Here is a 72,089-nt window from a genome sequence, read left to right as displayed (position 1 = left end):
AGACCGCTTTCGTCGGCTGAGGAACGTAGAGATACGATTGACTCGCGATACGAGCGAACTCTCGTAATCTCGTGGCAACTTCGCCAGCAGGGGTACATGCTGACGGATAAGTGGGAGTGTAGCTTTGATTGAGAAATGCGGGATAATCGTGAGATGCGCGAATTTCTCGAGAGTCATTTGATGGTGAAAACAGCACCGCTCGATCCTCGCGACGCATTTTTTGGTGGACGCACGGAAAATATCGCGACTCTTTGCAAAATCACAGGTACGGAGAAAATACGCTACGTAGACGTATGTTCGTTATACCCGTATGTATTGAAGACGGGTGCTTTCTTTATCGGTCATCCCGACATTTATATCGGCGATGAATGTTCAACTTTAATCGGTACGGCTCCGAATTATAATTTTGACACCGTCGAAGGTCTCGTACGCTGTACGATACTTCTTCCGCGCGATTTATTTCATCCGGTACTCCCGTATCGCGCGCACGGAAAATTATTATTCGCACTGTGTTGAGAGATACGCGTGATCCGGCACTGGCGACGTCGAAATCTTGAGATTATTAGGAAAGTAATTAGAGGAGAACTTGTCGTGGATATCGATTTATTCTTTACGAACGCTGAGAGACGACTGGACTGTCCGCAGACGGCAAGCCGTGAATTTTTTGACAAACAGGTATGAAGAGGGGGTTGACAAACAGTTTGAGAGATTTATAATATCTCATGTACAGATAAAGAGAGAGTGTACACAGAAATGATGAGGACACATGATTCCTTTGTAATACGAACGCGAAGTCGGCGCGAAAACAACAAAAAGGTGCGCAAATAAGAACGCGGAGAACAGTATCCATAGAATTTAACTTGATAACATTTACAGACAATATTTGCTTGACGTTCGAATTTACCGTTCGTGACTTTACTAAATTTTCGAAGCAAATATTACTAAACATGACGATACACCGTGATCTTAAAATGGATATAATTTTATTACATTATTGTGTCGAAACATTCCGCCCGCCTTGTCTACTCGGAGTAGACAAAGTATCGAATTAAGATATACGAGCGGTTAGCGCAGAGTATTGGTTTAGTCTATTGAGTTTCGATCGGCAGCAAACACAATTTCACTATAGGTCTCTTAACACTTGAGGTAGCTGTTTTCACTGTGGCGACTCGAATAAGTCCGTCGACTCCAGGGTGCACGTCAGTAATGCGTGCGAGAGGCCACTTAGTTGGAGGAAATCATTCGTCCTTGATTAGAACGAGAGCGCCTTTTCGAAAGGCATCTTGAGGTCGATATTGTTTCGAGGTAGTCTGTAGCTGCTGTAAATATTCTGACGACCATCGTTGCCAGAATGATTCCTTCATACACTGCAATAGTTGCCAACGTGACAACCGGTTTTGAGGTACCTCTTGAAGCGAAGGTTCCGGCACGGTAGCGAGAGTGGACCCGACGAGAAAGTGCCCAGGCGTGAGAGCGGTAGAGTCCGACGGATCATCTGAGAGTGCAGTGAGCGGGCGAGAGTTCAGAATCGCCTCGATTTGCACCAAGAGCGTTGTCAGTTCTTCATAGGTGAGGCGAGCGTCGCCGAGAACTCGCCGCAAGTGAAATTTGACGGATTTCACCCCAGCTTCCCATTTTCCTCCAAAATGGGGGGCGGAGGGTGGATTAAAACTCCACTTCACTCCGTCATTTGCGAGAATGTTAGCGATGTGAGCCCACTCGCGAGAAGATGCCGTGAACATCCGTTTGAGTTCTGCGTCGGCACCGATCAAATTCGTGCCACAATCACTAGTCAAAGTAGAGCATATGCCTCGCCGTCCGGTAAATCGCCTGAACGCCGCCAGAAAGCCGTCCGTAGAATAGTCAGTCGCGACTTCCAGATGTATCGCAGACGTACTGAAACAAACGAAAATGATGAAATATCCCTTGTACGTTCTGCAGCCTCGTCCGCGAAAAGTTTTGAGAGTCAGTGGCCCGGCATAATCGACGCCAGAGTTGAAGAACGGTCGGCGCGGAACGACTCGTGATGCTGGAAGCTGTCCTACAGCTTGTTGACCAGTAGTAGCACGATGACGAGCACAAATCACGCACTTGTGGATGAATGCTCGGATAGGAACGCGACCGCCGATTATCCAAAACCTTTGACGAATCGATGATAACGTTAACTGAGGTCCGCCGTGGAGAGTCTTTCGATGATGATGATCCATCACGAGAATGGATAATCGACATTGTCGAGGTAAGATCAGAGGATGTTTTTCTTCTGGATCTAGTTGTGACCGGAATAAACGTCCGCGTAAACGCAAAAGTCCTTCGTTGTCGAGGAATGGCGTTAGACGATAGAGAGAGCTCGAGGTTGAGAGTGATCGTTGGCTCTTCAAGGTTTTGATTTCGGAGGAGAAGTAAATTTGCTGCGTGAGTTTAACCCACAGCATTAGCGCTGATTCTAACTCTTCGACGGTGAGAGGCTCGTGAGATGAGCGTGATGCGACAGATTTCCGAAAGAGTTGAAGAGCACGCTGGACCCAGGCGGTAGTTCTGATGAGGGTCGTCAGCGATGAGTATCGATCGAGCATCGAAAGTTTATGTTCATGATGTTCCACTGCAGTTGTACACTGCGGAGGCCGTTCTTCGAGGTTGTCCGTAGACTCGAGAATCGGAATTGAAGACGGCCAAGATGTCGAATGCGTATGTAACCAACGAGGACCGGTCCACCAGAGCTCGTTTTGTTGAAGACGTTGAGGAGTCACGCCTCGTGATGCTAGATCAGCGGGATTCTCCTTCCCGGAGACGTGATGCCATCTAGAATTTGAGAGCTCTTGAATAAAGGAGACACGATTCCGTACGAAGTCTTTCCACCGGGATGGATGACTTTTGATCCACGTAAGAGCGACCGTCGAATCGGTCCAGAGATGGGTTGGCGCGGTTTGTAGTTCAAGCACTTCGCGAATTTTGAGAACTTGACGCACGAGCAGCACTGCGGCTGAGAGTTCGAGACGCGGTATAGTCATTCGTTTGAGAGGGGCAACTTTAGTCTTTGAGCAAATGAGTTTTATTTGAGCGTCGTCGATGTCACTGAGAACGCGGAGATAAACGACCGCGGCGAGTGCACTTTGAGATGCGTCCGCGAAACCGTGCACTTCCACGGCGAGATTCGAAGAACTTGTTCCAAACCAACGCGAGATAGCGAGACGAGAGATGCATGTGAGTTGAGCGACGTAGCTTGTCCATCGTGACTTTAAATCTTCCGGGAGTTCGTCGTCCCAGTCGAGACGTATGGCCCACAGTTCTTGCATGAACAGCTTTGCGGTAACTGTGATAGGCGTAATCCATCCGAGTGGATCAAACATGCGTGCGATAAGCGATAGCACTGAGCGTTTTGTAACGCGATTTTTCGAGATCGTGAGCGACGGCGGAGAAAACACGAAACTGTCTGATTTGCGTTCCCAACGCACACCGAGAGTATGATGTATCGCACTGTCGTTGACCGAGAGCGTAGGAGATGTTTCGCGATCGCAGGCAGGGATATCGTCGAGCAGATTTGAGTCGTTAGCGATCCATTTTCGGAGCGTAAAGCCGCCCGCCGTGAGAGTGGTTCTTAGTTGCGAGATTTTTTCTTTCGCCTGAGAGATGCTTTCGTCGCCGGAGAAAATATCATCGACGTATGTGTCGCGACGAAGAGTTTCGGAAGCGTGAGGGCGAGTCGAATCGTAATCGAGAGCGAGTTGCCGTAAACAGCGTAGCGCGAGATATGGAGCACACGCGAGGCCGTACGTTACGGTACACAATGCATATTCTTGAGGCCTTTCGTCGAGAGAGTCCCGCCAAAGAATTTTCTGTAACGGCCAATCATCCTCGTGCACGCGAATCTGCCGATACATTTTCTCGATATCGGCCGCGAACACGTATCGATGCCGTCGCCAACGGATGAGGATGTCCGCGAGATCCGTTTGTAGTTTCGGCCCGACAAGGAGATACTCATTTAACGACAAGCCGAGATTTGTTTTTTGCGATCCGTTAAACACGACGCGCAGTTTTGTTGTCGTGCTAGTTTCACGCGTAACACCGTGATGCGGTAGAAAAAACTCGCGAGATTGGGCGCGGTTTGATGCGACGGGACGCATGTGATCGAGAGAACGATACTCACGTAAAAAGTCGATATACTGGATTTTGAGCGATGGATTCGTTTCGAATCGTTTTTCCATGCGATACAACGCCTTGAGTGCGATAGAGCGAGAGTCACCAAATTCACTAACACTCTTCTTGAGAGGCAAGCGTACAACAAATCGTCCGTTGACGTCGCGAGAATGAGTCATGTTGAAATGTTCTTCGCACTGAGATTCTTCTGGAGACATTGAGATTTGAGAGGCAGGCGCGATTTCTTCTTGTGTCCAGAAGCGTTGAAGGAGCTCCAGGAGCTCAGAGTCGAGAGAGCACTGAAGACCGATGACGGAGTTGTTTTCCATGGCGTTGGTCTTCTGATTATCATTTGAGAGGGGCCCTGATAGCACCCATCCGAGAGTCGTTTCTTGAGCGATGGGTTCGCCGATATTTCCTCGACGAATACCGTCTTTGAGTATTTGAGCGTGCACCGTTACACTTAGTATGAGATCGATTTTTTCGGGCGTGGCGAAGTTTGGATCCGCGAGCTCAAGACCTTGTATGTGCGGCCACTGAGTATATTCGACACGCGCGGGAGGCAGATAGGACGTTAATTTCGGCAGTACGAGAGCATCGACTTCGAGAGAACTGTCTTTATGCACTTGAGATATCACTTTGAGACAGACGAGTCCGTTTGATATGCTTGAGCGATGAGCTCCGATGCCGAGAATCGGAATAGCCGCCGCTTGACGCGAGAGTTTTAATAATTGGGCGACCGATTCCGAGACAAACGAGACTTCCGATCCTTGATCGATAAGAGCGCGCACTTGATAGATATCTCCGGTTGATGACACTACGTTTACGAGAGCTGTGGCTAATAGAACCGGAGTGCGACGGATTATCCGCGATTGAGCGACGTGACTTGATGTCACGGAGTTTGAGATTTGCTCGGTATTCCGTAGAGGAGCAACAGATTCGTGTGGCGGAATACCTGCAGTATGAATTGCCGGCGGAGACGATGTGATTGCCTTGACGACAGGCGTCGACGAGTCTGAGTGTGCAGCTGATGCACCGATCGCTGCGTTACCGGCTTGATAATGTAACGTGGAGTGATGTTGCTTGTGGCAGAGACGACAGCGTTTTGTTGAGCGGCATGATTTTATCTGATGAGGCCCGAGACAATTAAAGCAGAGATTTTTCGAAATTATTACTTCCTTTCGCTGCATGGGTGTCTTTTCGAGATACTTTGGACACGAGGCAATGTAATGTCCCGATGAACACAACGCACACTTTTGATCAGTCACAGTAGCGGTATATGCCCGAGCGTGAGCTGGAGATCGAGGTGCACTTGCGTTTTGTTTCCGAGAATTCGTTGTTCGTTCGAAGGCTTCGAGAGTGAGAATACGACCGAGAAGAAATTTCTCGAAGTCGGCGAACGATGGTGGTTGCGAGGTGGCTCCGAGTGATTTTTCCCACTCCTTAACAGATTCGACATCTAGTTTGCGCACTGTCATAAAGATGAGAATGATGTCCCAGTGATGAACCGGGCAGCCCAATGTAGCGAGGGCTCCGATTGCTTCCTTCAATTCGCAGAGAAGGCGTTTCACTTCCGATGCACATTCGGATTTCGCCTTGCGAATCGAAAACAGAGCGGAGAGCTGAGCCTCTATCAGGATACGCTTGTTGTCGTAACGGTCAATAAGAGTATCCCATGCGCGATTGAATCCTTCACTTGATATCTCAACGCCTTTCAAGAGAGTAGCCGGTTCATCCGATAGGCTCATCTTTAAATAATGAAGCTTTTCGACTGCAGAGAGATCGGTATTCGCGTTGATCATAGAAGCAAAGAGATCTCGGAAATGATTCCACTGTGAATATTCGCCGTTGAATTTTGGTAAATCGATGCGAGGCAAACGTCGAGAATGTGATGCGGACGATGAGTTCATAGAAATTTCGGCTGATGTATTCTGTTGAGGTGGTGCAAAACTGTCGAGGATAGTGAGCATAGTGCCTTGCGCTTCGGCAAATTTCTCTTCGCATTGCTCGTAGATTTTATCGACAATGTAGTCCAGCTTCTTTAATTCTGACGATTTCAGCTTGTATAGATTTTCGTGTTGAGCCTGGAATTTTTCCCAATTTGCCTTTAAAATTGTTAGACGACTTTGCACCGCACCACGGGTGGTCTTCGAAGGACCGAGCTTTTGTAGGTTCTCGCAAGCGCGAGCGATGAGGCCGAAAAGTTCATGCTGGCGATCGAGAAGGGCTTCGAGAGTCATCCTGCCGATTATAGATGATGAGAAGTTCGAGATTCAATGCACACAATCACAGTTGCACCTTGAACGCGATTGATGTGTCACTTTTGATCGCGGTGAGAGATATTCAACACTATTGTCACGCGCGGTATAGAAAGATGCGAGTAGTTCTGAAAGATAGAGAGTCGATAAACGCGACGAATCACTTTCCGAGAGTTACGTAAATCTCGAGAATTTCGGTTAAAGGAGAGCGCGAAAATACGCCCGCGATCCGCGAATCCGGCTCGAAGGACCAAAAAATGTTGAGAGATACGCGTGATCCGGCACTGGCGACGTCGAAATCTTGAGATTATTAGGAAAGTAATTAGAGGAGAACTTGTCGTGGATATCGATTTATTCTTTACGAACGCTGAGAGACGACTGGACTGTCCGCAGACGGCAAGCCGTGAATTTTTTGACAAACAGGTATGAAGAGGGGGTTGACAAACAGTTTGAGAGATTTATAATATCTCATGTACAGATAAAGAGAGAGTGTACACAGAAATGTAGAGGACACATGATTCCTTTGTAATACGAACGCGAAGTCGGCGCGAAAACAACAAAAAGGTGCGCAAATAAGAACGCGGAGAACAGTATCCATAGAATTTAACTTGATAACATTTACAGACAATATTTGCTTGACGTTCGAATTTACCGTTCGTGACTTTACTAAATTTTCGAAGCAAATATTACTAAACATGACGATACACCGTGATCTTAAAATGGATATAATTTTATTACATTATTGTGTCGAAACACACTGTGTCGTAGTTGTTGCAAAACATTTTCGCAAACGGAGTGTACGCACGAACCTAACGAACGCGAATTCGAGAGTACGTGGATGAGCTGCAAATTACGCAATGCCGTCAACAAAGGTTATCTTGTGACTAAAATAAATGAAGCAAATTGCAGTTGTCAGATAATCCTAATAAAATTCATTTAAAACGAGAAAATAAATACATAAACAATAAACATTTATGTGTAGATGATATTAATAAAATGTATTTTAAAAAGAGAAAATATATATATAAGAAATAAAACAATTATGCAAACGTTTTGGCTGACATTTCAAGCCTTCCTTCAGCGCAATACAAATATTTTAATTATAAATTAGAACGTGATATTAAACATTAAAAACGGTAGTTAACATAGTCAAGATAATAAATATGTGAAGTCAGTTATTGTCTCAATACATATGTTGTTGAACAAGTCATCGTGTATGACAACCATTGTTTCCGATACATACTTTGTTCGAGAAAACGCACCATGCAATCACCCATGAGAATAAATCAGGAAGTCTATTCTCATGGGTGATTGCATGGTACGTTTTCTCGAACAAAGTATGTATCGGAAACGATGGTTGTCATACACGATGACTTGTTCAACAACATATGTATTGAGACAATAACTGACTTCACATACTTATTATCTTAACTATGTTAACTACCGTCTTTAATGTTTAATATCACGTTCTAATTTATAATTAAAATATTTGTATTATATCGAGATTACTGATGGGGCGGAAGATTTCTGCGGAGCCTGTCAGGAGGGCAAATCCCAGCGGAAGGCGTTCAAGAAGACGCGTGTGCGTGCGGACACGAAGCCCGGCGAGGTCATACATTCAGATGTATGCGGGCCGATGTCAGTGGAATCGATCGGAGGATCTCGATTCATGGTCGTGTTCAAGGACGATGCGACAAACTTTCGGTACGCGTATTTTCTCAAACACAAGAACGAGGTACTAGAGAAGTTCAAGAAACTCGATCGGCTCATAAAGAACAAGCTTGGAAGAAACATACGAGTGTTACGATCGGACAACGGTCTCGAGTACAAGAATCAAGCATTCGATGAGTACACGGACAAGAGAGGCATCGAGCGAGAGTATACGGCCCCGTATACACCCGAACAGAACGGGAAAGTTGAACGGGACAATCGCACGCTAGTTGAGAGCGCGCGTACGATGCTGTTGGCGAAGGGACTTCCGAAGAACTTGTGGGCAGAGGCTTGCAGCACAGCGGTGTATTTAGCCAACAGAGCCGGTGCATCGAGCACGAGAGTGGGTGCAACCCCGTACGAGTTGTGGATGGGCGTGAAGCCAGATCTGCATCATTTGAAGATATTTGGTTCGGAGGCATACGTGAATGTGCCGAAAAACAAAAGAACCAAATTAGACGCGCGAGCGAGGAAGATGATCTTCGTGGGATACGATAACAATTCGTCAAACTATCGTGTTTTCGACCCGGTGTTGAAGAGAGTGTCAGTGTCACGCGATCTGACGTTCCGGGAGACGACCGGAAGTGTGAAGTTGTCAGAACCGAAAGATGCACGAGAAGTGATCTTGCCGAAAGTCGAGCGAGAAGCTCTAGTTCCGGCGGAAGGCGACAGCACCGACGAGGAAGCAGAGGTCGACGAAGTCTTTGAGAATGCTGTGGACAACGAGCAGCGTGATGAAGGTCGACAACAGGTCAACGAGCTAGTGCGAAAGCTCCGAGACAGGAGTTCAATCAAGAAACCGTCGAGGTACGATGCTGACGCGGTGGAATGCGATATCCCGATCACGTACCGTGAGGCTGTCGAGTCCAAGGATGCAGCAAAATGGCGAGAAGCCATAAACTCCGAGCTAGAGTCGCATGAGAAGAACGGTACGTGGCATATAGTCAAGAGGGATCCGAAGATGAAACCTATCGATTCGAAGTGGGTCTTCAAGAAGCTCAAGAACGAAACAGGACAGATTAGTCGGTTCAAGGCACGGCTGTGCGCCAGGGGCTTTATGCAGGAGAAGAACATCGACTACACGGAGACGTTCTCACCGATTGTAAGATACGATTCGTTGCGAGTGCTTCTTGCGATCGCGGCGACAAAGAATCTCGAGATTGCACAGTTCAATGTACAAACAGCGTTCTTGTACGGAACTCTAGACGAGGAAATCTACATGGAGATATCTGAGGGACTCAACATGGATGAAGAAACTCGAGAAGAGCAAGTGTGTCGACTTATAAAGTCGCTGTACGGACTCAAGCAGTCACCGAGATGCTGGAACCAAAAGTTCAGTTCGTTTCTGCGAAAGTTCCGGTTCCAGGAGACATCCGCGGATAAGTGTATATTCGTGGGAGAGGTAAATGGCGAGACGGCCTATCTAGCTCTCTTCGTCGATGACGGGCTGGTCATCGGAAGAACGAAAGGAGTCATCGAAGTTGTGCTTCAGTACTTAAAACGAGCATTCAAGATCACGGTCGGAGACAGAAGTCTATTTGTCGGGGTACAAATAGAGAGAGATCGAGACAAAAGGTCCATCTTCGTACACCAGATTCAATATGCGAAGAAGATTCTCGAGAGATTCGGGATGTCCGAGGCAAAGTCGGTGAGCGTGCCGAGCGATCCGAATACAACGTTGCTGCCGGTGTCGGAGAACGACGAGGGGATCGAGAAGGTTCCATACCGAGAAGCTGTTGGATTGCTGATGTTTCTGTCGATTGTGTCGAGGCCGGATCTAGCGTTTGCTGTAAATTCGGTGAGCAAATTTCTAAATAAACACAATCGAGAACATTGGCAAGCGGTAAAACGCATTCTATCGTACGTCGCAGGGACGATGGACTACGGAATCGAGTATCGAGGAAGCGAAAACGACGAGATAACTCTGGAGGGTTATTCGGATTCCGACTACGCAGGCGACGTAGAAACCAGGAGGTCAACGACTGGCTATGTGTTCCAAGTGGCAGGTGGGCCTGTCACATTTTGGCGGGCGGGCAATGCTTGTCCGCCTGGGGCGCCTGGGCCCCCCTCTATGACGGAGACGTGACGCGCAGGGCCCTCTCACCGGGAGCCACAAGGCACCGGTGGGAGGGCAACGCCGTCCACGGAGGGGGTTTCTCTCCTTCTGAGAGGAACCCTTTGGCGAGGGCTCCCCTGGTGGAACGCCGAACCGGATCACCCTCTTGGGGGTCCGGGGGGTGCATCCAGCAGGGGGGCGGGGGGCGATGGCTCGAGCGGGAGCTTTCGAGCCATGGCCCCGTTCCCCAAACTCTCTGGGAGGGCGCGGCGTGGGGCCGGTGTTCGCCCTGCGCCGCAACCGCGAGGGAACCGCACAGTCATTGACTGTGCGGTAGGGGAGGGGTCTCGGTCGCAAGACCGAGGCAGCTCCCCAGAGATGGCTTGGCGGGGGGGGGCGGCGAGTCGGCATGGGAAACCAGCATCCTCGCCGTCCCCTATCCAACGCCCGGGAAGAACACCCGCTAGGGTTTTAGTGAGGTAGGTCTTGGGCCCCCTGGTCGAACCATTAGTGGCTCGACCAAGGGGACCAAAGAGTCCCACATAACCCGCACCCCTACCCGGGGGTGTGTGGTACCATGACGGTTTCCCCAGCGTCACAAAAAAAAAAAAAAAAAAAAAAAAGGTGGGTCTGTCACATGGGCGAGTCAACGTCAAAAGCTCGTGACATTGAGTACCACAGAAGCAGAGTACGTGGCGGCGTCAATCACTGCACGTGAAGCTGTGTGGCTGAGAAAGCTACTCGAAGAAGTCAACTGTCTCAGCAAGCGGACAACGACAATCTATGTAGACAATCAAAGTTCGATTCGTCTGGTGAGGAACCCAGAGTTTCACAAGAGGACGAAGCATATCGACGTCCGATACCATTTCGTCCGAGAGCGAGTTCAGAGGAAAGAACTCGAGGTCGACTATGTCGAGTCGGCAAAGCAGAAAGCCGATATCTTCACGAAGGCGCTTCCAAGGAATCGTTTTTGTGAACTGAGAGAAGAAATCGGCATACGAAAGCGACCGCGCACGAACGGCGGAAGTATTGATTCGTTGCGGGTCGGATAAGAGGCGCGATCGCCCAATCAGAGACGGGCGAACGCTCGTCGAATAAGAGTCCAAGACTAGCGTGAACGGCTCGAAAGCGCGCGTGTCCGGCTTCCGGTATCACTTCGTGTTCGGCAGTTCGCGAGAGAGCACGCGATCATCGTAGAGTCGGAATCTGTCTTTATATAATTTTATTTTGTTTTTTTTGTACAAGCAACGAGTCCGAGAAATAATAAAGTTTATTTTCACTACCATTTTGTTAAGGGAGAAAAACGCGAGTGAACTATTCTTTTCTCAACCTGCTCGATAATTCTCTTCAGAAACTCTTCCCTCACATCTTCAAATCGTTTACATTAACAAGTACCATAGATAAAAAGAAAAGAACTGGTAATATAACAGAAGAACAAAGATGTTTGCTTATCGAATTTATGAAAGTTCATCCAGAATTAGTATCGGGAAAGTTTTCTAAAACTTTTACGTACGATCATGCAGCAAAGTTATGGCAAGAAGTGACCGACATTTTGAATGCTTGCAACGGTGCCGAGAAATATTGGAAATTATGACGTAAGGTAATTACAATAATTATGTACTAATTTTTATAATTATATTTTTTTCATAATTATATTTACATGATATTTACTAATCTACTAATTTATCAAATATTTAATTCCAAAGCAGCGATCATGTTACTTTTCCCATAGGGCGGAAACGTGAAAAGTGAAAAGTTTCACGTGGTTATCTATTTCTATTGGTGTTAAATAGAAAAAGATAACTTTTCACTTTTCACGTATCCGTCCTATGGCAAAAGATACATGATCGATCTTCAAAAATTAATAACAAAACAATTTATTTCTAGTGTTGGCAAGATTATCGTTGTCGCAGTAAAACGAAGCAAACAGGGATAAACATGGAACAACATAAAACGGGAGGTGGGGCACAGTGCAGTGCAGTTCTTACACCAGATGAACGAGAAGTATTGGATTTAATTCCAGCATCATTAACTAACGGCAGATATTTCGGAATCATGTATGGACATGACTTTGGGCGAAGAAGTTTGTAATTAAAATCCCTTTACAATGCTATTTGCTTAGTTTAATAAATAATTAGAATTATTAATTGCTACTTATATCTGTAGGATGACTTGGCAGTAGAAGCAGAAAATATAGAATTTCTTGATGACTATAATATCATTTAAGCTTCAATAGCTACTTCTGCTATACAGGCAACTGAGGCAAGTGAGGCAACCATCGAAACATCAAATATTAATAACAACAACAAAAATACTGAAAATTACGATCCATCTACGTTGACAAAGTCGAAACGGAGATCCTCAAGGCAAAAAGTAAATGAAGTAAGAGATTCTACGCATATTCTTTAGCCAAAAAGACATATACTATGAAGAAGAAATTCTGCGACGACCTCATACTATGTAAGAAAAGAACGGCCAAAGCTCAGGAGCGCATGGCAAGAGCTGCGAAGAAATGTGCAAAAAATAATTGCAACACGATATGATCATACTCGTATGTTATTATAATCTTCAGTTTTACATTTCAACTACGGTTTTTGTTTTAAGAGTATTACATTACCTCTAAGAAAATGTTTTTTTTACATTTTATTTTATGGTCATTCGTAATTTTATATATAATGTGTGTGACGGTAATTCGTAATTTTACATATAATGTATGTGACATATTAATTTCATTTTTATTTACGTAATTAATTTTAATTTACAAAATTATGGCACTAGTCGGTATTTTTATTTGTCAAAGTACACATTCTTATTGTGATATTTGCATACTAGAAATGTATTACAAAAATTTACCAAAAACTAGAAATACTTAGGTTAAATAAATACCAAAACGAAAAAATTTATGTTGTAATGTAAGAGAGAGAGTTACTTCGATTATACTTAACATATATATACACGTGATACAAACGAATTTTAAATAATATATATATATATATATATATATATTAATATATATATATATATATATATATATATATATATTAAAGTTGATTAATAATAAATAAACGATTGTTATATAAGAAATGAATTTTCTGTCTTTTATTTTATATATTTATCTAATAATTACAAAGAGTATATATTATGTGTAATTCAAGTAAAATAGTTTCTAATGATTTGATTTTGGACTAATCGGCCCGCTGCTAAATCCGGATTGACCCTACGTGCATTTCTTATTTCTGGAATAATATCGCAGTCATCAACATACATTCCAAAATCTAATAGATCATCCCTTTCTTCCGGTAACGGATCTGGTACATTATGTGCTATGCACATATTATGGAGAACAACACAGGTGTTGATTATTTTAGAAGCTATAACTGGAGAATAGTGTAATACTCGATGCTTTAGGCAACAACGAAATCTCATTTTTAAAAGGCCATTACACCTTTCAATCAACGAACGGCACGACATTTGTCGTTCATTATATCGAGCTTCTGGGGTCATCGGCTGTGCGTTAGCAATAGGTGTTAGCATCCATGGTCGTAAAGGGTATCCTGAATCACCTGCAAATTGAAGCAATTATTATATGAGAGTTTGAAGCATACATATGAAAACACGTATGAACAAAATAAAAAGCATTGTAATAAATATATTGTACATACCGAGCAAACAGAAAGTATTTCTCCCATATCTTACATATATTTGTTCCGCTAGTTGTCTAGCATTTGAATTATTCCAGATGTATACATCATGTGAGCTTCCCGGAAATTGTACATTTACATTTATGATTCTTAATCGAAAATTTTTTGTAATAAATCATTTTTTGTAATAAAAGTGCAAAGTATTATAATTTTATGAGCAATTATGTATTTAAAGTTCGATTGTTATTTTAGAAAAAAAATTCAGCTTGCAAAAGATTGCAGATAATCTAAACAAGAAGATTCCAAAAGTGAAGTTAACAACTTTATCAGGTATTATTATATATATGTTCAATTAATGTATAATTGTTATGTTAAATCTTTAACATAATACAATTATGTTCATGAAAAATGGGTTAAAGTTTTATAATTAGTACATAAAGTTTACTTATAAAATTATATTTACTTTATCTTCATAAATTTGTTTTAAAGATTTTCAACCAACTGCCAATTCCAATGCTACGTTAAATGTTGATACATCAAATGTGACATGAAATCAAAGAAAGCCTTCCGTCAAGCAGTAACTGTGATACTGAACAATGCAATATAAAGTCTAATTTTAATTTGATAAGTTGTGATAATACAAATGACAGTGATAATATTAAAGATTCTGCGCATTTGACTGCAGATGCTCCTTGTGTCGATGATAATCTTAATACATTAGTTGTTAGTAACAACATTGAGAAAAGCGATAATCTATGATACATATAATTAATCAAATTTTAATACATTATATAGCAGACATTTTAGATACAGTCTTTTTACGTATTTTGCGTGACAACACATTAACAGCTTTTGCAACATCATCAGTTGCTTGCAATAAAATGTCTCTACCCTATTTTTTATCTTATTTCACAGATTCTCCAACAACTGTCAATTCCAATGCTACTTTAAATGTTGATGCATTATATGTGACATTTGAAATCGAAGAAGGCACTTGCGTTCCATCAAGCAGTAACTGTGATACTGAACAGTGCAATATAAAGTCTGATTTTAATTTGATAAGTTGTGATAATACAAATGACAGTGATAATATTAAAGATTCTGCGCATTTGACTGTAGATGCTCCTTGTATCGATGAGAATCTTAATACATTAGTTGTTAGTAACAATATTGAGAAAAGCGGTGAGTCTATGATATACATATAATTAATCAAATTTTAATACATTATACAGCAGACATTCTAGATACAGTCTTTCTACGTATTTTGTCTGACAACACATTAACAGCTTTTGCAACATCATCAGTTGCTTGCAATAAAATGTCTCTACCCTATTTTTTATCTTATTTCACAGATTCTCCAACAACTGTCAATTCCAATGCTATTTTAAATGTTGATGCATCATATGTGACATTTGAAATCGAAGAAGGCACTTGCGTTCCATCAAGCAGTAACTGTGATACTGAACAGTGCATGTTGCGGATTGGAGAGAGAGAGAGAGAGAGAGAGAAAGAGAGAGAGAGAAAGTGTGTGTGTGTGGGTGTGTGGGAATGCATGTCGGAGTGCATTCTTCGCCTTGCGACAAGCGCAGCTAACTGCGCTGAAATAGCCGCTCGAATTTGGCGACGATTCGCGCTAAATCTCCGTGCGCCAATCGCGAGCGAACGCGCCCCGCCATATCGCAAGACCGCGCGCGTCTTTAACGCTCGCAATACCTGTCGTTTTGAACGGTGACAGGTAACCGTCTCGTCATAAATATAACCGACGACAACAAGTGATTTTGTCCTCCGACATTCGAGAGGATTCTATCTTCATGTGGAAGGAACACAAACACGGTGTTCCTTACCTCGGAACTCTCTCGAAGGTCGGTAGAAAACAATCACGTTGGTTCACGCTCTCTCTTGTCGAACGGATCTATCGGCGTACGGTCGTTCGCGCGTACAGACAGCATTCCTTTTCGCTCTTCTCGATTTTCGTCGCACTTCTCGCGGGAGATCGATTTTGTCGTTGGATTGCACTTCCGGCAATCATTGCACGCTTCTAATTGCAGTTCACTTGCATTAGAGCGTTTCTTTTGCACTGTGTAATTATTTGTAAAATATATTGTGTGCCGTGAACTTTCCTTATTTTTTTTTCTTTTTTTTCTGTGCCGTCCTAAACTTGACACTCGCGTCCGCGCACTAACTATAATCACTCCGCGTAGCACGGAATATTGCACATTTGCTGGTTCTTCGAGCTGGATAATCGACAGGTCGTAATTTGTCGCGCCCGGCACCTATTGAACTTCGCCGTCGGGGTGAGTGCGTGCTCCGTGACCGTGTGAATGTCCAGTGACCTGTGACAAAGAAAATGGACATGGATCAAATAATCGACGCTCAGCATGAGCTCTACCTACGCATACTGCGTAGCGTGGAGAACTTGAAGAAGATCGGGGCGAGCAAATTGAACGCCCACACTGTCCAGGCTGCAATCCGCGTCCTGGACGATAAATGGGCCAAATTCACGGAACAGCATGAAGAGCTCCGCGCCCACTTCTGGAAGGAGATCAAGCGGGAGAAGTACACCACCGAGGACCTCCTCAGCAAGGTTGAGACGGCGTATTATGGGCAGCGCTCCGAACTCGCCGGACTGGAGGAGCAGTTCATCGAGCCTGTGGGGCCCGCCCTCGGCGAACGGGTCCGAGAGACGGCTCCGTCCCGCCGAACTTTACCGCGGATCAACCTACCGTAGTTTAGCGGCAAGTTCGAGGACTGGCCAGCCTACCGAGATCTGTTCAGCTCCATGGTCCTAGGAGACGCGTCCTTGACAAAGATTGAACAGCTGCATTACCTGAAAACCAGCGTAAAGGGTGATGCTGAACAGCTGATTCGCAACCTGCCTTCTACTGAAGAAAACTTGGAGGATGCGTGGGAATTATTGACTACGTATTTCGAAAATAAACGTTTACTGGTCAGATCCTACCTGACAGCCTTCACTTCGCTGCCGCGATTGAAGGCCCCGTCAGCCGATAGACTACGCCGACTGTTCCACGGCGTGCTCACGACAGTCGGTGCACTGAAGGGCATCGGGCGCCCGATCTCCGACTGCACAGATCTATTCGTCCACCTGGTCGTCGAGCTACTGGACGCTGAGACTCGACGTGAGTGGGAGAGCTCCCTCGGAAGGTCGTCGGAGCCTCCGTCCTACGACAAGCTCCGGGAGTTCCTCCAGGAACAACTGATGACCTGGGAGGTCCTCCAGTCAGTGAAGACCGTAGTGCCTGCCAAGCCAACGGAGAAGTCCAGCCGCTCCTCTCGCAGCAGCCATGTGGGTACCAGGGGGCCTGATCCGCACCGCAGCTGTCCGCTCTGCAAAAAGGATCACTTTATTGCTTATTGTGAGCAGTACAAGAAGAAGACGGTTAGCGAGAAGCGGGAAGCCATCAACACGCACCAGCGGTGCTGGAACTGCCTGGGTCGTCATCTGCTAGCCGATTGTAAGTCGCACAAGGCGTGCGCTACATGCTCAGGCCGGCATCACACGACGTTGCACGACGCCTTTGCGGCTGTGGCCTTACCTGCGACTGCATCCTCATCTCCGACGGCGACGGTCCACGTCGCGAGGCGACCACCGCGGGAGTGTGGACCGGCGCTTCTGGCAACTGCCCGTGTATTCGTGGCCGACCGCGTGGGTACTCGGCATGCGGTCCGCGCGCTGATCGACCCGGGCTCAGAAACCTCGCTGATAGCGGAATCCTTGGCGCAGCGACTTCGGCTCCCGCGGACCCCATCGTCAGTGGCCATCTTTGGAGTGGGAGGCATCCAGACGGGCGTCACTCACGGATGGATCACCGCCACCGTCTCCTCTCGCGATGGACACTTTGCGCTCGCCGTCTCGCCGCTTGTCTTCCCACGCCTCACGGTGTACGGTAGAACCTCGGAGAACGAGGCCCGTTCCTGGCCCCACCTCGACGGTCTCGAGCTTGCAGACCCGGAGTTCCACCGCCGGGATGCTGTGGAGTTGCTGCTTGGCGCCGATGTCTATCTGGACCTCGCTCTGCCGGAGGGCTTTCGCCGAGGAGGACCTTGCGAGCCCGGTGCCCTGTTGACTCGCTTTGGCTGGGTGCTGCTGGGCGTCGTTGGAGCCAGTCACGTCGCGGTTCCCGTGTCGTCTCTACAATGCTCCACGGGGGACGATCTGGTAGCTCTCGTGCGCCGCTTCTGGGAGACCGAAGAGCATCCTCGTGCCGCCTTGCCGCTGACCGCTGACGAACGGGAGTGCGAGGACCATTTTGTGCGCACCCACGTGCGACTTGAAGACGGTCGCTATCAGGTGCGACTTCCGCTCCGTCCGGGGCTGCCGGATCTCAGCTCCACGCGCCGCGCCGCGTCACGGCTCCTCGACGTCATGAGGCGTCGGTTCATTCAAGATCGCGAATTCGGTTTACTGTATCGCGACTTCATGAACGAGTATCTGACACTCGGACACATGTCGCCTGTCTCCGCCGCGTCGCTCTCGCCAGGTTCCAGAATCTGCTTCCTGCCTCACCACGGGGTGCTACGGAGCTCAAGCACGACCTCCAAGATCCGGGTGGTGTTCAACGGCTCGGCGCGTACTGGCGGCGGGTCGTCACTGAACAACTGGCTGCTCACCGGACGTAACTTGCTGCCGTCGCTAGCCGATACCTTGACTCGCTGGCGGCGACACCGCTATGTCTTTGTCGCCGACATCAAGATGATGTATCGTCAGATACAGCTGCACCGCGACGACCGGGACTTGCAGCGGATCCTGTGGACAGAGGGAGATGAGGTCAAGGAATTCCAGCTGAATTCCGTGACGTACGGCCTAGCGAGCGCACCGTACCTCGCCATCCGCGTGCTCCATCAACTCGCGAACGACGAGGTTGGCCGCTTTCCGCTGGGCGCCGATGTACTGCGCCAGGATGTCTACATGGACGATGTACTCACCGGAGCCGCCACCCTGGATGCAGCGGACGACCTCCTGGACCAGGTGGCCGCGCTCTGTACGGCGGGCGGCTTCCCGCTTAGGAAGTGGGCTGCCAACGACGATCGCCTCCTGGTAAAAATCCCGCTCGCACATCGCTTGGACGTCATGACAGGTGCCCGACTGCCGTCTGAAAGTCACTCCGTCCTGGGCCTCCGATGGAATCCAAGGGAGGATGTTCTCTCCCTCTCCGTACGACCAACCTCAACGGCTCTACCGACGAAGAGATCGGTGCTCTCGCAGACAGCACGTCTCTTCGACCCACTAGGCTGGTTGGCGCCGATCATAGTACGTGCCAAGCTGCTCGTCCAATCAGCCTGGATACAGCAGCTAGACTGGGACGCTCCGCTGACAAGGGACGACGCCGCCGAGTGGACCCGCCTGGAAGAGGAGCTGCCCTTGCTTGAGGAGATCAGGGTGCCACGCTGGTTCCAGGGTGACGCTGCAACCAACTCGCAACAACTGCACGGATTCTGCGACGCCTCCGAACGAGCCTACGCTGCCGTGATCTACCTCAGGGGCGTGATCGACGTGACCCTGGTAATCGCTAAGACCAAGGTCGCACCGGTCAAGCGTGTATCGCTCCCCCGCCTGGAGCTTTGCGGGGCCACCCTCTTGGCTAAACTGGCCGAACACGTCCGGTCCTCCTTGGGCCTAGAAGGATCGGCGATGCATCTTTGGACGGACTCCACAGTCACGCTCGGCTGGATCCGAGGACACCCTGCAAGATGGACAACATTTGTAGCCAACCGAGTCGCCGAAATCCACCGAGAGAACCAAGACGCAAAATGGCGGCACGTACCCGGCAGAGACAATCCAGCTGACTGCGCCTCCCGGGGGGTGTCGCCGAAGGAGCTGCTACGCCATTCGTTGTGGTGGCATGGGCCGACCTACCTCAGCGGTCATCCTGACACCTGGCCGAAGGATGTAGGATCCCAGGAAGAGACCAGCCTGCCAAACAGCGACCGCAAAAATGCCACGTGATCAGGGAAGTGCTGGAACCTGAAGAGCTTCGCCGATTCTCCAGCCTTCGCCGGTTACTACGCGTATCCTCCTGGATCTGGCGTTGAGCAACTCGCCAGCGCCGCCCCGTCAGCGACGAGGCCGCTCCTGACCTACTGGGGCCGGAGGAGATGGACGCCGCCCTGACTCGATGGATCCGGGTAGTCCAGGAAGCGAACTTCCACCTAGAGCTGCGGGACCTTCGTACCGGGAAATCGCTGGCGACCAGAAGCTCACTCAGGAAGTTGGCTCCCATGCTCGACGATGAGGGGGTCCTGCGGGTTGGCGGGCGGCTGAAACACGCTGTTCTGGATGCCGACCAGCAACATCCAGTCATCCTACCACCAGAATCACACCTCACACACCTGGTGATCGATGCCGCTCACAAACGCACCCTGCATGGAGGAGTCCAGTCCACCGTGGGGAACATCAGGGAACGTTTTTGGATCCCACGCGCCCGTCAACTGGTACGAAGTCACATACATTGCTGCCTCCCTTGCTTGCGATGGCGGGCGGCCACTCCGCAACCGAAGATGGGGAATCTGCCGAGGACGCGGGTCACACCAAGTCGACTCTTCCTTCACACCGGCGTGGACCTCGCTGGCCCGGTCTGGCTCAGGACGACGAAGGGCCGCGGTCACAAAGCTCACAAGGGCTTCCTGGTAATCTTCGTATGTTTCAGCACCCGCGCCGTCCACCTGGAGGTGACCAGCGACTACTCCGCCGAAGTCTTCCTCGCTGCCTTTCGCCGGTTCGTGTCGCGTCGAGGGAGATGCACGGCCCTGTATAGCGACTGCGGCACCAATTTTGTGGGTGCGGATCGACAACTTAGAGAGCTCTTCAGGGCTGCGAGCGGCGAAGTCCACGCCCTCGTTGGCCGCCTAGCAGACGAGGGAGTTCGATGGGTCTTCAATCCACCGTCGGCTCCCCATTTCGGCGGCCTGTGGGAGGCGGCTGTCAAGGCCGTCAAACATCACCTGCGGCGCACCATCGGAGAGGCTAAGCTCACCTTCGAGGAGCTGTCCACGCTCCTCGCGGAGGTCGAAGCCTGCCTAAACTCAAGGCCCCTCGGGGCCTTGTCGGATGATCCAGACGACCTTGACGCCCTGACGCCGGGGCACTTCCTGGTGGGAGGGCCTTTCCTCAGCATCCCGGAGCCGTCCCTCTTGGACGCCCCTACTAACCGTCTGAACCGGTGGCGACTTCTGCAGCAGATGCGGGACCATCTCTGGCAGCGATGGACCCGCGAATACCTGCAGGGACTCACACCACGGCCCAAGTGGTGGACCTCCCGGGGAAACCTCTGCAAAGGTCAGCTGTGCCTCATCAAAGGAGAGAGCACCCCGCCGTGCCGGTGGCCGCTCGCCCGAGTTACGCGCTTACACCCGGGCGAGGATGGCCAAGTGCGCGTGGTGGACGTCCGCACCACCGTCGGTGAACTGACCCGGCCAGTGGTCAAGCTGGTCCCACTGCCGACGGTAGCCGCCGTGGAGTCCGGGACACCCGCGTAACCGCGTGTCTCGTGCAACCTCGCGCTCGGAAAATACCTGTGAAATATTGTAAAATTAGTGATAAAATTAGTCGTTCGTCTCACTATTGTCAATTGTACTGCGTTAACTCTTCTCATACTTACCTGTCTCACATATTTAGTCGTCTATCGCAGCTCCACTCGCTCAGCACGTGGCACATGGGGCTCCTAACCTCGCCTGTCAAAACTCGCGTTCGCGCTCGATCCGCGGCCGCGACGGCCATAAACCCGACGCGATAAAACCAGTCGACACACTATCCTTAGCAACCCTAGGATAGTTTGTCGCGTGTACCCGACGAAGGCGGGCGGGATGTTGCGGATTGGAGAGAGAGAGAGAGAGAGAGAGAGAGAGAGAAAGAGAGAGAGAAAAAGTGTGTGTGTGTGGGTGTGTGGGAATGCATGTCGGAGTGCATTCTTCGCCTTGCGACAAGCGCAGCTAACTGCGCTGAAATAGCCGCTCGAATTTAGCGACGATTCGCGCTAAATCTCCGTGCGCCAATCGCGAGCGAACGCGCCCCGCCATATCGCAAGACCGCGCGCGTCTTTAACGCTCGCAATACCTGTCGTTTTGAACGGTGACAGGTAACCGTCTCGTCATAAATATAACCGACGACAACAAGTGATTTTGTCCTCCGACATTCGAGAGGATTCTATCTTCATGTGGAAGGAACACAAACACGGTGTTCCTTACCTCGGAACTCTCTCGAAGGTCGGTAGAAAACAATCACGTTGGTTCACGCTCTCTCTTGTCGAACGGATCTATCGGCGTACGGTCGTTCGCGCGTACAGACAGCATTCCTTTTCGCTCTTCTCGATTTTCGTCGCACTTCTCGCGGGAGATCGATTTTGTCGTTGGATTGCACTTCCGGCAATCATTGCACGCTTCTAATTGCAGTTCACTTGCATTAGAGCGTTTCTTTTGCACTGTATAATTATTTGTAAAATATATTGTGTGCCGTGAACTTTCCTTATTTTTTTTCTTTTTTTTCTGTGCCGTCCTAAACTTGACACTCGCGTCCGCGCACTAACTATAATCACTCCGCGTAGCACGGAATATTGCACAGTGCAATATAAAGTCTGATTTTAATTTGATAAGTTGTGATAATACAAATGACAGTGATAATATTGAAGATTCTGCGCATTTGACTGTAGATGCTCCTTGTATCGATGAGAATTTTAATACATTAATTGTTAGTAACACTATTGAGATAGCGGTAAGTGTATAATGTATAATTAATCAGATTACAAAACATTATGCGGAGCATGTTTTAATATTTATTGCCAGTACTGAAAATCTATAATATACATAAACTATAGATTTTCAGTACTGACTGTGTATATCGAATATGCCCACAGTGATCATTCTATATGCAGTTTTATTTACATATTTTGCGTTACAATACATTACAGCTTTTGCAACATCAGTTACTTGCAATAAAAGTTCTCTACTTTATTTTCATAAATTTTGTTTACAGATTCTTCGCCAGCTATTAATTCTAATGTATCATGTTATGTATGTTCAGTATTGATACAGCAAATGTGAATTACGATATCGAAAATGTTTCAACAATAACTAAGATTTCGGATGTTAAACAGAGCGTTCAATGTTGTAATAAATTTTATTCTACTTCTAAAATATGTGAAAATGCGAATGTTATTGAGAAATTTAGAAAAACTAAAAAACCTAAAAAAACTCCGAAGATTCTAGAAATACAAAATGTTAAGATATTACTAAAGAAGATTCCAGTGCGCACAGAGAAAGTTGATAATATTACAAATAGTATACAGATGAATAATACGTATAATATCGATAATAGTGATGTTTCTTCAAATGCAAACGGGACTTACGTTATCGATAATATTTCAAGTGAAACATCTTGTCCAGTTGCAGAATCTACACTCATAGAGAATCAGTTAGACTTAGAGTGTGAAATCCATAATAATAATTCTGAGTCTGATGATACATCCATTACATCTGAAAATAATTTAGATAGTAGTTTTCATTTGTCAGATTGTTCTAAGCTTGAAGACACAGATGAAGATGAAGATGAAAATGAAACTAAAAATACACATGAACGTACGATTAATACAAGTAAAAATAAATCTGTGAACAGGACATTAAATTTGACATCAACATTTTCATCTGAAGTATGTGATGATAGAAATATGTATGTGGAAACTTCCAATAATCCTAAATTAAAACAAAATATGTGCGTATATTGTGAAAAATTTCAAGCGCAAATTGCAAGACATTTAGAAACAGTACATAAAGAAGAAGAAGATGTGAAAAAGTTTTGTCTTTTACCTAAGGGTAAGTTGTATGTTATATACAAAGTTGCCAATACTATTTAGAATATCTAAAAGTTAATTGAAATCGAAGTTCCTAATGTGAAAATGACAAAGAAAATCATTTATCATAGCTTTTCAAATTTTAATACTTTATATATTTAAAATTATGCTTTTTAAAGTAAATATCTATTCAAGTTAATCACTCAAAATTTTAAAAATAAAATTTTGTTATCTATATTTGGCTAATTACATTCAAAAACGTTTTCTTGTTTAATCGCTCATAACTTGAAAACTGTGAATGCATCATCTTTCTTATTAACACATTTCCATATATAACTTGTACATATACTACTAAAGTATATGTATAACTTCATTTTAAACAATAGTCTTTAAATTTAAAAAAATATATAAAAAATTTTGCCAACTATAATATTTGATCAAATAATTTCTGATACTTTTCAAATATTAATAATTCATTGTGTGTATATTATGTGTAAAATTTTTAATAATTTACTTTTAATTTAATCATAATTTATTATACATTTTGTACTTACTATTTCAGGTAATCCGGAACAAAAGAAGATTATTGGTCTACTTAGACGAAAAGGAAATTTCATATATAATACTAATTCTAACTTAAATAAAGGAGATTTAATTGTATGCCGGCGTCTAAGAAATGAATTGAATAGACAAGCAGCCGATTTTATTCCTTGTGCTAAATGCAAAGGGTTTTTTTCTAAAAATAATATAAGACATCATTTTGCATCATGTGCGCCAAAAAGGGAATATCCTCAAAGAAATGTTAAAATATTGGGACGTACTGTGGCTTGTCGAATTCATTACAGTGCAAATACACCATTAAGAAGATTGGTGTTCCCAGTAATGAGGGAAGACAGCGTAACTCAAATTATTAGATATGATGAACTGCTAATTGCTTTTGGCAATAAAATGTGTCAGAAGTATCGTCTCCAACATCAGCACGATATGATTAGAGCGCGACTGAGATTACTTGGACGATTTCTTATTGTTTTGAGAGATCTTGATAATAGTGTTATATCCCCCAAAGATATACAATAGATATAACTATTAAAAGTTAACTAATATTAAGAAATGGGTACTCGTATTGCATCCGCAATTACGACAGACACTGACCGCGTTAAAAAGCGCATACGATGCGAGGTATACGCGAAATCAGAATTACGACAGATAATGACCGCGTTAAAAACGCATACAATGCGAGATATACGCGGAACAGAAATTGGTCAACGTGCAAGCAAAGCAGAAGGACTTTGAATCTGCTTCGCTTGCACCCAGATTCTCGACCGGGGAAACCTGTTGCCAGGCACCCCTTCCGATCGGGAAAACTCCAAAAAACAACGATATAATAATTAAAAAAAATTTTTGAATTCAAAAATCTGAAATTTTTGTAAATTATATAGCGCTAAATATGTATGATAACAATAAATTTAAATAAGAAAAATTATATAATAAACAACAGACTTTATTTATGTGTGATTATTTCCAACTTTTACAAGCTTATTTTTTATACTTATAATTTTTTTGTTTTTTTATTATTTTTAATTTTTGTTTTGTTTTTTACTTTAATTTTGTTTTTTATTTTTTATTTATTTCTAATTGTTTTTTATTTTTTATTTTTTATTTTCTAATTTTTTTATTATTTTTTTTTTATTTATTTTCTAATTTAAACATTAAAACTTTGTTGGCAGCAGTCGGGAGTTTTTTTTTTGTAAAAAATTTTATTATTTTCTAATTTTTTTATTTTCTAATTTATTTTTTATTTTCTAATTTTTTTTTCTAATTTATTTTTATTATTTATTTTCTAATTGTTTTTTATTTTTTATTTTTTTTTTAATTGTTTTTTATTTTTTATTTTTTATTTTCTAATTTTTTTATTATTTTTTTTTTTATTTATTTTCTAATTTATTGCTGTTCTTATGCTGTTTCTTCATTCTTTTGTCTCTCTGCTTCTTCATCCTACACATGTAAAAGTTTTTATTATGTAATATATATATTACAATGTATATAATATAATAATAATAATAATAAAGACACATACACTCACCATGTGACTGCAATGTTCTATATTCTTTCCAAATATTTTTCTGCTACAATTTTTTTAATTAATATAATATAATATAAATAGAGAGATAAATAAAAAAAAATAGCTAGATAGATAGATTGATAGATAGAGAGAGACAGATGACAAAGACAGATGACAACAATATCTTATATCAAATACGTAAACTTGTACGCAATTATAATTATGGCTTCGACAAATATATTAACTTTCTTATGGTTATATAAGTTTATACATTATGTAATCACAAGTAAGTTTATATATTTGTATAGCCTTAATTATTATTACATATGTGAATAATCTTTTGTAGTAGATAATTGGCTATGTAAGTTAATATATTTGTCTGCATTGCCATAATTATTGGTGCGCTAATATCTTTGTATAACTATAAATATATTTGTATACATATTTTTAATTAATTATATAATTATTATATAATATACAAATAAGAGAAAAAATAACTATATACATTTATACAATTATATATGTGGATATTTATAGCAATGTGGCTACGTAGCAAATTTAATAGCAAATAAGTGGCTACGCAGACAAATATAAATTCATATAGCCATGTTATGACTACAACAGATTAATTATATTATTAATTATATTATATATTTTTATTAATTATTAATAACAAGACTTACTCGTTTTCTATTATTAATAATGTTTTCTTCTTCAGATATCTCCAAGCGAGTATCTTCTTCCTACATATAAATAAAGAAACAATAAATAAATAATAATTAACAATATCCTAAATAAAGAAAAAAACAATAAATATAAAAGAAGAAACTTACTCCTTTATTTATATCTTCTTGAGATATATCCATAATAATACACTTCACTTAATATTGTTGTTGACAATAACACGCAACAGGTGACAGCTAACCTATCCTATCAGTCCCGTCATTATTACTTCGAGATGTATATACCAATGTCACCAACATTCCCTATCCGGATACTACAACGAATCTCATTGGTGAATCATTTTTCCTCTTAGGTTCACACAGCAGCCAATGAGAGACCGTATTGACGAAATAATACTCATTTTTCACTTTTTATTAATAGAATAAATAACGATAATAATACGCTTTAAACCTTCCTTGATTAATAAGAAACTTATGTTCCAAAGTTGATATAAAACTATGCAGTAGTTATCGAGAATTAAGGTCACGACCGATCCGGGCTCGATGAAACGCATACTTCCTTTCTTTTCGCCAACCTACGGTTGGCAGCAGTCGGGAGAAAAAGAGAGTAGAGACGCGACAGCTCGCTCAGTCGCAGACACAAATAATCGCTCTAACCACGATCTCGCTAACCGCGCGCGCACTTAGCATCGACTCGCAGTTGTGCGCGATACGCGGAGTAATATAAAGTCAGTGCCGCACACTCGTAAAGCTTCAGTGTATTGATGGTGAAATAAAATAAAGACTAAGTGGTTGAAGTTGAATAAAGAATTTTAATACAAAAAGTGTAGTGCATTTCTCTACAAACACCCGACAAGTCCTGACGCCCCGGATTCCCATCCCAATTTGGCGCGACCCTTAAGTGTCTCTCCCGAGGCACACAACAATAGTATAGTAGATTTCTCTTCAATATATAATCCAACAAATTATGAACAATGCATTAAAGCTGTAAATAAACTTGCACAATTCGATGAAAAGACTTGGACATATAAAATACCATCTATTGCAACATCTTTAGGAACACTTATAAAACAAATTGGGAAACTTTTAAGAAGTATATGCATTAAGAAACAAGATTGTAGCAAACAAACTGTGGTAGAAAATTTTTTGAAATTATTTGAAGAGGATTATCCTGTTGCTGTAAATAAAATTGTGTTTGAAACTCAAGGGCATCGAAAAAGGCAAAAGAATATTGTCTTGCCATCTATAGATGATATAAAAATATTCAATGCTTATCTCAAAGCTGAACGCATAAAAGCTCTAGAATCTTTACAAACAAATGGTTTCTCAATTCACGCATGGCGTATGTTAACTGAAATAACATTAATATCGATTATGATATTTAATAGAAGACGTGCTGGTGAACTGGAGCGTGTTTTAATTGAAAATTTGGAAAATTGTGCGGCAATTTCAAAAGAAGAAGCACCTGAATTATATAAATCTTTATCTAAATATGTACGGATGACAATACGCGGCAAATTAGGGAGAACGGTTCCTGTGTTACTCCATGAAGAAATATTAAAATGTATGCAAATGATTATTAATTATCGTAAAGATGCTGGCGTACCCGAAAATAATCCTTATATTTTTGGTATATATTCACTCGACAAAAGAAGATTCAAATATTTGAGAGCATGTGTATTAATGCGAAAATATTCTGTAATTTCTGGGGCAAAAATGCCAACTTTGTTACGAGATACAATATTGCGGAAACATATTGCTACAGTATGTATGTCATTAGATATATCTGAACATGAAGTGAATGATCTAGCTGATTTCATGGGCCATCACGAAAAAATACATAAATCGCACTACAGACAGTCAATCGTAACAAAAGATTTGGCTATATCACGTTTACTCAAATACGCACAAGGAGGAGACACAACAGATGAAAGTGATAATGTTGATGATGAAAATGAAAACAGGGATGATTCGATTAATAATGATAACTCAAATTTAAGTTTAAATACTTCTGATACTTTATCATTAATACAAACGAGATCATCTAAACTGCCACGTTTACTCAAATACGCACAAGGAGGAGACACAACAGATGAAAGTGATAATGTTGATGATGAAAATGAAAACGGGGATGATTCGATTAATAATGATAACTCAGATTTAAGTTTAAATACGTCTGATACTTTATCATTAATACAAACGAGATCATCTAAACTGCCTAGCAAAGAAAAAATTATCAATAATCATCTACATAATAATATCGAGAAAACAAAAGGTACGTGGTGGTTTGAATAATATCTATATCAAATAGTACACGTACTGTGCTCGTTGTTTTAACAGTTCTTACAATAAATATATAAGACAACTTTAGAAAAATACTGTTTAAAATAATTATTAAATATTAGATATAAGAAAAAGAAAATTTGTATTATTTTTTTCTATATATACATAACAATTATGCAAAAAAAATACTTTTTAATTTTCCAAAATTATTTGCATTTTTTAAATAACATTTTTTAATTCTTTCTCTTATCATTTAGTAATTATCTCAAACGGCATTCATTTAGAGACATATTCTATATAAACATTAGATACTACATATTATATACTATACTAAATTCTATATAAACATATATATATATTATATTAATTTTGTCATTATTTTAGAAAACCGTTTGGCTTCTAAGAGGAAAGTTAATTATAATATTGAAAATGTGACCGAATCAGATGATGAATGTAATACAGAATCAGATTTAAATATTTTATCAAAAAGAGCAAAGCAATCTGAACAGGTGACTAGAGGAAAGAATAACGTAAATAATAATACACAGAGGCAGAAAAAAAGAATGAGTAAGTTTAAATAATTTTTCGATTAAGTAATATATGTTGTTCTTTATTAAACAACATATTTCATAATAAATGTACTAAATTAATGTAATTTTATTATTATTTTAGCATCTGTTGTTGGTTCTACAAGAAATAGTACTCATAAGATCAGATGGACGGATGATGAACGCACAATAGTTTTATCTTCATTCCAACCTGCCATAAAAAATAAAAAATTGCCATCTCTTCGTGAAATTAACGAAATAAAAATTAAATATCCTGTATTAAAAGCCCGTACAAGTGCTCAGATAAAAAGTTGGTTACATAACCAAATAAGAAAAAATACTTAAAACTATTATCATTACAATGTGTCGTTAAAATTGCTCTTGTCGTATATTCTATTCTGCTATTGTTGTTTTCATAAAAAAAGATGTCCTATTACGGTTTGTACATGTTTTAAAATTATATAACTCTTCTGATTCTCCTCTAACCAAAGGAAAACAAGTTTTTATTTTAAAAAATTAATGGTTCAAAATTGTGCAACGTTATCTCTACGAATACGAGTACTGCTTTCAATATCAAAATATCAGATATTACAATGAAAGAATTATATTTTAACATTGCACCAATGTGATACATCTTTATTAAGATTCCGTACAAAAACAGTCTTTAAACATTCCTTTTATTGTAAGAATTATAATAGATGTAAAATTATTATATAGATTTAAGATTATTAAAGTGCTTATAATTATAAAATATAATAGACAAGATTATTTATAAATACTTATATATATTAATAGTCAAGAAATTATTATTTTCTTAAAAATTGTTATTTTCTTAGAGATGTTTTATTATTTTGTATCCAAGATAGATTTTATATCCAAGTTAAACTTAAGAGTTATAATTTTTTTTAAGTTTTCTTATATATCATAAATATATCTTATTATGTGTAATTCCTCTAAACGTATATAATATTAAACATAGAATACATACAACTTTTGTTAAAGTATGGCGAACAAAATTCACTTAAGTACAATAAAGCACATTTATATTTGATATATATATATATATATATATATATATATATATGATTTATGCAAATAAACATTTCATGGAGACCTAAAAAAAGATTTTATAATAATTTGGTAAAGTGCAATGGAACGTATCAGCAATTAAGATAATTTTCAAATAAAGATATTGTATTTCAAATATATAATACAGATAACATGTTCAATCAAAAAACATGTAAATTATATATTTATTTAGACTAAACGTTAATAATAATTATAAAATTTTATTAACGTTTACAATATATTTGTGTAATATCATTCGTGCGTGTCGGTACATATTAAGGCGCGTCATTACGTGTAGATAGACGCGCATGGACATGTGTGCACTCATGCCAGCGCGCACACGTTTCAGTCAAATAAATTGAAAACATAAAGCCGTTTATAGTCATTGTCTATATGCCTCATAATGAACTTAAGACGATTTAACTGTGTATATCGGTAAATAGATACTTAAAATCTAATTTTAATGATGTGAAAGTATACGAAAATGCAAAAACTATGACGAAGTAATTAAAACAGCTAGAAGTCATCGAAATAGTTAATGTTCACGAAAAATCATTGTCAAAATCGATTTACATATATATATATATCAATTAACACGGTGTAAAGGTTGTTTTAACGACAAATATATACAAAATATATGAAATATACATATGTCGTCAAAATTACCTTAATGTAGCTATAAATTATATATTAATCGATCTGGTGTAAAGGTTGTTTTGAGGACAAATATATAAAATATACATATGTCGCCAAAACAATCTTTACACCGGGTCAATTAATATACAGTTTATAACTGTATTAAGGCATTTTTGCCGACCAGTCGTCAAAACAACCTTTATATCGTTACAATATGTAGATCTGGTCGTAAAAACTGCCTCTGTGCATTAAAAACTATATATTTTATATACACTGTCTTTGAAACTGCCTAACCATAAAAGAAGTAGTCAAAACTACCATTTTGTACTTTTCCACACATTATTAAAAAACTAGATGGAATTTTTTGAAACGATTTGTTGCATGTTACTCTCTGGACATTTGCGCATATTTTCATATTGAATAAAAAAAATGTCGTCAAAATTGCCCCTAGACATATATATATATATATATATATATATATATACATATAATATGTAAGAAAAAACAAAATTATAATTATATTATAATAAAAAATATATCAATATAGATTATATACTTGGATGGTGTACAAGCTAAACCGCCAAAGGTGGCATTATACAACAATGGCAATGTACCATTTGAGTAACAAATTTTAAATAACACATTAATTGCGACATTAGGCAAATACAATGAAAAGTCATCAAGTTCAGAGCCAGAAAAAATTAAACTTTGTGATGTATTCAATACCTCAAATCGCATCTGTAGGTTTCATATATTATACACAAAGAGAATATATCTAATAGTTACATATACAAATAGAAATATTAAATATAAAGAAACATCTCTTTGTATATATATATATATATATATATATATATATATATGATGATATATATATATGATGATAATACGATATATATATATATATTAATTTATTTAATTGCACAAATGGTACAACTTTATTAATAAAATAATTATTATTTTAGTAACAACACTTCATATATATTATTTACTTAATATTAGTACTTAAAAAACTTTTTTTAAATATATAATATCACACTTTATTTTTATTATCTAAAAAATTGTAAATTAATATTTTCTATAGTAGAACATTTTATTAATTAAACTTTGGTGAATTTTAACTATTAAATAAACACTTAAGAACTTATTTATAACTTGTCACTAACATGCGTAAGTATTCATAGTAATAATGTGAAAATTATATGAACTATATAATTATATTATTGTAATCATATAAATTATATTTTAATTTATAATTGAACTAATTATAATTATTAATTTCATATATTAAATGCTTAAAAAAACAAATTTGTGAAATAAAAAAACATAAACTTATCTTTTTTACTTAAAAATAAAAATAAAAACTTCATAATGTAAATATAACAAGTGTACTTTATAGTATTGTACTTTTAAGTATTTAGATACTTTTGTGCCTAATGATTCGTACATTAACTTAAAGTTTTGTACATACGTTCCCGCCTTCTTCTATTATCGCACGATGAATGATGCATTCGCTGCAATCTAACCGTGAGCAACTACATAATTTCTTGTAGAAAAGTCAAGCACTATTTTATATCCCTTCATCTTATTGAAATAATTATTACATAATAACCGTGCTATAATATTTGCATCATGCGTCGCTCTAGTGTACAACGTCATTTCCCACAGTATCATTTGCATTTTCATTTTTATTATTCTTGTTATTCTCTTCAGTATTATTCTTATTTTTATTCTTGTTATTTTGACGATTTAACCACAGATTTGACTGTCTGAACCATGCTTTTAAAATTTCTTCGAATTGTGCCTCTGTTATGGTGGAACAAGTTTTTTTTATGGCATCTACATACAAATAAAGATGAATATTTATTAGGTAAAAAATAAAATAAATAAAAAAATAATGTATAATATATAAAGAAATAATATTGTATGTAACTTACTTTTCATGCACATAATTAGTTTCAAATCTTTTAATGTAAAATTTTGTTTGGCTCTAGTCCAAAAGCATTTTGTAGCTAGATTATTCGTAAATAATTTCTGCAATGCCCTCTTCATTGCATCCTTTTCAGTCGTGCCACCAGTCATAGTTAATATATTGACCTAAAATATTACTTTTGTTAATCATATTTCTAATGCGTATTAATATCAAATTAAAAAAGTAAAAAAATTATACACATACCAGCTGTAATTGTGCCTCCTCAGATACTAGTATAGTTTCAAAATTATTTATATCTTCGAGACAATCCATTAGTAATGGTGGAAGCAAATTGTTATTACGATGAATATTTATGTTATTATTGTTATTTTCTAAAATATTGAAACGCTCATCTATTCGTCTGCACATTAATTTTATTTCAAGTACGTTTCGTAATATGGAATTTAGAGTTCCAGTAGCTGTAATCCAAAATAAAAAATGATTTTTTATCTATCTTTTTCTTTTTCTAAAAATAGTTTACAAAAAGTTATAAAGGGTGTATACATATATATATTTATATGTTTACAAGGAGCAGTCAATTATAAATTGAACTTTTTCCACAACTCTATAATTCGGCCAAAATATTTCCAATGCATACAGTGTGGAAATATTTTAGCCAAATAAAAAGTGGAAAAAATATAACTTATATTTGATTTAAATTATATAATTATTGTGCACACACATAACTTTATTTAATATGAATAAAATATTCTTTATAAATAAAATTTTATGTAAATAATTATTAACTTTACTTAATATAAATAAAATATTCTTTATAAATAAAATTTTATGTAAATAATTATTAATACATCTAAATTTTTTTAAGAGTAATAATTTTTGTAAGAATTATTAAATAAAGTTATTATACAATATATGTGTGAATGCGCGCGCGTGTATATGTGTATGTGTGCATATGTGTATATGTATGTATGATGCATGTATACGTGTAATAACTTACTATGATTGTGTATAGGAATAACATCTTTTGCAGGAATAATATTGCTGTCTTCTGCTTGTATAACAATAGGAATTTCATTTATGTCCAAGATTTGTGTATCATTATCATCAATATTTTGATTAATATCATTATCTGAAAAACACATTTATTATAAAATTTTACTTCTTTATTTTTTAATATATTTAACTATAAAGAAAAAAAATATAAAAAATAAAATGTAGAATTTCGTGATTATACCTTGTTGGTGTAAGTTTTCATTTAATTCGGGAATGGAATCACAATCGCTGATTTTATTACTTGAGCTACTATTAGAGCTATCTGAAATATCTGTTTAGTATTGTTTAACATTATGTAGAAAATATCTTAATATTATCTTATATGAAAGTAAAATAACATCGAAAAGAATAATTATATTCATTTATCAAGCTCAAAGAAATAATTTGCAATAAATTTTATTAAAGAAAATTTTTATACCATTTTCTTTCGAAATGCGATATGAAACTATTTTCTTTCGAAGTCCACGACCTAATTGGGATTCTGATTCTGTATTGCTTTTTTCTTCCATTAATCTCTTCTCTTTCTGGATAGCATGTTCATATGAATCTATGAAAATTAATTTTTTCAAGATGTTATTAATATTTTATACGCAGTATTTAGCCTCAGCTAAATTTATATGTTTATACATATACGATTATTAATTATGCAAAAAAATAACATGCTTACTATATTTAGCAATTACAGTAACCGGGTGAATAATCCAGTCATTCTGTGGTTTTTTACATTTTATGATGCAATTCCGTGTATCCTTTTTCGGCCAATATGAATATTTATCATTTTCTTTTAACCATGTACTCGGGATCACAGAATATGTTTCATCGTCTTCTTCGTATTCAGTATTAAATCTTACAACTGAATAAGGTAACTGCAAACAATAAAAATATTTAAAAACGTTTGAAAATGTAAATTTTAAAACTTTAATTATACTTAAAAGTTTATTTAATCATACTTAACCTAGAGATACTCTTTATATAACAATGATGATAAATGTTACCTTAAAAGACCAGAGAGAATAACTACTAATGTATTTTTATTAAATTACTATTAAAATTTTTAATTTGCTATTAATTATAATAAAATTTTATTGTGATTAAAATTTTACCAAAAGTGACATATTTAATTCAACATAAATTAAATAAAATTTATTACGTTAGTGTTATTGCCAAAATAAGTTATTTAAATTTTACATGTATGAACATAATTTTAGTAATAGATATTACAAATTGTTGTGTAATAATGGAATTACTGCAAATTTATTATCCATTGGTAAATCTAAACATTTTGCTTTAATATCTTTATAATTGAATGTTGATGTATTTGATGTTTCATGTATATCAATGACTTTTATAGATAAATTAAATGAAGACTTTTCTATAAAATTGAATATATTTTGGAAAATTTTTCCAACTATTTTTATATCATTATTTTCATTTTTATAAATATTAGAAATAAGCATATAAGTAGAATTTTTTAAAAGGACACAGTTATTTCTTTGAGCTATTGATATTGTAAAATTTCCAAAAGAAAATTTTTTGTAATATCTATAAATTTTTTCACCTTCGTTAATTATTAAAGGTTTGTCGCGTCTTTTTCACATAAATCAGACTTGTTAATAGATGTTAGAAGCTTTCTATTTTCAACAACTCTATTATATATTTGTTGTAAAGGATACCGTGAATTCGTCATTTTTTTTTTATTTGACTCATATAGCTTTCAAATTTAAATGCACTAAAGTTATCAACTTTTCCAAATGACAAAACATCGTTGCAAAGATGCAAAAGATTATGCACATTATATATAATATATTCATTACCATACCCAGTCAGAAATGTAATTCAAGGTTGATTCAACGTCGATATGGTTGACAGCTAGTTGAGTCGATAAGAAAGTTGATATTACTGCAATATCAATCATCCAATCAGATGAAGTGCAACGTTGATTCAACGTTGATCTCTTTAACCGAAGTCTAACTCGTTATGAACCAATCCTGATTAGGTTTAACGATTTAAGTTTCGGTTATTAAAGTGAGTTGTGGAATCTGGCCTAAATGATTCAATTTATAATCGCTTAAAAAATTCTTGCGGGCCCGTGATTGAACAGCGCGTCAGAAAAGCTATAACACACCTTTCACATTGCTTGATTCGGCAATTGGTAAAATCTTTCGATGTGTGTGTTATACCCTTAAGTTGCGTCGCTACGATCGTAGATCGGGGGTAATGTATGATATATATGTATGACCATCCGTTAGAGTGAATGCGCACGTTGCGGATATTGCTTTTATGTTACAAGTGTATTATCGCATTTTTAATTATCACAATGGATATTGACGTTACTAAGCGGGTAAGTACTATTTTTCTTACACTTGATTGTTATTATTTTTATATAAAATAATAATAGGATACAAAATATAGGCGCGCGGTTATTAAGTGTTTGTGACAACGTAACCTATAATAAACATTTTATCTGTATTTTGATTTAGAGTTTTTATATTTAAATTTTTTAATTCTGTACGTTGCTTTCCACGTATTTGTCAGATAAAGTGTGTAAAAAAGTATTTTTGCTTTGAATAATATAAGGTAGTAGTTGGATATATATAATCAGTTATATTCTATTGTTTCTATAAACAAAGAAAATAGTTTTATACATTTTTTTATCACATGTCAATTATTTCATTTTTTGTTTATATATATAGTGTTATAAACGTAGTTGGAAGGAAAGAGCTGAGACCATAGTTATAAAAAGGTTGAAAGTTAAAGAGCGACAAGATTATATTTTAAAAAGAGTTAATAAATTATTAGAATCAAAATGTAGACTCAAGTGCAATAGTTTGAGCAACAGCAATTTGTCAATTTCAAGAGACTCTGAAGAAGAAAATTTGCAACTTAATGAATTAATAGATTTAAATCATTATTCTCAAAGTGAACTTGAGATTCAAGAAGATATAGCTTTCGAAAGACTTTCTAATGTCATGAGTTTTGATGAAAATATAGATAAAAGTGAAAATAGAGATGAAAATGAATGTATAGATGAGAGTGAAAATAGAGATGAAAATGAAAATATAAATGAGTGCAAAGGTATAGATGAGAGTGAAAATACAGATGAAAGTATATATGAAAGTGAAAATACGAATAAAAGTGAAAATGGAGATGAAAATGTTAATACAGTTTTTGAAAATGATCAGCAAAAGGAAAATTATGTAATATTAGCTTTACGTCAATGGGCTTTATCAGGTGGTGTTATTTCTATGTCAAAAATAGATGAATTACTTGCAAAACTTCAACCTGTATTTAATAATCTGCCTAAATGTTATAAAACTTTATTGAAAATTGATGACGATATACATATTACTCACTTTGAAAATAGAGGACAATTTTGGTATCGAGGAATTAAAAATTATTTGGATGGGCTTAATTTAAAAAAGTACTTGCAAGTAAAACAAAAAATTGAAATAGATATTAATACTGACGGACTCCCTCTTTTTCGAAGTTCAAAGAAAAAATTTTGGCCAATATTAGGACATCTCGTAGGAACTAAAAATTATCCATTCATTATTGCTATTTATTTTGGGAATTCTGATCCAAATAATGTGAAAGAGTTTTTGCAAGATTTTGTAACTGAAGTTGATAATCTAATTTCTAATGGTTATGTACGATATGGAAAAACTTTTATTTTTTTAATTAGACATTATATTCTTGATGCTCCAGCTAGAGAATTAATAAAATGTTGTATAGGCCATAATGGATATGCTTCATGTGAAAAATGTACAGTATGGGGAGAACGATTAGATTATAGGCAAACGTATATTGATTTACATGCTCCTTTAAGAACTGACGAAAGTTTTAAAAATCAAATGCAACCTCGCCATCATAAAGGAGTATCACCTCTTCTTCAACTTAATACCAAAATGGTCTCTCAGTTTCGATTAGAGCCTATGCATTTGGTATATGAAGGTGTGTTTAAGAGATTATTAGAAGCATGGAAGAATTGGATAAGTCCATGGAAACTACACTGGACTGTTGTAAACAGAATATCTGATAGGCTGATTCTGTTAGCCCCTTCTTGTCCTCAGGACTTTGCTCGAAAACCCCGATCTTTACATGAATTATCATTTTACAAAGCAACGGAATTCCGTCGTTTATGTTTATACGATGGCATAGCAGCTTTTGCTTCACATCCTGATATAAATATTTATAAGCACTTTCTATTATTGCATTGTGGAATTTATATTCTTACAAGTCCCATTCTTTATAAAAGTTTTAACGAGTATGCAAATACTCTACTCAGAACTTTTATCCAACATTCTATCACATTATTTGGAAAACTATTTGTTGTATATAATGTTCACTCTCTTTGCCATTTGGCACAAGAATGTATTGATCATGGTTGTTTAGATACATTTAGTGCCTTTCGTTATGAAAACAAATTAAAAATGATTAAAAGTAACCTCAAATCTGATTTTAAACCCATTCAACAAGCAGCAAAACGTGAGCTAGAACAAAGTAAGAAAAACGTTGTACTTTTAGATTCTGATATAAATAACATTATTTTTTCAAAAAAACATAAAAATATCAATGAAAATATTTATGGTGAACAGTTTAAAAAAATTTCAGTAAATGATGTTATTTTTGAAGTAAATAATAGAGATTCATGCTTCAAAACAAGTGAAGGTAAAATTGGAGTCCTGAGAAATGTCATTCGCAATCAGGATAATATAATTTTTGTTGGCAATATTTTTAAAAATATTACAGATTTTTATACATATCCTTTGCATTCGTCTGAACTTGGCATTGTCAAAGTATCTGATTTAAGTGAAGAAAGATTGGTATTTTCTATAAATAATATTATTGCCAAATGTTGGCTCATTCCTATAAAAGATGAATATGTTTGCATACCTTTACTTCATACTATGTCCTTTTACAAATAGAATTTTGATATATTATGTCGTCTATATTGTGTATCTAATTGTAAGTGTATGTAAAGTTAATTCTTTTATGTATTTTATTGTTAGAAAAATTTTAAGTCATTACATATCAAAATCATTATTTTTTCAGTTTGTCGTTTTAAAATTTATAAATGAAGATGTTGATTGCGACGAGGAAGACGATTCTTTATTTGAAGTTGGTCTTATTAAATGGCTAAAACAATTAGATGAAGAAACAAATGTAAAAATTTCTTGGCCTCCTAAATCTGAGCAGAGTACTGCAATTAAAAAAGATGCACTTCCTTCATGGCCGATATATAATGTTACTGTTTTAAAATGTTATGGTATGTTGTTTCTTATTGCATATTTTTGCTTATAAAAAGTTAATTGTCTTTTTAATTTTATTTCCTAGATACACTTTTGGCTGCACGAAATGCACGAAATGGATATATTATGTCGTCTAATTATGAAACAGAGTGTGAATTTGGTCGTGGTAAACGTAAAAAAATTAAGCGGCAGTTTGCATGTGATGAATCTCTCTCGACAGAAGTGACAAAAAAGAAGAAATTTAAAAATATTTCAACTTCTGATGATTCAGATTTTGATAGAGATGATAGTGCTATAAAAAAATATAAATTTAAACATGCTCCTTCTCCGCCACTTATCTTGTTTCGATCAGAAAATAATAAAGTAAAACAATATCAAAACAATATTATCACAGATAGCAAAACAAAAAAATTTGAAAGATTACAGAAAAATAAACAATTAGAAAAAAAAATGACGCAATGTTGACATTTTCTAAAAATCATAAATCTAAAAAGGATCTCTTACTTACAAAAATATGTCAAGCAAGGAAGGTAACTTCAGTTACGGATAACAAAACAAAAATCATAGAGATTGCAAGAGAAAAACAGAAATGTTTAATAGAAGATAATGTAAGTATTTCTATACGTCGCACATGCAATGTGATGTAAGTCATAATTTTATTGGTATAAATAAAGTCTTGAAATGTTTTCATGTGTAAAGATGGATTCTGATAATGCTACAGAAGAAAATATTGATCCTAATATTCCACGAGAGGACGATTTTTCAATGAAAGTTCAGGATATGTCATCAAATAAAGATGTATCTCCAAGTACAAGTGCAAGATCGATAAATATAGAGACACCAGGTACATCAAAAGATTACTGTATTTATGAAGCAAATATATCTGATGAAAAATCATCATCTTCAATATGCACTTCTCCATCAGAATTACGTCAAAAGAGTCCAGTTACTTCACATGTGACAGCTGTAACTACACCGAGTTCATCTTGTAGATCAAGTAACATATATGACTTTGTACCTTTTAATTTTTTCTAAAGCATCAAATATTACGTTTTGATTTTCTTACAGGTAGTGTATTAGATGTGTCTAAAGCGACCTTTGATATGAAAGCTTTTGAAAAAAAGATGTATTCGTTAAATCAAGAAATTAGTAGCAAATTAGATATGATTACTATGAATTTATGCCGATTAAATCGCTTTCTTCTACCACATGAGAAAAGAATAATAAGACCAGCAGATCTTCCAGCACTTCCATTGACAACAGAGGAAGAATTAGAAAAATTTGAAAAATATTTAACGAAAGATGATAATGCTGGTGCAACTGTAAATAAATATTTATCGCTTTTATTATATATATATATGTATATTTGTTTTTAATATATATTAATATTTAATTTTCTTTGCTTAAATTTTGATTTTTTCCAGATTTGTTACATGAGTCAAATTATTGGTCCTAAAGACAATATTAAGGAAGCTACATATAAAGTACTAAGGAAACTTATTTCAAACACATTGGCAGCAGACTTTACTTTAAAAAGTGGTAAACATTTATCCAAAAAATGTTTCGAAAAGCTGATGCTGTATGAAGTTGTTCAAGGTAAGTAAACTTATATTTATTTTCAACTAAGAATCGTTTCAAATAAGAGAATAATATAAATATAAATTAATCAATAAAAATAAAATAAAAATTTAATATAATAAAATAATTTAAAAAATTTAATAAAATTTAATAAAATATAAAAATTATTGCATTTTTAGGTGCCATTTTAGACAAAAGGCCAGAAACAGAAATCCCAGAGATTGATGCAGCTACTTCACTGTGGCTAAAGCAAGCACCTTGGCGTCGCCAAGATGACGGCAGTATGGGGAAAAGAATAAAAAAATAAGATTATTTTTGTGTTTCTTTTGTTTTAAAATTTGACGATTTTTTTATTGTCATTTGACGATTTTTATAGCATATTTATGGCTGAACTATGCTCTGCTCTATATTTAAAACAACAAAATGTCTGCGACAAAAATATCTATTTTTTTATGCGTAACGTGAAATCAATTTCAGTTTTATTTTTTTTCTAATTTTATGCGATTGCGAAAAATGATTTATACTTTTGATTGTTTTGAAAAAAAATGGAATTTTATTTTGTCGCTATATTAATATAGTATAAGAGACTTTTTCTTTTTTTTTTGTTTACAAGCATCAGGACTTGTGTGTGCAATATTACTTTCGTTATCAAATTTATAAGTTTTCAGTACTTATTATATGTGTAAAAGTTAGTAAAACACGTAGCTGTTCTGCAATTATTTGTGATTTTTTGTTAAACGGTATACTAAACGCTTTATTCTTATAATATGTTAAAATTTGAAATAGTTTACAGATATAACGCATTGTTAATAAATATATATTTTATAATGCAATGTAGTTTAATTATATTCAACTTTGTATAATAATAAATGAAAGAAAAATAAGATTTGCACTTTTTGTTTTTTAGTATTTTTACCTTAAAAATAATAAATAATAAAGTATACTATTTTATATATATATATATATATATATATATATATATATATATACCATCAAATTTCGACGTTGAAACGACGTTGAAATAATAATTGAAAATTGGTTGATATTTGGTACGAGATCGACGTCGAATCGATCAAAATTTCGACTATACTTCGACATCAGATTTCAACGTTGATTCGACGTCGAGTCAACTATACATTTCTGACTGGGTATATTTTCTTGTACTTTTCAATAAAATATCGAATTAAAGATTTTGCATATGCATTAAGCCTGATGCGCTCTGATAAACATCAAATTTTTATAGCGACATGTAAACACAAAAAATGTTTATATTGAATTTTAGGCAATTTTTCTCTCAATGCAACAGGACCTGTATATAAAAGAAATTGTCTAAATTCTGTTGCTTTCCAATGTTTTACATCTTCTATAGCTCTTGGTCACAGATTAATAGACAGATCGCCAAAGGCCTGCCTAAAGAAGAGACCGCCACCTTCGTGCGATAGACTTTGCCCCTTACCGACACACTTTGCCCCTGGTTCGAGTCCGTGCTAAATTTTGTCACAAGACTTTGCCCCTGGTGCGAGTCCGTGCTAAATTTCGTCACAAGACTTTGCCCCTGGTGCGAGTCCAGGCTAAATTCGTTCGACATTACCAACAGACTTTGCCCCTGGTGCGAATCCAGACTAATTGATCATGAGACCAATTTGAGAGATTTGGCCCCCGTTGTGTGTGTGTGTGTGTGTGTGTGTGTGTGTGTGAGAGAGAGAGAGAGAGAGAGAGAGAATTTAACATATGCATATATATATATAAAATTTATTAAATGTTAAAAATATATTTTTTACACATAAAATGTTTTTTATTGAAATAATTACGATTTTAAATGTGTGATATAACACAGTGTTAAAAAATTTTTAATTAAATTTTATTAAAGAAAATTACTTGAAATTTTTTACATTAAGAATTTAAAGGCTCCTTATTCTCTTGTAGAAATTTATTACTACGCCAATTAATCACTTATTTCGAGTATTTAAAATACTATAATATACAGTAATTTAAGTATTCGAAATAAAAGTGATTAATTACTCGAAATAAGTGATAAATTGGCGTTACTAGTGATAAATTTCTATAAGGGTTAAAATAAAGTATAAGAGATAAATGGGCTATATGTAAGCCGTATGCGAAATGTGAGATGTAAGACGCATATTAAAATTTAATTTTTCGATATAATTTTTAAAAATGTACACGAGGTACAAAAAATTAGCTTAGACATTTGTAAGACTTAAAATTGGGATTAATTCTCAATTCTATTAATTAAATTTCGATATAACACACCTTACATCCGCGCACGGCTCACATATAGCCCATTTATTTCTTAGTGCAATTTTTAAGTTCCTTATTTTTCACAAAGTTCACTTTTTTACGTTATCAAATATTTTTGGTACATGTTTTCAAGAATTTTATATTTTTACTTACCGCAGTTTCTTATCCAAATGTAAAATCTTTTATCGCAGTCTATAAAAAATTGAAACAATTTACAATTTTATGATATGATATTATTATTATTACAATTTCTATATATATGCACATCTGTCAAATATCGTGATTTATTTCACATTATTATCTATAATATTTTAATAAAAAAAAAAACACTTGCAACAATCAAAAATAAACCGCCTGCTGCGAACGGAAAATGCCAAGAAAGCACGCAATTTCCGCGAATCTCGTAATTTTTTCGAAGAATCAACAATTTCAACGAAATTGTAAATTCTTCAAATCACTGCACAAGTATAATTCACAATAATAATTTTCAGTAACTACGATAAAAAATCGTATACTGAAAACCGCAAACAAAAGTGCAATGGGAATAAGAGTAAAGTCTGTGATAAAATTAATTGGCAATAGAAAATTAATAATTTTCAAATAGAAAAATTTTGAAATTACCGAGGATTTACAAATAATAAAGTAAAAATATGAAATAATTTGTTTTTAAATAATTTATGTTTTCCAATTTTGCTCGCGGAGAGGATCTTTAAAACAAGATTTTTAGAAGAAAAGACCTTTAAAATATAAAGAGGCGAAAACGTTGGAAAAATTAAAGCGCGCGTTTAAACAGATAAACGCAATGAAATAGATACGCAATTGTTTTTACTCATCGCTGTAAGCTCACAAGCTTCTGACGTTCTCGAGTGACCATGTCGCGACCGTGTCACAGAACGAATTCCCATTGTGCTTTCGTTTGCGATTTTCAATTCTTACGATTTTTTCGTTATTATTGAAAAATATTGTGACGTGTGTGTGTGTAATGATCCGATTTTACGAATCTACAGTTTTAACGAAATTGTAGTTTCGATAAAATCACGAGATTCGTATAGAAATTCGCGGAGATAGTGTGCTTTGTCGGTTCGCGGTCGGCGATTTGTTTTCGATTTTTGCAGGTATTTTTCGTGGATCAAAATAGATAACAATAATGTGAAGAAAATGACGATATTCGACAGATGTGTATACAAAGACTGTAATAATATTAAATCAGATAACTGTAAATTGTTTCGTTTTCCACGAAAGACTGATGAAAGATTTGACATTTGGATAAGAAACTGTGGTAAGTAAAAATACTAAATTTTTCTCTTCTTCTTTTATGTTTTATTGGCTTTTGCTGACCTGAAATTAGAAGTCTTATCTTGTCGATTATTGATCTTCAATTAATAAAATTCTTGAAAATATATAAAATATTTGACGACAACGAAAAAAAATTAATTTTGTGAAATATAAAAAAACGAGTGTCTTAAAAATTTCAAGTAACTTTATTTAATGAAATTTAATTACAATTTTTTTAAGTATATTATCAAGGAGAGGTCGTGGTTGACTCTTCACCGATCTCTTTTTGATAAATTTGTATTAAAATTAAGTCTGTGTTCGAAATTTTCTCTCTCTCGTCTAATGCGCCTTGTAATATTTTTTTATTCTTGTAATTTAGAGAAATTTTTATGTTTGTTATAAGACTTAAAGAAAGATGCATGTTTGATCAGTGCTACTAGCACAGCGGGATAGCACAAAAATAATAATTTAGAGATCCCCTAGATTCAAAATTTGAGCTGTCATAATTATTTTTGCTTTTTAAGTTAAAAAAATTTTTATTATTTTGTATATCATGTTATATGCATTATTTGTTACGTAGAAATAAATATTCAACATATATTTATTGTTAGATATATACGCATAATCTCCTCATATATTTAAAATACATACAATAATCGTAACATAAATAAAATATTTTTAGAAAGAAATTTGTTATGTTTTCATTATTTGTATCAACCGGTGCAATGTAATTAAAAAATAAACAAAAACATTTTTATGTCTTACTTCTTTATTTATTTTATTTTTTAATTATTTATTATATCTTTAAAAAGTAAAAATATTTTTCAAAATATTTCTCTGCAAAAATATGATCTTTATATTACAATTATTTTATGTATTTTAAATATGTGAGGAAATATATGCGTATCTAACAATAAATATATGCCGAATATTTATTTCTACGTAACAAATCTATATATATAAGCACCGTCTGTCTGTATGTATGTACGCGAACTACTTCCGCATTTGTGGACCGATATTCGTGAAACTGGTACCAAAATGTTGCAAATTTTTTGGGGGTGGCTGCTGTGGGGTTTTTTTTTTAATTTTTTAATTTTTTTTTTTTTTCTACAGAGGAGGGTATGTTTAATCTTTTTTTGCAATATTTCTGAACACATGGTATCAAAATGTTGCAAATTTTTTTGGAGATAACGACGATGCGGTTTTTTTAAGTGTTACACCCCCACCCACGCACCCACCCACGCATCCACCCACGCGCATGCGCATTTATGGACCAATTTTCACGAAATTAGTACCAAAATGTTGCAAATTTTTTTGAGAAAACTACTGGTTTATTTTTTTAAGTTTACCCCTCCACCCACGCACCCACCCACGCAATCGTATATTTATGAACCGATTTTTTTTAAATTGGTACCTCTTCCGGCTCTTGCCCATCGAGCTTTCTGTTTTACTGCAAAAAATGATTATATTACATAATATTTATTTATAATATTATATTATTATATATAATATTGAGGAGGGAGAGGGAGAGAGAGAGAGAGAGAGAGAGAGAGAGAAGAGAGAGAAAGAGAGAGAGGGATTAATTTAATCTATATATATAAGCACCGTCCGTCTGTCTGTCTGTCTGTCTGTGCCCGAACTATTGTACTTCCGCATTTGTGGACCGATTGTCTCGAAATTGGTACCAAAATGTTGCAAATTTTTCGGGGGTGGCTGCTGTGGGTTTTTTTTTTTTAATTTTTTTATTTTTATTTTTTTTCTTCAGAGGAGGGTATGTTTTTGCGAAAAAAATTTTTTTTTGCAATATTTCTGAACACATGGTATCAAAATGTTGCAAAATTTTTGGAGATAGCGACGATGCGGTTTTTTTAAGTGTAACACCTCCACCCACGCATCCACCCACGCATCCACCCACACGCATGCGCATTTATGGACCAATTTTCACGAAATTAGTACCAAAATGTTGCAAATTTTTCTGAGGAAACTGGTGTTTTATTTTTTTAAGTTTACGCCTCCACCCACGCAATCATCCACGCGCGTGCGCATTTATGGACTAATATTTTTACGAAATTGGTACAAAAATGTTGCAAATTTTTTGGAGATAGCGACAATGCGGTTTTTTCAAGTGTTACACCTCCACCCACGCACCCACCCACGCGCATGCGCATTTATGACCAATTTTCACGAAATTAGTACCAAAATGTTGCAAATTTTTCTGACAAAGCTGGTGTTTTATTTTTTTAAGTTTACGCCTCCACCCACGCACCCACCCACGCAATCGTATATTTATAAACCGATTTTTTTAAAATTGGTACCAAAATGTTGCAAATTTTTTGAAGATGGCGACGATGTGGTTTTTTCAATTGTTACACCTCCACCCACGCATTCATCCACGCGCGTGCGCATTTATGGACCAATATTTTTACGAAATTGGTACAAAAATGTTGCAAATTTTTTTGAGAAAGCTGCTGTGTGGTTTTTTAAAGTTTTATCCCACCCACGCATTCACACATTTATTCACAGACTTTTTCGAAATTTGTACTCAAATTTTGTTGAGGATGGCTACTATGATTTTAACAAATTTTTATCATCCTATTCATCCACCCACGCACCCATGCACCCATGTGCATACGCATTTATTGACTTGGTCACACCAATAAGTAATTTTAAATAAATTTGTGTACATGTTTGTGATTGCAAAAATTTGCAACATTTTGGTACTAATTTCGTGAAAATTGCATACAAATTAAAGGTTTATTTACACGAATTGCACACATAATCACAAATACGTACACAAATTTTTTAAAAATTATTTCTTGGTGTGACCAAGTCAATAAATGCGTATGCAAATGGGTGCATGGGTGCGTGGGTGGATGAATAGGATGATAAAAATTTGTTAAAATCATAGTAGCCATCTCCAACAAAATTTAACTACAAATTTCAAAAAAGTATGTGAATAAATGTGTGAATGCGTGGGTGGGATAAAACTTAAAAAAACCACACAGCAGCTTTCTCAGAAAAATTTGCAACATTTTGGTACTAATTTCGTGAAAATTGGTCCATAAATGCGCATGCGTGTGGGTGGAGGTGTAACACTTGAAAAAACCACATCGTCGCCAAAAATTTGCAACATTTTGGTACCAATTTTTTAAAAAATCCGTTCATAAATATGCGATTGTGTGGGTGGATGCGTAGGTGAAAGCGTAAACTTAAAAAACCCCACACACATACACAGAGAGAGAGAGAGAGAGAGAGAGAGAGAGAGAGAGAGAGAGAGAGAGAGAGAGAGAAAGAGAGCGTGTGTCTTAAAGAAAGAGGGAGGGAGAGAGATAAGGAGAGAGAGAGCATGTGTCTTAAAGAGAGAAAGAGGGAGCGCGTGTGTTTTAGAGTGAGAGAGAGAGAAAGCGTGTCTTAAAAAAAGAAAATAAAATATCTGGGAGAAAGAAATAGATAACATAGTAGTCATCCACAAAAAAATTTAAACATTTATTTTGGTATAAATTTCGTGAAAGTTGAACAACAAATGTGGAAGTAGTTCGCGGTAATACAAAAAAAGAATTAATTTTTTGTGTTAAAACGGATTTAATATAGACTATATGAGGACCGCGCAAAGCGCGGTCCGAATAGAAAGGCTGGCTTTGAGGACCGCGCGAAGCGCGGTCCGAAAAGCTAGTAATACATATTACATGACATATAAAATAATTAATTTTTTTTTTAATTAAAAAAAAATTATGACAGCTCAGTCTTGAACCTAGGATCCCTAAATTACTATTCTTGTGCTCTGCCGCTGCGCTAACGGCACTGATTGAACATGTGTCTTTCTTTAGGTCTTATAACAAACATAAAATTTCTTTTTAATATTAAGTATAAAAAGATATTACTTACAAGCGTATTGGATGAAAAGCTCGATCACGAATCAATTCATCGAACAAATTTAATTACGCATTATATAAGCTGTAGAATTATTTAAACAGGTAATGAAAAGTTACATAAGTGGTCCCCGGCATCAATACAAAAGGCGGGATTATGTGCAGCCCACTTTAATAAAGAAGATTTTATAAGCGAAACGAAATTACATATTAGAAAAAACCCCTTACCATGGGCTTCAAAGGATATTGAGATTCCAGAGCTTGTCGAAGATATAACTGAAGAGATTACAGAAGAAAGCAGAACAAATGAAAATATACTACAAAATGTTAATTCAGAAAATGAAGACTGCATTCAAATGGAAGTCGAAACGCATACCGATTTAGAAGTAAACGTAGAAGAAGCAGAACATAATAAAAATCAAGTGGCCACAATAAAAATGGCCCCTAAGAGATGTTATCCTTCCGGAAAAGAACTTTTCTGTAATTTCGGAGATGACTTCGCAGACGATGAGTGGTTTAATAATGAAAATCTTCCACTATTTTTGGATAATTATTCGCAAAAAGAAGTAAAAGCGAACACGATAAAAAAGCGAATAAAAAAACCGCAAAAAAAGTCTGCTCCTAAAAAAATATATAATGAAGATGAATTGTCCGAAATTGAAAAATTAAAAAAAGAAAATTTGAGATTAAAAAAACTTCTTATGCAGAAGAAGAGAAAACAAAAAAATATAACTGCTATGTTGCAAAAACGTAATATTGCAATTCGGAAAAACAAGAACGTTTGCAAACACAGTGTTGATGAATTTTTAGATGGAAAGAAATGTCAAAAATCAGTTGCGAGAACTATGATAAAACTTCAACTACATAAGGGTCGAAAAGAATACACAAAAGAAGAAAAAGATTTAGCAAAAACAATGTTTTATTATTCAGCAAGTGGATATTCACGGATGAGAAAAGCTGGACTAAATCTTCCATCGGAATCTTCTGTTAGAAATTGGATATCTGAAACAGAAATTCGACCAGGATTTTGCGAAGAAATATTTAATAAAATTCAAGAAAATTTGTCCAAACTACCACCTTCTCAAAGAGTTGGCTGTTTAAAATTCGATGAGATGTCAATAAAAAAATTTGAAGAATACAGCCGAAAATATGATCTCATCGAGGGATTAATAGATCTCGGACCCCTAGGACGACACAATGAACCAGCAGGACATATTCTACTATTTTGCCTTGATAGTATTAATGCGGAAAATCCTTGGCGGCAAATAGTAGCATACTTTTTGACTGGAAAAAGTTCAACACATAAGGAGATTATTGAACTCACTGAGATATGTTTAAAGAAATTAAAAGATGTAGGAGCAAATGTACAAATAATCACATGTGACCAAGGTGGAGCAAATAGAAAAGCTTTTAATATTTGGCAAATTTCTCCACATAAGCCGTCTTTTTCATTAAACAATGAAACTTATTTTGGTTCTTTTGATTGGCCTCATCTTATCAAGTGGTTGATTAGTCAGTTAAGATCTCATAAATATATTTATGTGAATGGCGAAATTATTATGTCTTTTCATGACTTATTTGCAACATGGCAAATTGACAGAAAATTAAATACTTCAAATTTATTGAATCACATTACCTACGCGCACTTTTACCCAAACAATTTTGAAGTCATGAATGTGAAAAGAGCATTTCAAATGTTAAGTGCAAGATTTGCTGCAGCAATATCAACAGCAGGCCAAAGCAATATGTTAAAAAGTTCTTCATGGAAAGCATCTGCAGAATTTGTTTACAAAATGAATAAAGTAATAGATGCTATGAATGTATATCATTTAAATAATTGGATAGGAGTAAAGGGTCCGTTATCAGATAATTCAATGGTTGAAGAATTATTAAAGTCTTTTATTGCATGGTGTTCGAAGTGGAGTACTTCCCCCAACAAGATGTCGAGACCTCCGTGCTTTGATGGAATGATTACGACTGTGGAAGCAATTTTATCAATGTATCATTCCATCAAACAACACTATCTGGATTTCAAGCTTGCCACTGCACTATGCAACCAAGATTCTGTAGAACATACATTTGGAAAAATTAGAGGACGTGGAGGATTCAACCGTAATCCAACTGCCAGAATGGTACGGTTAACGTTGCGGCACATTTTATCTAGTGGACATATTTATGGAAGCGACAGAGGAAATGTAACTTGTCAAGAAACGTTTTCATTAACGAATGGTACATCGAAAGTTCATGATGAAATGGAAAATAACAGTATTCCATTACAAGAAAAATGTACTTATTTAACTGAAATGGATGACAACGCTAATAATCTCATTGCGACAGCCTTTGAAGAAATTACAAAATATTCAGAACAAAATTATTCTGACAATTTAGAAATAATAAAGACCAACAAGGAAGATGTAAATTTAGAAACAGAGGCATATGAAGTAAATGCAATTTCATATTTTGCTGGTTATATTGCTCGCTACGGTTACAAGAATACAAAGTGCGACAGCTGCCGTGAAAAAAATTTGAAAACACCGATGGAAAAATCAAACGATAATGAAATCTATATTCAGCTACGCGAATATGAACATCAAGATGAAGATGATCCTGAGGTACAATGGCTATCAAGGCCAACGGATTCATTTTTGAATATTATTACTCTACAACTTGAAGCAATAAATTTATATTACAAGACGTATTGGCACTTAAAAGATGTGAAGAAAAAGCTCCTTGAGATTTGTGTAAAATACGTCCAACACGCTAATGAAGATTGGTTTAACGAGAACAACGAGTGTTATCAACATAGAATTGAAATGTTAGACTTTATGTTAAGAGTCAAGATATATGCAATTACAAAAAAAAATAACAATGGAGGAAGAGAAGAAATAAATATAGCATCTAAAAGATCAAAAGAAATAAAGACAAAATGTCAAAAACTAAAGAACATAAAACATATGTAAAATTGCCATATTACATGTATAAAACGATCGCGGCTCTTTGAGCGGTACGATCTGACTTATTTTACATTTACTCGCGGCATTTAATGCGGAACGAGTAAAACGATCGCGGCTCTTCGAGCGGTACGATCTCACTTCTCTTACATTTACTCGCGGCATTTAATGCGGAACGAGTAAAACGATCGCGGCTCTTCGAGCGGTACGATCTCACTTCTTTTACATTTACTCGCGGCATTTAATGCGGAACGAGTAAAACGATCGCGGCTCTTCGAGCGGTACGATCTCACTTCTTTTACATTTACTCGCGGCATTTAATGCGGAACGAGTAAAAAATATGTAAAAATTCGCGGCCTTATGGCGGATCGAATAAGGGAGACAGTTTGGAATTTTTTTAAATTTAAACATAATTTTTTACTATTTTATATATTTTATATATTAGGAAATATTATGTTTATATTTTAAAAAATTCCGAATTGTGTCAATTGGCCTCCACGTGGCGTCTCCTGAAAATGCTGTATAAGTAGCTAACAATTGACACACACGCACACACACCCAGATAGCCACAGTAATTATTATGACATCATTTTGATGTCAAAATGCATCATTTGCCAACAAAATAATGCATTTTGATGTCATAATAATTACTGTGGCTATCTGGGCACATTATTATGTTTTAGTTATTTTTCTTTTTATTTTATTGCACTTAGTATTATTATATTTTGATATTTATTGTAAAATGTAATTTTTATAAATATATAAAAATGTGATTTTAGAAAATAAGCGATTTGTTTTATGTATTTATAAAACAAATTGTTTAATTTAAAAAATCACATTTTTATATAATTGTAAAACTAACATTTTACAATACCTATTAAAATAAAATAATAAGTACAATAAAATAATAAAATAAAATGACTAAAATAATCAGTTTTTTTAATTTTACAATATTATGATATAAAAAAAAATTAAACTTTATTTATATATATTATTATATATTTATTTATTTATATTATTATTTATAAAAATTATTATTTATAAAAAAAAATTAAAAATTGTAATTAAAAACAATTGTTCGGCTTCCTCTTCTTCCTCGTCTCATTCCTCTTCCTCCTTTTCTCATTCCTCTTCCTCCTCTGCTTTCCATATTTCTTCTTTCTCCATCTCCTTCGCTTCTTTCATCTCTATATTCCTTCCTACGCGCAGACCATTTATATCTATAAAGCATAGAGAGATTTTATTTATTTAATTTTTTTATAAATATATATAACTGTTTATTTCATTTATTTATTAATATTTAGAGAGATAATATTATACTGCATGTATGCGTAAATGCTGTATTATATTCTAGCTTGAAAAAATATATACAGAGTGTCCGGTAACTAACGGACCAATGATTAAGGGCGGATTCTCTGGCCAATTTGGAGACGATTTTTCCTTAGCAAAACTGTTGAGAAGTCAATAATTTTTGAGTTATAAGCGATTGAAAAAAATGGGTTTTTTAAAACTAAACGTTTTGGAGTTAAGTCTAACATAATTACATTCTTCAGTTAATTTCAGGTAGAGTTTACTATAATAAAATTTTAATTTGAGGCTTAATTATAAAGATACATAATGACAAATATTGGAAAGTTGTAAAAATTAAATGACCTTTTTCGACATTTTCGCTGAGGAAAAATCGTTCCCAAATTGACCAAAGAATGCATTTGTGATCGTTGGTCCGTTAGTTACCGGACACCCTGTATATATATATATATATCAGAGATGCTGATTAAATAATTACTTTTTAAATTAATTATGACATTTAATTACAAACAGATGTAATCAAATGTAATTAAAATATTTTGAATTGACGATTAATTTTAGAAAAATTAATTAGAGATCGTTACAATGACGATTGATATAAGCTAGATTAATCAAAGATCGCTTAATTAACGATTAATATGATCGAAGTCAATTGAAGGTTATTTAATTGACAATTGATATAAACGAAATTAATCGGAGAGCGATCGATTAAACGATTAATACAAGCTAATTTAATTGAAAGTTTTTCGATTAAACGATTAATATGAGTTAATTTTAATTAAAAGTACTTTAATAGACGATTGAAAAAAACAGATTCAATCGAAGACAATTTAATTGACAATTGATTTGAGCAGAAACAATTAAAAAGTATATAATTGACAATTAAATATAGCAAATTTGATGCGAATCTCTTTCATTAATGATTGACTTAAGAAAATCGATATAATATCTCTATTTCCATTAATTAACTATGTGTAACAATTAATAAAATTTAAATAAATTTAATCGAAGATGTTTGATTGATGAGAGATATTATAACATGACTGAATTTAAATATTATTTTAAATAATATTTAAATTCAGTCACATGTTATAATATCTCATCAATATTATTTTAAATAATATTTAAATTGAGTCATGTTATAATATCATCAATCAAACATCTTCGATTAAATTTATTTAAATTTTATGAATCGTTACACATAGTTAACTAATGGAAATAGAGATATTATATCGATTTTCTTAAGTCAATCATTAATGAAAGAGATTCGCATTAAATTTGCTATATTTCCAGAGGTCCAATAACTTGGCCATTGCAAATGCCTACCCATACATACAAACTCCAACGATGTTGATTAAGCACCTCACGATATCAATGTGGATTTTCTGGTGACCAATAGTGGCAATTATGCCTATTGAGACTACCATTGCTGATGAATGTTGCTTTATCACTGAAACAAATATTACTAAAAAAATCTGGATTCTGATTTAACATCTCAAGAGCCCATCTACAAAATTGTACTCTGAGTACGTAGTCGGCCTCACTTAATTCCTGTACCAGAGTAATATGATACGGATGATAATTGACTGATCGTAACAATCTATGTGCCGTAGTTTGAGGGATTCCCAGTTCTCGTTCTATTTGACGGGTACTAATATGGGGATTTTGATGAACCATAGCCAAAACTGCGAGCAATCTAGGGTCATTATTATTATGAAGTCTATTCCTTCGCCTTTCGCGATGAAGTGGATTATTACGAGATCTCCTTTCAATGTTTATAATTTGTTGATCAGTAGGATGGCGGCGATTTGGGAATCACTCCGCATAAGTACGGGCAGTAAGTCTGTAATTTCTACCACATTCACCAAAGGTTATAAGAATATCGACTACTTCTGTAGGGGTATAATTTGCCATTTTACCAGAATTTTATCAGAGTACAAATGTTAAAAAAATACATAAACACTTGTGACTTTGGCACTAAATGGAGTGCGCACTAAGTGTGCACTCGCCGCAGGTAATTGGGCGTTTCTTGTGCGGTACTTTGGACCATTCAAGTTGCCTAAAGGGCAAGTTACGCTAAAAGCAATTTCTTGAGAAGTAATTAATGAGTAATATAAAATAATGAGAAGTTTGTTTTAAGACTAATTTCGAGTATTAACAATGAAAACGTGGTATTTTTATTGTTAATGTATTGCAGAATTGTAAGCATGGGTTCTCAGTAAGAGAAATCGAAGAAATTGAATTTTGTCGATTACAGCGCCATCTATCATGAATCGAGAAAAATGTTTCAGACAAATTGTATGTGTTTTTAGCCAAAGATTCCGAATATGCAATAAAAAATAGGGGTTCCCGTTTAAGATTTCAAACTTGCCCCCCCTCACCGCCCAGGGGGAGAGGTGAGGGGGCTGATGTTAACGTCATTGTACGTCCCCCTCGAAATGACGAAATTTTGATTGTAAACATTTTTTTGTAGTGTGCTTATTTTTCGAGTTATTTGGCTGCCTAAGTTAAAATGGGTCACCCTGTATATATATATATATATATATGCGTGCGTGCGTGCGTGTTTGCGCGCATGTACGTGTAATTATATACAAATATAATATTTTAATATTGTATATTTAAACATATGTATAGAACAATATATATATACCTTTCTTCATCTGCTTCATCATCTGCTGCCTCATCAGTATCTTTTAAAATATTCTCCAACTCTTGCTTCCATTTTTTAATTTTGTTTTCTTTCTCTATCAATTCCTCCAACTTTCTTTTTGCTTCTTTCTTATCCATTCTGTAATAAAAAAAACATTATTACGTTTGTGCAAATATTTTATGTTTCATATATATATATATATTGTGACGTGACATTTTGTACTGTCCGTCACAAGGGCCGACGGCCCGGCCGGGAAGGCGGGAAATTCGGGAACCTTTGCTCTCTCGCCAATCTTTGAGAGAGAGAGAGCACCCGAACAATCATTTTGCGTTTTCTACCGCGTCGGAGGATGCGCTTCGCGCATCCGTTTCGCGAATCACTTTTTGTATGATTTTTGTTTGAGCGATTTTTGGCGTTTTCGGCGAGCAATTTTGCATAGGGTACGTGTCTCAACCGAGGAAACCAATAGAGAGAAAGAGTGAGAGGACGGAGAGGACGAAGAGGACGATTGAGGACCGAGCAGGAGCCACCAAGTCCGGATCACGCCCGGTAAATATTATTTTCACATCAAATTTCTGGCTTGCTCCTCCCGTTAAGAACCTGGGTACCGCCGTAAAATATTCCTTCTTCCGCAGAGATTCCGGCCAGAGACGGGGATGGCCACTCTCTCGCGAGAGGCGAGAGAGCCCCGAAAACGAAAGGCGCGGGAGATACCCTACCTCGAGCCCCGCAGATCCGGATACACCGAAATCCCGTCATCGATCAAACAATCGATCTGGCGGATTTTTGGGAGGAATCGCAAAGAGGTGCACTCGTAGGAGTCTTCCCGACGGCCCATAAAGAGGAATACCGGAACCCGAAGCGGAAACACAGAGGAACGGCGAGGGAAAATTTACATCAAGAAAATTCGCAGGGCCCCGCGGGGTACCCGGCGGCCCTGCCAGGATAAGAAGCGCCACGGGTGGAAAATGCCAAATTTAGTATCGGCGTGATCCCGGCAGGCCTCTTGCTCGTCACTGTTCGGCGAGACGTCCGAGAGAGTAGAGGTTCCTGCGCGGATGCCGAAGCACACAAGGACCCGGCGATACCGGTGAGACGAACGGCCCTATCTAATATTGTAAAGCCGCTAACTTCTTTTGTGAGTACCGTATTCGGGAGAGAAGCGTGTCACGGCCGCGGCCGGTTATTAGATTCACCGGTAATTTCGTGGTTTTGAGAGTTTGATTTAGAGTTTCGTTCCGCGTAGAATTTATCCCGGCGCCCGGCCGACCGCGTGCTCTCTCCCGCGCGTATATTAAGAGAGGCTCTCTCTCTCGCGGATACGCCGACAGTCGCCGCGATTTTTGTCACGTTAATGTAAAAATTAAGATATCGTCTTGTGATTACTGTACCGTTCTCGTCTGTTAGAGTTTCTAGATCGGAGAATAGAAGATTATTTAGAGTCACGCATCCGAAATAGCGTATTCTCTCTCGCGCATATCCTTATCCGTGCCGTCTTCGGATCCTTTGTGAAATATTGCGAGGAACGACCGGCGTGAGCGATCTCAAAGGAAGTCGCGCGGGACCGACTCGAGTTTGCGGAAATTTTGTATTGCCTAAAACCATCGGAATTAATTACGCCGCACGGACCTTATTAAGTCTCGTGCGTTAATAATTATTCGACACGTAGGCGTGCGAATTTACTTCCGGGTCCCGCGTGTCGTCCGATATCCTCGCGTCGGGTCGTCTCAAAGGCGTGGAATAATAACAACGCGCCGCGTCTCGGCCGTACATACGCCGTATTGTATCTTTCGAATCACATTTCGGTCTCGTTTATCTGTATTTCGGCGTTACTAAAGCGGAGATCTCTCCGTAATATATCGAACGAATCTTAATTTTCTTTCTGAACCTAACATTGTACTCAAGATCTCATACAATGATTTTTCTGTCTATCTTCGTTCCTCATTGTTTAAATATATTTAATACTTGTTATATTTGAGCGATTTCAAATAGCCTCCCTCGAATTCCGTCCTCTCTCCCGTCCGAACTCCCCCCTCTACCCCCTGACGATCTGAGCGAGTCGATTATCGCCGTCGCGGAAATTTTCAGGATACTTTACTGATTATAAAGGTCATTTGTCGAGTTGAAAATTTCAGAGTGGCGCGGATCTCGCGCCTGGCGCCCAAACAAACATATTTTTGCGTTTACGCGAATTTCCCGCTTTCCGCGCCGAAGGTGTGCCGTCGGCCACTTACATCGGCCCTATTTCCTGGATCCTTTTCGATCCGACGGACCATATATAAAATCAACGGTTACAATATATATATATATGAAACATAAAATATTTGCACAAACGTAATAATGTTTTATATATATATATATATATATATATATATATATGTATGTATATCCCAGCAAACACAAAATAAAAGTAATATATATATATATATATATATATATATATATATATGCTGGGACATATGGGATTTGTAATCTGGCTACATTTATATATATATATATATATATATATATATATAAATGTTGTAGCCAGATTACAAAATTCGTCGTTTTATAAAACGTTTAGCCATTTTATTAAGTGCAGCCACATACATTCTTAAATTATGATTAAAAATGAAATATTTTATAATCTGGCTAAGAATTTTAGTCTTTATATATGAAAAGAAACTCATCGCCACATTGTCAAATTCAATGATTTGTACGTTATTTTAAATTCTGGCTGGTTCACTTTAGTCATTTAATATGAACGACGCGTTTTATCCCTATTAATGTTCTATAAACAAAAGACTCATGTTACTTATCATAAAATCTCAATTGTAATAAATGTGTTAATAAAAAGTACTATAATTTATAAAATTTATAAAAATACTAAAATTTTTATAAAAATACTAAAAATAACATCAGTTATGCCGTTCATTAAATGACTAAAGTGAATTAGCCATCAGAATCTAAAATAAATGTACAAACAATCGTTGCGTTTGACAATGCAGCGAGTCCTTTTTATAAAAAGACTAAAATTCTTAGCCAGATTAAAAAACATTTCATTTTCAATATATCATAATTTGAGAATGTGGCCGCATTTAATAAAATATCTAGACATTTTATAAAACGACGAATTTTGTAATCTGGTTACGATATATATATATATATATATTCTTCACCCACACGCACGCACGCACGCACGCACGCACGCGCGTAAATACGAATATGTATATAATATTAATGAATTACTACTTACTCAACTTTTAATCTGCTACTTCTGCTAGCCTCGATCTTACCTGTTTCACAGCCTCGGATAAACTGCCAAGCGGAGTGCTATACACTTTTATATAATATATATATTGGACACGAGTTTCGTTTGTTTCAGATTCTCGAGAGTTCAAGTAGGAACATACGAGTATCATATATCGTTTGTGACTTGCCGAATAAAAGCAAGACATAGAGCAAACGAGATGATGAGCTTAATAGCTCATAATGTTATAAATAAATAAATAAAAAATTATAACCTGACCTACTATAGTTATTGAAACTTTTTTTAATAAAATGTTTCATTATTATTATCATCTAAGTCTAAGTCGTTTAATTACTTTTTAGTTTTTTAATAATTAATTTAATTTATTCTAGTCATTTTAATATGAGAAAAATAATATCACGTATACGTTTTATAATGAATTAATATATTTCGAGAGCCGAATTATATATTCTTAATAATATAAGTGTTCAAAAATTATATTTGCCTTTTAATTTCAATTATTTTAGCAAAGAGTTCCGAAATTTCTTACACACATAATAGGGATTTTGTTCATCCATATAATTCGCAATTAAGTATATATGTTAATTATTAATTTTAATAAAATTAAAATTAAAATTAAAGGTCAAATATAATTTTTGAACATAAATATATTAATTCATTATAAAACGTATACCCGTGATAGTATTTTTAAATTAAATTAATTAAATAATTTATATTTTATATGATAATAATAAAACATTTTATAAAAAAACAGATTCAATAAATATAAGTACATGTTATATATATATACTTATATTATTAAAAATATATAATTCGACTCCCCCGAAATATATTAATTTATTATAAAACGTATACGTAATAGTATTTTTCTCATATTAAAATGATTAGAATAAATTAAATTAATTATTAAAAGACTAAAAATTAATTAAACAACTTAGACTTAGATGATAATAATAATGAAACATTTATTAAAAAAAGATTCAATAACTATAATAGGTGAGATTAATTTTTTATTTATTTATTTATTTATAACATCATAAAATTCTGTCCTTTCCAAAATACGCGAACGCTACGAAAAGATAAAATCTCGTACATGCCGTCGGACGAGTTCATGAGCATAAGACGCTCTTATCTTGGGAACGTATTAATAGTTCCTGCATTAACCACTACTACGATATGGCGCTGAAATCAGTGAGAAATGCTGGTCTCTCCTTCATCCAGACCTTTGGCGATCTGTCTATTAATCTGTGTCTTGGTAGACGACAAAACTTTTCATAGATATATTTTCGGAACATCTTCATAATTTTTGATATTGATTTTATATCATGATCCTTTAATTTTAACCGATTATTTCCCTTTTTTCCAATCCAAAACAATATAAGTGTTTTCATTATACCAAGGCAGACTAAGTGCATGTAATCAAGCGGCACATTACTAACTAAATCGATTCCTATTTTTTCTAAAGGAGTGGAATCTTTATGATGTTCTTCTTGTAAATGTAACGCGAAACTTTCATCAGTTCTTAATAAAACATCAAGTTCTGGAAAAGTCATTCTGCCTCTAACAAATTTACCTTTTTGCGTGCATTTATTGCAACCAAAATAGCCTGTATGAGATTTTATTGATAGAACAAATGCTAAAGCAGGTGCATCACAAATAATTTTTGTTAATATTGGTCTAACAATCTTATTATTTATATTAATACCATTTTTTCTTAAAAACAAATATTCTTCCACAAATGCTTCTAAAAAATTCATTACTGTCTCTGGTTTTTTAAATCCATGATAAATGCCAACAATAAAAGATTCTGAAATTTCTAATAAATCAATTGACATTAAAATAGGCCAAAATTGACTCTTTGATGATTTGCTCAACGGTAAGCCATCAATATTAATTGTTAATGGTAGAATTTCTAAATTGTCTGTTAAAATATTCTTGATCTTTTCAATTATGCCTTTTTCAATACCTAAATGTATATATGCACCAGGTGGCATATTTATAATATTACATAATGAAGGAGTTTTTAGCAATGTTCTACAATCTTTTGGAACAGGCAAGTTTTCTGATTTCATTATTGATAATAACTCATTTGCAGAATTATGCGAGATATTATTTGTAATAATCCAATGAGCAATCTTATCTGCTAAATTAATGTTACTCTGCGATTTAAATATATCTTTATCAACATTAAAATGTATTTATTTATTTTCAGAAGAGTTGCAAACTAAATTAATAGTTTTATATTCATCATTGGTACTACTATTGTTGCAAACTAAATTATCTTCATATCCATCAGTACTACTATTATCTGTGTTTAAAATATTTTCATTATATTTTAATTTATTAAATTTTTCACTATTAAAAAAGTGCTGTATTTTATTAACATGCAATAGTAATTCATCTCTGTTAGTCTTAGAATATTCATTATTAATGATTCTACGAAAATGTCTATTTGTAACCTTCGATATATCTTTTTTCTTCCTCTGAGATATCTAGAATAAAAAAAGAATATAAATAAATATTGCACGATAAAAATGATCTATTTTTATATGATGTATATTTTCTAACACATTGTAAACAGATAATATAATAAATTAAAGTGTAATCGATTTTTAGGGTTAGGATGACTCATACAATTTTTGTAACTTTTCTTATAACTTTATGACGTGTTAAAATATATACGTAAGAAATTCATTACAAAACATACTCTTCCATAATCATTTTTATATAATGTGCACATATAAATACATACCGAACTTGATGATGTTGATGGTTGGCTCGAATGCTCACGTGTATTATTTTTGCACGTCGTATTATTAGAACTCATTTTGCACTGACACAAATGTTTATAGATACAAGAAAAAGAAAATGTCAAAGTAAATATAGTTTAACAGTACGTAAAAACGCAATGAAAATGCAACGACACACAGCACTGCGAACAACGACACGCTTTGTATAGTTAATCCTCAACGCTCTGCGAATTGTATGTATGTACCACGAGGTAAGGCTGCGTTTGCTTTGACTGCTCACGCGCTGAAAGCATCATTCTATCTTTGTTGCTCATCGTACATCATATATGCAATAATAACTATTGCAATAATTCATTCATTCACATTTTAAAATTAAAAATTGAATATATATCTTTTAAGGTTAAACAAAAAGGCCAACGGAATAACTACTCAACGCAGTTATTTGCGTAAAAATATATGTATTCACATTTCAAATACAATTTTTACGCAATGTTCATAAATGTTACAATTGAAACATTTCATAATAACTTGTACTGTGAAAATTTCAAACATATCATGATTTATATGTATCTTAAATATTTCGAAATATATGTTTCGCAAATATTTGTGATATAATAGTGAAATAAATGTATCAAAATTAACAAATCATACATTGCAACTTTGAATTGTTTTAGAGATATATTTACTGTAACATTACTTTAGAAACATTTATAATATAAGTAATTGTGAAATGTTTCAATAGTAATGTTTATAAAATATGTCATAAACATACAAATGGAATGTATCATTTGAAACCTATATGAAACAATTTGAAATGTTACATATACATTTCATGTATAGTGGGTATATATATATACATATATATATATATATATATATATAATATATATAAAATTATTATATTTCGTTATTATATATTCTTATAGAAGAGAAAGAAGAAAGGAAGACCGATGGGGGGAATGATCATGGGGGTAAGGGAGGAGAGGGGGAAGATAAAAGTATCAGGAATGGGAGAAAAGGAGGAGGGAATAATGATGGCGGATTTAGAAGTAGGAAGAGAGAAGTGGAGGGTAATAGGCGTATACATCAACGGGGACATGGAAAGGAAATTGGAGGAAATGAAGGAATGGATGGAAGAGAAAGAAGAAAATAAATGGACGATTTTGGGAGGAGATTTCAACGCAAGGACAGGTAGAAGGGGGGGGAGTGATAGGAGGGGAGGAGGAAGAAGAAAGAAGATCGAAGGACAAGAAAGTTAATGAGGAAGGGAAGAAGTTGATAAAAGAGTTGGAAGAGGTGGGATGGGGAATTTTTAACGGTGGGATAAGAGGGGATAGGAAGGGGGAGTACACATATACATGAGGAAGAGGGGAATCGGTAATAGATTATGTGGTGGGAGAGGATAGAGTAAAGGAAAGGATAAAGAGAATGGAGGTGGGAGATAACATAGAATCGGATCATCACCCATTGATTGTAACGCTAGAAAGAAGAGGAGGAGCTGAAAAGGGAAAAAGGGGGGAGGGAAAAGGAATAAGAAAAAGAGGGAGATGGACAAAGAGGGGAGGAGAAAGAATAAGAGAGGAAATAGAGTGGGGAGAGGGGTGGAAGGAGAGGATTGAAGAGGAGCTAGAGGAAAAAATAGGAAGAATAGAAGAGGAATTGAGAGAAGGAGAAAAAGAGAGTGGAGAAGGGAAAAGGAAAGGGTGGTGGGACGAGGAATGTGAGGAGAAGAGAAAAGAAGTGAGGAAAAAGTTAAGGGAATGGAGGAAAAAAGGAGGAGGAGGAGAAGGATATAGAAAAGTAAGGGCGGAATATAGGTTAATGTGTAAAGGAAAAAGGGAGGAGGAGAGGCTAAGATGGTACAAGGAGGCGATAGAGGCAAGAACGGAAGGAGAAGTATGGAAGATTATAAACAGGGAAAGGAAAAAGAGAGAAGGGGTGAATGAGGAGATAAAGGCGGAGGAATGGAAGGAATACTTCATGGACTTATTGGGACGGATAGAGGTAAAAGTTGTAAGAGGAGGAAAAGAAAAAAGGGAGAGAGATGAGGAGCAGGAGATAAGCAGGGAGGAAGTGAAGAGGATGCTGGGAAAACTGAAGAAAGGAAAAGCAGCGGGGGAGGATGGGATACCGAGTGAGGTATGGAAATATGGAGGGAAGAGGGTAGAAGAGTGGGTATGGGGAATGTGCAACAGAATATGGAGAAGAGAAGGATGGCCGGAGAGGTGGAAAGAAGGGATAATAGTGCTACTGTTGAAAAAGGGAACGGGGAATAAAGTGGAAAACTATAGAGGAGTAACATTGATGCCAACGCTATACAAGATATACGTGGGGATTTTAACTGAAAGGTTAAAGGAAGAAATGGAGGGGAAGAATATGATACCGGAAAGTCAGACAGGTTTTAGGAAGGGAATGGGGGTGATGGATAGTATCTATGTGTTGAACTATCTGGTGAATAAGAGGGTAAACAAGAAGGGGGAAAAGGTAGTCGCGGCATTTATGGACCTGAAGGCGGCGTTTGATTCGGTAGATAGGGAGGTGTTAATGGAGGCAATGAAGAGGAGGGGAGTGAGGGAGGGATTAAGGAGTAGGATAGAAGAGGTGTACAGGGAAACGAGGAGTAAGGTAAGAGTGGGGAAGGAGGAGGGAGAAAATTTTTGGACGGCAAGGGGGGTGAGGCAAGGTTGCCCAATGAGTCCGCACTTATTCAGTTTGCTGATAGCGGATATAGAGGAAGTGCTAAGAAAAGGAGGTTGGGGGGGGGGGTGAAACTGGGAGGGGAAAAGGTGCATTGTTTGGCGTACGCAGATGATATGGTACTGTTGGCGGAGGATGAAGAAGGGATGATACATATGTTGGGGAAAATGGAAAGTTATATGGACAAGAAAAGGTTAGAGGTGAATGTGGATAAGACAAAGGTAATGAGGTTTAAAAAGGGAGGAGGAAGAATGAAGAGAGTGGAGTGGAGATGGAAAGGAAAAAGGTTAGAGGAAGTGAAAGAATTCACATATTTAGGGTATAAGCTACAGAGGAACGGGGGGCAGGAGGCGCAGGTAAAGAACAGAGTTAGGAAAGCAGGAGCGGTGATAAGACAGGTGTGGGGAATGGGAAAGAGAAGGTTTGCAGGAGACTGGATGAAAAGAGTATGGCTAATGGAAAGGTTGGTGGGGACGGTGTTGGAATATGGGGCGGAAATATGGGGATGGAAGGAGAGGAGAGAGGTGGAGGCAATGCAGGAGCGATGGATTAGGTGGACGTTAGGAGTAGACTGGTGCACGCCGGGGTATATGGTAAGAGAGGAGATAGGAAAAGACAAATTTAGGATAAGGGCAGGAAGGAGGGCGGTAGGGTATGAGAGGAAGTTGGAGGAAGGAAGGGGAGGAAGTTTAGCGAGGAAATGTTTTGAGGATATGAAAGAGAGGATAAGGGGAGGAAAGGAAAGAACGATGTGGGAGGAAGAGAGGGGGAAATTCTGGGAAGAAAGAGGAATAGAAGGGAAAGAGATGGAGGAAAAAAGGGGAAGGGGAGAGGAAGTATATGAGGGGTGGGAACAGAAAGACAGGGAAAGGCAGAAGGAGGAAAGATGGGAGAGGATAAGAGAGTCGAGATATAATAGATGGTATGGGGAATGGAAGGAGGAGGGTTTACCGGAATACCTGAGAAAGGGATGGGGGGAAAGTAGATGGAGAAGGATAGTTAGGTTCAGAATGAACAATGAGATGAGAGGGGCGAGATACTGGGAAGAAGAGGGGAAAAGAAGGTGTAGGTTATGCGGGATAGAAGATGAAACATGGGAGCATGTGATAGGAGAATGTGGGGGAGAAGGGGGGAAGGGAAACTGGTGGGAAAGAATGAAGGAAATACTGCAGGAAGGAGGAGAAGGGGAAGGATGGATGAGAGAAATAGAGAAAAAGAGGGAAGAGGGGAGAACGGAAGAAAGGAGGGAAGGAGGGGAAAAGGAGGAAGGAAGTATGAGGAGGAGAATAAGTGAGGTATGAATGAGGTGGTGGAGAATGTATGGGGAATCGGAAGCCGAAGCGAAGCGATAGGTAGGGACGGCTCTTTCTCTCTCTAAAGTAGTAGATAAGTAGGTTAAGGTAGAATTAAGTTATTTGTAAATTAGATGTAAGAGTAGAGTTAAGAGTAGATATAAGTAAGATTGTAAGAGTTTGTAAGGTTGTCGAACGCTCCTTCAAAAGCGCCTTCAATCCCTTAGGGGACGAATAAAGAATTGAATTGAATTGATATATTCTTATATACCTGTTTTTCATTGGTATATGTATGTGTGTGTGTGTGTGTATTATATATATATTTTTTACAGTATAGAAGGATATATCAAAACTAATTTAAGCAGATACATAATAACAAATTGAATAAAATCATTGGATGCGGATCATTAAAGGACGGTGTTTATAAATTAGAAGTACACATTGTTAATTTGTAGAAGATGATTATTACGAAATAGATATCCGAAAGGGTGACAATATAAAATTTAATTGGAATGATGAGCAATACAGGGTATACAATATTACATAAATCCTCTCTCTCAAAATATATTAATTTTTTTAATTATATATATAAACCATACAACTAAGAAATAAAATTTTCGCTCTCACAAAACCATACACCTGCCCATATGCCCATCATTTCACACACACGCATGTACGTACATCCGCAGTCTTCATGTACATATAAACACATACATATCCAAATTCATACCCACATACATATCGACACACTCCACACATATGAACACAACACGCTTGTACACATGCACCCACGCGCGCACATTTATAAAACAACATGCTTGTACACTCATACAAATACTCACACGTTTGCATACACACATACACATCGCATATTCACACATGTTCCATATACATGAATTCATATTCACACATACGTCCACACATGCGTTAGCATACACGCACACACACATTCACATGAATTTATTCTTATACTCATAAAATTTTCTCTCTTTTTATTTTATAATTAATCTGATATTTTACAATAACATATATTATATGTAAATACAAACTTTATATCATTGGAATGATATTTTATTACTTCAGTAAAAGATTTAATAAAATATAAAATTTACTAAAAAAAATATTTATATTGATGTGTGTATTTCAAGAGAGAAAATTTTACGTACATATCAATTTTCAATAAATTTTTTTATAATTTATTTTTTAGTTTTTATTGGTTCATGCATTAAATAAATAATATGATTTTTTTAAATAAATAATATACAGGATCCCTAAATTGCGAATTCGGAATGTACAGCGTGATTTTTCGTGCCAAAAGAAACAACTTTTTCCTCGGGAAAAATTACGTCTAAGCACTATTTTTTAAATGAGAATGACTTTAATCTAACGAATGAGCGTTCTAGATTTTGCATGAGTTAGGAACGGTGCGCAAAAGGAGTGCGTAAACACATGAGAATATATACAGATAAAAGTCTACATTTTGAAATATGCTTTAAAACAATTAATCGGCCCTTTTCAGAGCCAAAAAGTTTTTAGAACGTTGGAAAATAACTTGCATTAAAATATTCACGTATTATTTAATTTAAAAATATGTTACTTTTAATCATTAATATCATTTGGGAGATATTTCTAATAAAGTACTTAAGTTGAATTGAAAAGAATTTTTAGATATGCATAGTTATTAAATATTTTAGCAAAATAATAAAATAGCATACACGCTTAGGCACCACGCACGCCGTCTGTGGCAGAGTTCTTGGTTCATGCAAAATTAAGAGCGCTCAGCATTAATTTTAAAGTCATTCTCATTTAAAAAGTAAGTGCTCAGACAAAATTTTGCCAGAGAAAAATTGTTTCTTTGACACAAACAATCACACTACATTCCAAATCCGCAAATTTTGGGACAACCTATAATTAGATAGATAATATATACTATTTTTACAATGTTGCAACTGTATCTAACAATAAAATTAAAACTGTTATCTAAAATTAAGACAGTTATTTCCAAGATTAAGAGAAATATATTAATAATTAAAAATAATAATAATAATTAAAAATATATTAATTATTTTTTATTTACTTTATTTTATTTTTATTTTTTTAACTTTTATTTTTTTTTTTTTATTTTATAATTTATTTTATTTTATTTTAATACCGGCATACTTAACAGTAAATTCTGTAAAAGATATACGCAAGATAAATGGGATATGACGCTATGTAATTTATTGGAAGGGATAAAAACCCTATAAAAAGAAAGAATGAGGATAAAGAAAATTGCACAAGTAAATAAAATTTTAATATAATATAAAATAATAATAAAAATATAATGATTAAAAAAATAATAAAAAAATCAAAAAAAAATATATATATGTAATAATATAATCTACACTGGCAGATCCATAATGGAGACCATGGGAGCCTTCCACTTGAGTTTCCTTTTTCAAAAGTATTTTTAAAGAAATTTATATTAATTTTTTGAAAGCTTAATCACAATTTTTTTTCCAAAATATTTTTTAATTTAAGACACGTTTAGATATAAAAAAAATTATTTATATTTGATCTGAAAAAAAATTTTATTTGCGGCGAAATCAAAACCCCTTCTTTAAAAAATTTCTGGATCCGCCCAAAATTTTCTATAATACAACCCAGTAACACGTTATATTAAGTTATTTAATTTATTTAATTTTTGTATTCTTTTTTAGGATTTTAGGTCAGAATTAAATTAACAAAGAAAAAAATATTTTGAAAACTTTTTGTATTCATTCCTTATAGGCATTTCATGGGGAAAATTTGAATACAAAATATTAAGTCTGGTTTCGGCGTAACGGCAAAAAAAAATAAAATAAAACATTGTACCTCTATTTATGTAAAAATTATATTTAGTAAGAACCCAGTAAACACAAAGTAACGTAAATAACATAATGTAAATTCTATTCAACAATAAACTGTTATGTACAAAAACATGTTTACCCTTGCAGTTAGATTTTTGGTAGGAAATTTCATCATTAATGTTATATTACTGTATTTTGTTTTTATAAAAATAATTAAAAGAAGATATTTAATAAACTATTAACGAACAACTGTTTTCATTTTTTACTTAAATAACAAAGTTTTGGGTAATAATATTTTATTATATATTAATAGTAACATATATTTGACGTTTTAAAGAATAACTTACTTTTTTAGACTTTTTTATTTGCCATTTTTTATTCCCAAATCCTAATCTATTTCTAAATTTCTTATTTGAATTCGTTTTTTATTTAAAGAAACGAATAAATTTGTTATTTTTCACAAGTAAAGGGAAAATTTCAATATAATAAAAAAAAAAAAAAATTATATGATAGAATATAATATAAAGGATTTACTCCATTATAATTTATAAAATTTTAAAAAAACATTATAATATATTTTATCAAATTACAAACATTAAGTGTAATCAATTAAAATTAATAATTTAATCAAAATTAAAAATTTGTCGCTAGTGGTGAAAATAAGTTAAACGACTTGACTACGACGTAACTAGCAATTTTATTTGAGGATGCTTTGGAAAAAAATAGAATACCCATTGCCAATTCACACAAAAATTTCTGTCTAAAAGTAAACAATCAATTATAGTGACGATTTTTTCATGAGCGTTTAAATATTTCTATAAATACTGGAGAAAATAAAGATTTTTTTACCCAAAGTGACAAAGGAAATGACAGTGGATGAATAGAAAGATATGGGACTAATATGGAATTATTGTTAAGTGATTTGATGCATACAAAAAATTAAAAAAATCCCATTAACGTCTGACGAACAAAAATTCATACGTTGTTAAAAATCATTGCATAATAAGGAGATATTGATGATCAAACATATAATTTGAATTGCACAAATGGGAATTACCATGGTGTTAGGATCCCGAAGATCCATAAGAGCGGGTATCCCTTGAGGTCATTGTTCATCGTTAGGCGTCCCTTTTATAATATTGCCAGTTAATTCATGAGATATTAGTTTAAGTTGTTAAGAAACCGGATTCTAATGTTTAAGGAGTTTGGACTTTTGGAATACTTTAAAAATACAATGGTAATGACGAGGGCGTAATGATTTCCTTAGATGTTTTTTCGTTGTTTCAAAAAAAATTCCAAAAGATTTTTGTTTTTTTGCAATTGAGGGTCGTATTCTTTCTCTCGTTTCTTGTGCATAATTATTGTAATTATATGTTGGTTTCGGAGGTTTTGTCAGTGCTGTGTAGTTCCGCCTGTCGTCCGTACATTAGTTTAAACGGGGTATATCTCGTTGCTGTGTGTGGTGTCGTATTATACGTAAATATTGCGAACGGTATCCATTCATCTCAGTTTGTTTGATTTTTGTTAATATAATGTCATAGGTATTCGGCCAGCGTGCAATGCGATATCTTTCTAAGGCGCCATTACTTTCAGGGTGGTACGCTGTTGTCTGTATTTTATTTATTTATAACAGTTTACACGTATTTTTAAACATTTTGCTAAGGAAATTCGTACCCTGATCTGTTAAAATTTTTTCGGATATTCCATTCTTAAGAACAATTTTTGTAACGAATTCTTTACTGACCGTACTTGCCTCTTAGTTTGGGATTGGTATGGCTTCGCTAAATTTTGTTAGATTGTTCTGGAACATTAGCAGATATTTGTTTCCTTGTGTGGTTGATGTTAGCGGTCCGACTATATCAAGGCACATTTTTCGAAAGGCATACTAGGCGTGTCTGTAATTATTAATGGTATTTTGACTTTTTTAGACAATTTATTCTTTTGACATGACTCGCATTTAGCTACATAGTTTTTTACGTCTTTTGTTAGTCCTGGCCAATTATGATTTAGGCGAATTCTTTTTAAGGTTCGCTCGATCCCTTGATGCCCTCCTAAAGGTGCATCGTGGTATTCATGTAATATCTGCTTCTTTTCTTCCTCCGTGTAATTTTTTGTTTTATCGGCGCTTTCTGCGTCTTCTTCCGTGTAATTTTTCGTTTTATCGGCGCTTTCTTCGTCTTCTTTTATCGTATATATGTTTTGCTCTTTCCTTGAGTCGATCGCATTTCGAATTACATTGCGACTTAATGCGTCAGCGTTTGCGTTAGCGCTTCCGGATTTGTGTATTATTTCGTAGTCATATTCTTCCAGTTTGAGTTTTCATCGGATCAGTCTCTCTTAACCCGGGGTCATTGACATTAAATAACCATATTAATGGTTTATGGTCGGTTATGATTTTTTTGTACCGTATACGTATGGCCTGAAATGTTTTACGGCCCATACTATTGCAAGTAACTCTTTTTTAGTTGTATTATAATTTCATTTGGTTCGCGATGAAACTCTGCTGGCGTAAGCAATTGGTCGGTCATTGTCTACCTTTCCTTGTGACAATACTGCTCCGATTGCAGTAGTCGGAAGCGTCGGTAGTCACTATGGATTTTGTGTGAAATCCGGGTATTGCAATATTGGTGCAGTCATCAATTTTTCTTTTAGTGTTTCAAAGACGTTTTGCTGATCCGTCGACCACTCACATTTTCCGCTTTTTTCGTGAGTTTTGTTAGTGGTTTGGCTATCTTCGAAAAATCTTCTATAAATTTTCTATAGTATCTTGCGAGACCTATGAAAAACTGTATATCTTTTACCTTTGTGGCCTTGGAAATTCCTTTATTGCTGTTAGCTTTGATGGGTCTAGAGATATTCCGTTTTCTGAGATTATGTGACCCAGATAAATTACTTCTTTGCACAAAAATTCGCATTTGTCTGGCTGTAACTTTAAGTTATTTTTTCGAAGTCTCTGTAATACTTCTCTAAGTCGTTTGTTGTGATCTTCTAGGTTTGCTCTGTATATGACGGTATCGTCAAGTTAAACTAGGCATTTAAATCCTTGCATCCCTATGAGTATGGAGTTCATTAATCGCTGGAAAGTCGCTGGCGCATTCTTTAATCCAAACGGCATTCGATTGAATTCGTAATGTCCGTAGGACGTTGAGAAGGCAGTTTTGTTTTTATCTCGCTCGATCCGAATTTATCGGAATTTGATAGTAGCCCGACGCCAAGTCCAGCGTTGTAAAGTATTTTGCGTTCCCTAATTGATCTAGTATGTGTGTGATATTAGGAATAGGGAAAGAATCGTTTATAGTTAAGTTATTTAATCTCCGAAAGTCTACTACGACTCGTAGCTTAGGTTTTCCGGGTGCATCGGCCTTCTTAGGTACCACTAGCAGGGGTGCGTTTCATTGACTCGTACTCGGTTTAATTATTCCGGCTTTTAACATTTCGACAATTTGTCGATTTACCTTGTTTTTGTGTTTTTCCGATAAGCAATAAGGTCTCAAATTTACCGCCGAGGAATCGGCGAGCGTGTTTATGTTATGCTCGAATGCGGCCGTTCATGTCAATCTCCTTCTAAATGGAATGTATTGTTATATTCCTCGCAGATGCGCAAAAGTGCTTGTCTTTCCTCCGAGTTTAAATGATCGGTTCGTAATAGCTGCCAGACGCAGTCTTTTCGTGGTATCTTGAGTTCAGTTGATTGTTCTGCTTTTACCATGTTTATTTCGGCTGAAATGTTATATTCGACTTCTTCAAATATTACGGTCGGTGTTGATATTTCGATTTTTTGTCCGTTGTATTTATTACACTAACAGGACACATAAAATTCGTTGGCTCTACTAATCCGTTTCCGATGTATATCCCAGGGGCAGTTTCTTCCGCTTGAACTATGCCTATTTGATTTGTATTAGTTATAGCTTGGATAATTGTTTCGCAGCGCGGTTTTAATGCTATTCAACCGGGGGGTCGCAATGGTAATGCGTTTTCTTCTATTTTTAGTTGTGCCTTTTTGAAATCGTAAATGGCGGAGTGTTCCTGTAGGAAGTCGAACTCTTTAATGCTGTCATTTTCAATCGGCATATTATCTCTTACTGCATAAAGAGAATGTTTTATTTGGTAATCGCCTATTTTGATTGTGGCGTGCATTTTCCCTATTGTCTCTATTTTATGTCCGGTTACTCCGGTGAGCGTAATTTTATCTTCGTAGATTAACGTATTGTCTTTTAATTCTTTTAATTTTATTAGCGATATGGTCGCGCCTGAATCGCACATCATGT

The 72,089-nt window shown here is 36.1% G+C and overlaps 6 protein-coding genes and 3 long non-coding RNA genes across 10 annotated transcripts; 5 read left to right on the top strand and 4 right to left on the bottom strand.

Annotated features, from left to right (window-relative positions):
* Positions 1-1,238: 1,238 nt before the first annotated feature.
* LOC114933862 (uncharacterized) lies at positions 1,239-6,374 on the bottom strand. Its single transcript, XM_029306435.2, has one exon. The coding sequence runs from the start codon at positions 6,372-6,374 to the stop codon at positions 1,239-1,241; it is 5,136 nt and encodes a 1,711-aa protein (XP_029162268.2).
* A 10,387-nt stretch (positions 6,375-16,761) lies between these two features.
* Positions 16,762-17,314, bottom strand: LOC146724068 (uncharacterized). The gene is made up of 2 exons (XR_014924232.1): positions 17,230-17,314; positions 16,762-17,144 (listed from the first exon to the last, which is right to left on the bottom strand). It is a non-coding gene; the product is annotated as an uncharacterized LOC146724068 (long non-coding RNA).
* Positions 17,298-19,764, top strand: LOC114933860 (uncharacterized). Its single transcript, XM_029306433.2, has 2 exons — positions 17,298-17,463; positions 17,510-19,764. Exons 1-2 carry the CDS (start codon positions 17,298-17,300, stop codon positions 19,762-19,764), a joined length of 2,421 nt encoding a protein of 806 aa, XP_029162266.2.
* A 149-nt stretch (positions 19,765-19,913) lies between these two features.
* On the top strand, positions 19,914-21,293 carry LOC114933859 (uncharacterized). The gene has a single exon (XM_029306432.2). The coding sequence runs from the start codon at positions 19,914-19,916 to the stop codon at positions 21,291-21,293; it is 1,380 nt and encodes a 459-aa protein (XP_029162265.2).
* Positions 21,294-24,177: 2,884 nt separating this feature from the next.
* Positions 24,178-29,908, top strand: LOC114939768 (uncharacterized). Its single transcript, XM_085480599.1, has 4 exons — positions 24,178-24,649; positions 27,260-28,619; positions 29,012-29,194; positions 29,300-29,908. Exons 1-4 carry the CDS (start codon positions 24,482-24,484, stop codon positions 29,518-29,520), a joined length of 1,932 nt encoding a protein of 643 aa, XP_085336725.1. The 5' UTR covers positions 24,178-24,481; the 3' UTR covers positions 29,521-29,908.
* LOC146724067 (uncharacterized) lies at positions 25,507-26,895 on the bottom strand. Its single transcript, XR_014924229.1, has 4 exons — positions 26,495-26,895; positions 26,345-26,404; positions 25,677-25,725; positions 25,507-25,594 (listed from the first exon to the last, which is right to left on the bottom strand). It is a non-coding gene; the product is annotated as an uncharacterized LOC146724067 (long non-coding RNA).
* Positions 29,909-33,827: 3,919 nt separating the features above from the next.
* Positions 33,828-34,348, bottom strand: LOC114933858 (uncharacterized). The gene is made up of 3 exons (XR_014924231.1): positions 34,284-34,348; positions 34,047-34,136; positions 33,828-33,941 (listed from the first exon to the last, which is right to left on the bottom strand). It is a non-coding gene; the product is annotated as an uncharacterized LOC114933858 (long non-coding RNA).
* Positions 34,349-36,493: 2,145 nt separating this feature from the next.
* LOC146724066 (uncharacterized) lies at positions 36,494-38,790 on the top strand. Its single transcript, XM_085480597.1, has 2 exons — positions 36,494-38,365; positions 38,615-38,790. Exons 1-2 carry the CDS (start codon positions 36,835-36,837, stop codon positions 38,788-38,790), a joined length of 1,707 nt encoding a protein of 568 aa, XP_085336723.1. The 5' UTR covers positions 36,494-36,834.
* Positions 38,791-39,078: 288 nt separating this feature from the next.
* On the top strand, positions 39,079-41,198 carry LOC114933854 (uncharacterized). 2 transcript variants are annotated; one of them, XM_029306427.2, is made up of 7 exons: positions 39,079-39,131; positions 39,200-39,722; positions 39,814-39,958; positions 40,040-40,111; positions 40,183-40,436; positions 40,539-40,710; positions 40,872-41,198. In XM_029306427.2, exons 2-7 carry the CDS (start codon positions 39,573-39,575, stop codon positions 40,997-40,999), a joined length of 921 nt encoding a protein of 306 aa, XP_029162260.2. In that variant the 5' UTR covers positions 39,079-39,131; positions 39,200-39,572; the 3' UTR covers positions 41,000-41,198. The 2 variants fall into 2 exon arrangements, with proteins under 2 accessions (XP_029162260.2, XP_029162259.2); XM_029306426.2 differs by having other exon boundaries at positions 39,814-40,111.
* The last annotated feature ends 30,891 nt before the right edge of the window (positions 41,199-72,089 follow it).

This window comes from Nylanderia fulva, unplaced genomic scaffold (genome assembly GCF_048542155.1).
Source record: "Nylanderia fulva isolate GAGA-0341 unplaced genomic scaffold, ASM4854215v1 Scaffold150, whole genome shotgun sequence".
NCBI lineage: Eukaryota > Metazoa > Arthropoda > Insecta > Hymenoptera > Formicidae > Nylanderia > Nylanderia fulva.
This window is presented reverse-complemented; position numbering and strand designations above follow the sequence as displayed.

Bases quoted from the DNA above. Each gene is read 5' to 3' on its own strand.
- LOC114933859 (XM_029306432.2), top strand. From the start codon at position 19,914: ATGGACGCCGCCCTGACTCGATGGATCCGGGTAGTCCAGGAAGCGAAC.
- LOC114933862 (XM_029306435.2), bottom strand. From the start codon at position 6,374: ATGACTCTCGAAGCCCTTCTCGATCGCCAGCATGAACTTTTCGGCCTC.
- LOC146724066 (XM_085480597.1), top strand. From the start codon at position 36,835: ATGAGTTTTGATGAAAATATAGATAAAAGTGAAAATAGAGATGAAAAT. The intron at 38,366-38,614 runs GTAAGAAAAACG...AAAATATTACAG, and splicing joins AAAACGTGAGCTAGAACAAA to ATTTTTATACATATCCTTTG.
- LOC114933854 (XM_029306426.2), top strand. From the start codon at position 39,573: ATGTTGACATTTTCTAAAAATCATAAATCTAAAAAGGATCTCTTACTT. The intron at 40,112-40,182 runs GTAACATATATG...ATTTTCTTACAG, and splicing joins GAGTTCATCTTGTAGATCAA to GTAGTGTATTAGATGTGTCT. The intron at 40,437-40,538 runs GTAAATAAATAT...GATTTTTTCCAG, and splicing joins ATGATAATGCTGGTGCAACT to ATTTGTTACATGAGTCAAAT.
- LOC114939768 (XM_085480599.1), top strand. From the start codon at position 24,482: ATGAGGGAAGACAGCGTAACTCAAATTATTAGATATGATGAACTGCTA. The intron at 24,650-27,259 runs GTTATATCCCCC...GTCTCTCCCGAG, and splicing joins TGAGAGATCTTGATAATAGT to GCACACAACAATAGTATAGT. The intron at 28,620-29,011 runs GTACGTGGTGGT...TCATTATTTTAG, and splicing joins TAATATCGAGAAAACAAAAG to AAAACCGTTTGGCTTCTAAG.
- LOC114933860 (XM_029306433.2), top strand. From the start codon at position 17,298: ATGCTCAGGCCGGCATCACACGACGTTGCACGACGCCTTTGCGGCTGT. The intron at 17,464-17,509 runs GTGGGTACTCGG...ACCCGGGCTCAG, and splicing joins GTGTATTCGTGGCCGACCGC to AAACCTCGCTGATAGCGGAA.